Genomic DNA, 72,089 nt, shown 5'->3' with positions numbered 1-72,089 from the left:
TATTTCCAGCGTCTACAGCATTTGCAACCGAGAAGAGATTCTTCTGAATTCCTGGGACGTGGTAGACATTCTTCAGAGTAATGAATTTCTCCTTTGTCGCTTTCAATGACAACTGATCCTTCCTTTTTAACTTCGTGAACCGAGTTATCTGCTGTGACAATATCACCGCCCCCATTATGAACTCGACTCGACGAGAACACCGGATCATCTCTAGTAACATGTTGTCTGCACCCTGAATTGACGATCCACCTTTGATCGATCTCTTGTTTACCATGAGAAGTCTCTATTTTCTTTTCCTTCGAAGTCGTCACATCGACATGAAAAGCCTTATCCCAGTCCTCCTCAACACGTTGATCAGACTTTTCTCCGAGATTTGAACCAGCGAAATTTCCATTCAAATTTACTCGACAATCTCTCTTGAAGTGTCCAGTCTTGTCGCACCTGAAACACTTAAGGGGCTTTTTAGGAATATTTGAAGAATCTTGACATGTTTCCTCCTTCTTCGACTTTCCTTTTTTCCAACTCGATTTCTTCACGAAAAACGCATTGTTCGACTCCTCCTTTATACTCGTTCCAGCCATTTGTGCGGCCAACGACTCTTGAGATGACAAGAGATTTTCAAACTCCTCGAGTGAAGGTTGTTGAGCCTAACCTTGAATCGAGGTGATGAATGGTGTATATTCAGGTCGAAGTCCTCGAACAATATGTCTCTTTGTTCAAGCCTCTGAGATTTTCTCATCTGGGTTCAATAAAGAAATTTCTGAGCATATGTTCTTTACCTTAAGAAAGAACTCTGAGACAGATCCGATTTGTTTTGCGGCTGCCAACTCATTTTCAAGCATCTGGAGATGAGCCTCGTTCTTCTTATTGAAAAGACGATCAAGTGTTTCCAAAATCTCACGAGCAGATCCACAACCGATGATTTGCTCAAACAGATTGTGGAAGATTGACCTCTTCAACACAAATTCTGCATTCGCATTGAGTCTCTTCCGCTTCTTCGATGCTTCCGCATTTTCAGCAACATCCTCAGGAGCTACATCCTCATCGTCTACGACGATGTCCCACAAATCTTCCCCAGCCAGGTACGATTTCATACAGGTTTTCCATATTCGATAGTTTGACTAGTTTAACAACTCCAAATCGAGTCTAGCTACACGACCACCACTTTCCATATCGAATAACAACGATACCTTCTTCAACAATGTTACCAAAGCTCTGATACCATGTAACGAAGTCACAATCAGGACTTCGATGATCGAACCTTGAAGAAATATATTAAAAAGTGAATAGAAAATTTAGAGAATAAAAATAACCTTAATGAAAATCTGTCTATTGAATTTGTTGAAAATAACACGATTACAAAACTTAAATAAAGTAAAGCATAACTTAAACATTAAACTAAGAGACATGAAAAGTTTCATTTACTAGATAAGATCAAGAGTCTTGGACAATTCAAGAGGCTCTTTAACAACCCAAGACTCCTTAATTATTATTATTATTATTACTTTAATTTCTAACAATAACAATTTGATGTATTGCATTTTCCCTTACCTTTAGAGTTACGTCAATCTCGTCTTCTTGAATTTCTTCCACCTTTTGACTTATTAAAACTCGAGGTATCATCTCGTCTTCCAGTTCTTATTGTACCCTTATGTCCAGTAAAATCCCCTTACAACAATCTCAATTTCAATCTATCTAATCTATATATTTCAAATGTGTTAATCACAATACCTGCAACATGTATGTAACAGTCTGGAAGCCTGCAAAAGTAACAGAAAGATAAGAGAGATTGAATAAGAGAAAACTAAAGGCGATTATATAAAAGAAATTTACCTCAGTCGATGTGGATGATCAGGAAATCCAGCTGGAGCAGAAAAACTTTAACAAAGATTCATATATTCTACAATTAATCACTTGTTAGAACAGATCTCAAATGAATTCAACATACCTATAAATTCATCTAACAATAGAAACGGATTCAATGACTTCAATTCTAGCGTGAAATTCGAATTCATACCTATAAATTCATTTAACAATAGAAACGGATCCAATGACTTCAATTCTGGTCTGAAATTCAGATAATCAATTTACTAGGGATTACAATTTATAAATCAGTTCAGGCACAAATGTTGAGAAGATCTAGAGAAATTTATCGTCCAATGCTTCTCCTAAGGGCATTTGTACCAGCTTCCCTATTTTGTATTCCTAAAAATAATATAAAATAATAATATCCCTATTTTAGAGAATCAAAATATAAATTATTCTACGTCAGCTTCCTTATCCTTATCCATATATCATTTAAATATTCATTAAAACAACCAACTTTTCAACCACCTCAACCACTTAATTACTTATTCATATATATTTAAATATTCATTAAAACAAACAACTTCCCAACCACCTCAACCACTTAATTTATTTATAACCCTTAAATATTTATTCATAACTTCTCAACCATCTTAAGAATCTAAAATATATATAATAACACATTCCCATAAGGAAATGACTACTTTCACTTTAAAAGAAATTCTGATTTGTACCAAAAGTTTTCAAAGTGTGTGTTGGATTGATTTTTGTATTTATTTTAATAGTTCAAACTTTATTTTTTTTTACATGATTTGGTGGTAAAAATAAAAGCAATTATAAAACACAAATTATATGCCTTCATAGCAATTGTAGAAACATTTGATTTTTAATGTCACTAATATATATTTTTTATACTTTACAAGTAAATTCACACATAAAGACTATTAACAATGACTAATGACGAGAGTTTTTTAAATGAAAGCAATGATGAAGATATAATTGAAATTCTAGCCTTGAGCCGTGAAAGGAAAAAGCAAAACACACATGGTGAAAGTTCAAGGAAATCACGAAGATATATTGATTGGGACACACTAGAAGGGCATAATCGCTTATTCAAAGATTATTTTGCAACTCTACTGGTTTATTCATCTTAAATGTTTCGTAGGAGATTTCGAATGAGTCGTGAACAATTTATGAGGATTCAATCTAGAGTGGAAGCACACAAGCCTTACTTTCAACAAAAAAGAAATTTTGCTGGCAAATTAGGTTTATCATCACTTCAGAAAATCACTACAGCATTGCGAATATTGTCTTATGGGGTAACAGCAGATTTCATGGATGAGTACATACGTATTGGAGAAACCACAGCTATAAAAAGTCTAAGGTATTTTGTTCAATCAGTCATTGATATTTTTGGTCTTGTCTATCTACGAAAACCAAACTCAGAGGATATTACAAGATTACTTAAAATTGGTGAAGTTCGTGGCTTTCCAGGAATGTTGGGTAGCATAGATTGTATGCATTGGAGGTGGAAAAATTGTCCAACCGCATGGAAAGGTATGTTTATTGGTCATTATCACGAACCTACAATTATATTGGAAGTAGTGACATCTTATGATTTATGGATTTGGAATGCATTCTTTGGGCTACCAGGGTCAGATAATGATATTAATGTTCTAGAACGATCTAATGTGTTTTGCGAAATAACAAGTGGGGAGAGCTATCATGTTAACTACTATATAAATGGTCACAACTATAATATGGGGTATTATCTGGCTGATGGTATATATCCTCCATGGGCAATATTCGTCAAATTAATTCCTTTACCTATGAATCAAAAGACCAAACATTTTACTGTTGCTCAAGAATCTGCAAGAAAAGATGTTGAACGTAAATTTGGTGTGCTCCAAGCTAGATTTGCAATTGTCCGTGGTCCAACAAGATATTTTGATCGTGAAACACTCAATAAGATCATGTTGGCATGTATTATTATGCACAATATGATCGTGGAGGATGAACGTGAACTTCATCCACAACCAGATATATTTGAATATGAACAAGTCTCTGAAAGTCCTCCCATTCCAATCGTATCACGCACTCAAACTCCAAAACTTATGAATTTTATTCAATCACTCCTCAAAATTAGAGATAGAGTAATGCATAGTCAAATTCAAAAAGATCTAGTTGAGCATCTATGGAATGCATACAGTATGTCATAAAGTTGAGTATGTGTTTGTCATTTTTATATAATATTTTTGATATATATTACCATATCCTTACAAAATACACAAATAAAAAGAGGCTAGTACATCTAATAAAGAAATAACAACTTCAGTTTGTCTCCAGAAGGTTCTCTTCTGGAGAGAAGTTCTTACTTCGAGCCTTTTTGTATTGATTTTGAGTCTGCAGTTCATTGAACTCATAAGTTGACATAAACTGATCATAATCACCACCACTAGTTTGAGATTGAAATGTTTCAGTATACACTTCATTATCTACTCCTCCCTCCATTCGTATAATTGGAGAAATATCCATGATAGAAATGGGAGAAAATAGATTATTGATCTAAGAAAAATGGGAGAGATCTAGGGAAAATAGCAACAAAAGGAAAAAAAATGGCGGAGAAAAACAATGGCGGGATTGTTAGAAATGAAAAGAGAAATGGTTAGCCATGAAAGAGAAAATATATTATTTTATTATTTATGGATGCTACAGTAATCCCTAAATATAAATATTCACTATTCATCATTCCCAAAAAATTATAAGGATAGGGAATTTGATAAAGCATTTTTTTATAACTTTTATATTATTTATCTTTATAATAGAGATATAACACATTTTAAGGATTCTGCTACAAATGCCCTAACAATAGTTCCATTTCCTTAGCTTTGAGCATTTGCTAGGACCTTCTTCACCACTAATCTTGGTTTATCGAAATCGGAAGTTTGACTGCTTGAAGATGAAGAAGACATGATTCATCTCTTCCGGATTGCTTGATTATTACAGAAATTGAATATTTAATGAATATTTAATGAGTATTTGTAACGGTTATATACTTAGTTGTTATATATCTATCATTAAGAGTTCTATGACAATGTCATTATTGATATTGTTGTCGTTTCTGAAGTCGTTACAGATACCCTGTTGCAGAAATCGAAGCGACAAATTGGGGTATGTAACGGCTTTTCTTAGAGTCGTTACTAATATTGTTGTCATTTCTATAACGGCTCTACAAATACCCCTATTGCGGAAATTAAAATAACAAATTGGTGTATCAGATGATAGTAAGAGTCAAGTCTCATAATTCTCTAGTTGACCAAATCAAAGATTTTATTTGATAACTTCATAAGTACTTTTGTCTCTTTCATTTTGATATTTTTGAATTCCTTGAGTAGTGATTGAAACTTAATTCATATGACTTTCACATCTCTCTTTAAAATTCACTCTACAAGATCTCTCAAGTCTCTTTAGTTGTATCCGCATGCATAATTCTAGAAAGATTGTTTTAATGACTATTCTTTTAGGGATGAATGAGTATTTACTTCGACTTGTCATGATTGATGTAGTTCCTTCATGTCGACTTTATTGAGGTCGGTTTCTTCCTCAAGCTCTTTCACTTCATTCTCCAGAATCTCTAATTGGTTAAGAAATTAAAAGAGACGTACCAAAAATCGTAATTTTCGTCCTTAAACTTTGGAATTGGATGATTAATATTTGTTAAGGTCATAAATTTGAATGGGTTGGTAGAAGGCTTAGGTGAATTGGTAGAAGATTTTTATAGATTAGCAAAAACTTGAAAGTTTTGATAGATTAGTAGAAGGTTTGTGGATTGGTAAAATCTGAAAACTCTCATAGAATATTGTGATGAGACTTTTAAAAAGACCTACTATTTTATTAAATTGGAAAAAAGCTCACTTAGACGTATGTACTTGTACAACTAGCTCATTTAGACGTATGTACTAATAAAAGGTCATTTAAACCTATGTACTATCAAAAATTGGCTCATTTAGCCTCTTTTAATAACTATGGTTAACTTTTATTTTTAAATTTATATATTTATTAATTAAATATTAATAAATTTTCTCTCTCCTTCTTTTTCATTAATTAAACTAGGTAATTTATTTTATTCTTAATTTTTTTTATTATTTTAATATTAATTTCTCTTTTACATTTCATCTTTTTTTTTATTAGTTTTTATTTCTCATATTTCTTAAATTCTCATTTTTTTTTTAAAAATTTAACAACTTATTTATGAATTTTATGTTTTATTGTAATATTTTTTTTGAAGTGTTTTATCTTATTTAATTTAATATAATAAAAATAAAAAAGGGTTTTTTTCTTATTTAGTTTAATATAAATAAAAATGAAATTAATAATTTGTTATTTAATTTTTATTCACGGACTTATATTAGTAGTAAAAGAATTGTTTTGTCTAATATTTGATTATTACTCTTTTAGTATTTGATGAATGAGTTTTTATTATTATTCAATTCTTAATTCTTAATTAATTTATTTTTGTGTTGAAGGATTTTTATTGTTGAAAGAATTTTCATTGTTATATTCAATTATTGGGATCAAACAATTTTAAAATAATTAATAATTAATGTGAATATAAAAAATATATATAAAAAAGAAGAAGAAATATAAAGTTAAAATAATTAATTATGAATGCTCATATATAAAATAAAATTAAAACAATCAATCATAAATACTCATATAAAAATAATAATAAATTATAAAAAAGATAAAAATAATAAATTCATTTATTAGTAATAAATGAAATAATAAATGAAAAGGAAAGAGAGAGAAAATATATTAATATTTAATTAATAAATATATAAATTTAAAAATAAAAGTTAACCATAGTTACTAAAAGAGGCTAAATGAGCCAATTTTTGATAGTTAGTACGTTAAAATAATCTTTTATTAATACATACGTTTAAGTGAGCTAGTTGTACAAGTACGTACGTCTAAATGAGCTTTTTTTCCTATTAAATTTGATTACTTAGTTTTGCATTATAAAATTTTAATATATACGCTAGAAAGTATTTGAAAAAAATTAATAATTGATACGAGAATTTTACCGTTTCATTCATATTTGATAAATTGTTAATAAAAAGTTACGAAAATGATTTAATTGACTCTTACCATTCTCTCTTAGGAGGTTACACAATTTGTTTTAACAGTATTTCAGTTTATTCTTAAATTTCATTATAATTGTGCATATCATAGGGAGATTCACATATCATTATAAAATATGTATAGTTGAATGATTTAGTAACTAAGTTTTTCAAATTTATTTGTAAGATTCGCATTTTAATGGCAAATTCCTTCACACCAATGTGATCATTTCAACAACCGATTTATGAGAAACCTAAAAGAAAATTTAGTTTAAAGATATAAAACAAAGTTTTTTTTTATGAGATTACCTAAAATACTTTAGCATTTTATTAAGAAAAAAACCAGATTATTGTATATTTAACTCTTATTAGATTATTATATTAGTTAGATAAGAAAAGAGATGTTAAACTCAGGGAAAGACAAGAACAAAACAGATAATTAATACATTAACAAATCAATGGAGAACACAAAGACCGCATAGCGCAGTGGATTAGCGCGTCTGACTTCGGATCAGAAGGTCGTGGGTTCGACTCCCACTGTGGTCGTATTTTTTTTCTATTTTTTACAAAATTTCAATTCTTGTATGTGTTACTGTTTTTTCCTTTGTTTTTGGTACAATGTAATCACTGTTTTTAATATAATACAATGTTCAGAAAGTAACAAAATTACTATATTTGTTTTAAAAAAAATGGAAAAAGGAAGACTGATAACTAATATCAATATATTTGTCTAAACAAACACATTATTTTTCCCAACACTATTGCTTTCTTTCCTCAATTGCTGCTGATAAATAGACAATTAAATACAACAGCAAAAACAGGTCATGCTCATATACTATCATGTAATTAATTCATTGTCATTTAAACTTAAAATCCAGCTAGAATATTCTCAACTTTTTTGAAAATTTTATATTAGTTAAACTTGGAATCGACAAAAATTAAGGGGCAAAAATTAAGGGGTTAAAATCATATACTATCATAGGTAATTAATTCACTGTCATTTAAGCTTAAAATCCAACTAGAATATTCTCTTTCAAAAATTTTATATTAGTTAAACTTGAAATCGAAAAACAAAAAAAAATAAGGAGTTAAAATTAATGGGGTATAACTTCATCATTATTTATTAAATACGATGATACAATTCGAATGGTCTTTTACATCATTTCCCTTTCTTTTGTTTTAATGTATATTTTATTAAATATGAAATTAACCAGATTTTTTGAATTATTTTTTATTTTATATATTAAAACTTTACAATACAAAGTTAAGTAAAAAAATCAATAAAATATTAATTTTCTCCCTAAGTCTTTTCAAATTATTTTAACAAATATATATAGTGATTTTAAGAAATCAAAGTTAGTTTGGCACAATATTTGTGAAATCTCATCCCTTTTATATACTTTTCACCGAAACATTTCTTCGTCGAACAAGAAGAAACTAAATGTTTTTTCACAATGTTGGAAAACATGTCTCGAAACTGAAAAAAAATTATTCCGATTAAATTTAGTTGATTAAAAATATTGTTGCTTGAAACGTTTATAGAATTAATGATGATGTGAAAAAACGTGACATTGAGTAATTATTTTAAATTTTTGGTCATAGCATATATTGTTTTTGTAAAACTAAAATTTAAAAAATGAATCAGTAAATTGTAAAGGATTTATGTAATTGACGGTTGTGTGGTTGGAAGACTCTTAATTTTATATAAACCGTATCGTGAGATTCCTACGGTTTATGGAAGAATAAAAAAAACTACATTATGGTAAGTCGTATGTATCATAATGAGAACGACAATTCGCTTAATTTTGTATTGTCAATTATGGTTAATATTTGGAGTCTTTTGTGAAATATAATTGGAATTGACTAGGTAATGCCCGAGTTTTTGGGTAGATGTTATTAAATTTGGATGGAGACGACTAATATGACATGAATACATATTTGAATTACCATTTTCGGTTATTTTCTCATATACTATTTGTTTAGAGAAAAAATAGTGATTGGATGTATATTATTCATAATGTTATTATTATAACGTTTTCTTATATTCGTTTCGAAAAATCGTTAAATTTTTAATGTTTCGAAAAATCGGGTTATTCTTATATAAACACTCATGGCACCAGTCGGAAAGTCTCAAAATATCATCAGCTACGCGGGGCGTCTTGTTTCATTGGAGCACAAACCCCGACCTCAAGCCAGGGGGCCAAGTCCAGAAGGCAGGGAGGCGTTTAGGAAGGAACTCAGTGAATCGCATTTCTTTCATAGAACCTTCCCCCTTCACGGTTTCTTCTTCTTCTTCTCCAGATAACAAACAATTCTCACGCTAGAGGTAATTAAGGAGGCATAGGAGAGAAATGTTATACAATCTCTTCATTTCTCTCAAATTCTACAATTAATTCTCAATTTAGGGTTTGGAAATTCAATTTCTTGAAATGAAGAAGATATTTTAGAAAAACAACATCAATAAAATTAACTGTACACAGTCTCTAGCTATGGTAGAACAACGTGGAATAAAGCTAGCCGTGTAAAAGCCAATTCTCAATTCTCACATTCGTCTATACTTACACACTTCTCTCCAGATCCACTCGTGGTGAAGACCGTGGCAACGCGTTTCTTTCATTCATGTCGTCGTCTGTTTCATTTTCTGCTTCAGCAACGTTATCATCCTTTCGCCGTATGTATTCGATCGTTGATTGCTGTTTTTAATGTTCAGAATCGTATCAATAATGTAGTTCTTGTAGGTGGTGGAACAGCAGGGCAATGTGTTGGTAGAATTCCATGTAATTCTACAAAATTCGGAGGAGGTTCGTTGTTGTCTGGCAGATTTCTGAGAAATAGGTTGCATAAGCTAATTTCAGCTGTAGCAGATAAGGATGTCGACGCGATTCTGGTGACAGAAGGGGAGGAAAAGACTCCTCTTCGATCTTATTCGTGGGCCGATAAGAAGGTTGATACTTGTTTCATCAGTTTATTATAATAGTTTGATTTGGTTTGATGAGTATTGTTGCCTTGACAGAAACCTAGAGTATGCATACTAGGTGGTGGTTTTGGAGGTCTATACACTGCACTTAGACTTGAATCCCTTGTGTGGCCTGATGATAGAAAGCCACAGGTTTTGATTTTACCATTTTTCGAAGTTATAACTGCTGTCCAAGTTAGGATTACCCCGTTTTATAAGATGATTTGTTTTGAATATGGGACAGGTAGTTCTTATTGATCAATCTGATCGCTTTGTTTTCAAACCAATGCTATACGAGCTTCTCACGGGAGGTATGTTTTGCTTCCTTCCTTACTGCACTTTCTGAAATAGCTCAAAATAATTTTTTCTCCTCTATTGGTTGTTTTTATAAGCAGAAGTGGATGCATGGGAAATAGCACCTCGTTTCTTAGAATTGCTTGCTAAAACGGGTATTCAATTTTTCCAAGACAAAGTGAAAGCTTTAAACCCTATGGACAGACGACTGGGAATGAATGACGGTGGTGGTCCTGCAGGAACAGTTCAACTTGAAAGTGGTGTGGTTATTGAATATGACTGGTAAATGAAAAACCTCCAGCAATTACATTGAACTCGATATGCCAACCAAAAGACTTTGATATATGTATTGTTCTTTTTTTTTGTGTGTGTTCGTTTTGCATTTGAAGTCAGGTTGGTTCTTGCTTTGGGAGCTGAAGCAAATGTTGATGTTGTGCCTGGTGCTGCTGAATTTGCCATACCATTTACCACGCTAGAAAATGCATTTGTTAGTACTTAAGATGTGTGTGTTTGTTCTAGAGGATAGTACATCTATCTTTCTTTCTTCTAAATATATCTCGGATTTACCCTTTACAGAAGGTTGACGAGGAATTAAAAGTATTGGAGCGAAAGAACTTTGGGAAAGATTCTCCAATATGTGTGGCGGTTGTTGGTTGCGGGTACTCAGGAGTTGAGCTAGCTGCGACAGTTTCAGAGAGGCTGAAGAGTAAAGGAATTGTAAAAGCTATAAATGTTGATGCCACCATTTTGCCAACTGCTCCAACTGGCAATAGAGAAGCTGCCTTGAGAGTATGTCAAAATCTGGCCTTTTCTTTTTGTTTTACATGTGAAAATCCTCAGACAGTAGGAGTTTTGATTTCAGATTCTTTCGGAAAGGAAGGTTGAGTTATTGTTGGGTTACTTTGTTCGGGGTATAACAAAGAAGGCGGTTGATTCGAATGATGTGGAGAAACTGATTCTGGAACTGCAGCCAGCTGATAAAGGGTTGGGAAGACAAACTGTGGAAGCTGATTTGGTTTTGTGGACAGTTGGAAGTAAGGCTCCAATTCCAGAAATAGGACAGTATGAGCTTCCTCTTAACGGGAGAGGACAAGTGGAGACTGATGAGAATCTTCGTGTGAAGGGACATTCACGTATATTTGCAATTGGAGACTCGTCTACTTTGAGAGATAACGACGGGAAACTACTTCCTTCTACAGCTCAGGTATCATCATCATCAATTCATCATCATTATTGTTGCTCGGTTTGATGTTATTGTTGGTGTTTCTGTATTTAGGTTGCTTTCCAGCAAGCTGATTTTGCGGGTTGGAATTTATGGGCTGCTATAAATAACCGCCCTTTGCTTCCATTCAGGTTTTCTTATTATTATTACTAGTCAATTTTCTTTGCTAACACAATAAGTTACATATCTGTTTGGTATCAGATTTCAGAACTTGGGTGAGATGATGACACTGGGTATGAGTGATGCCGCAATTTCACCCAGTTTCATAGACGGGCTAACACTAGAAGGGCCGATTGGCCATACGGGTAATCAATCATCTTCTTCTTGGGAATAAGTTGAATTTTCAAACATTCGAGAAATTGTGTCGTAACAACGTCATTAATTGTTGGTGTTTTGGTTTAACAGCTCGGAAAATAGCATACTTGCTTAGACTGCCGACGGATGAGCACCGGCTTAAAGTGGGTTTGAGTTGGTTTACAAAGTCTGCTGTTGATACAGTTGCGACCTTACAAAGTAATCTTCTCAAAGTTCTTTCAGGCTCCTCTTAAATTACCATATTGTTCTCTTCAAATATTTACAACTTATATCATACATAAATATATATAAAGAATGAAATATGTTTGATATTAGCAGTTTTTTATCTCAACCAGGAACTATATATTTATATTATTCCAAATGGAAAGAAAAAGAAAAAGAAAAAAAAGTTAAATAACTATGTTTATTTAATATTTAATTATAACTATGAGATATAATTTTTTTTATTATATGAATGTAGGATGTTAACATCACACTATATTTGATTAATTATATATAAAAGTTAATTAAGAATATATTTTCAATAACTTGTTAAGATATAATTTATTTAATTAGTTTAATATAATTAATTAATTGTGTTACAGACTTATTAATCAAATATATTTTGACATTTATTGTTAGATGTAAATATTATATATATATATATATATATATATATATATATATATATATATATATATATATATATATATATATATATATATATATATATATATATATATAAATAATAAAAAAATTAGTGATATTATTTGTATTATCATTTCTTTTATTATTATATAAGTTAAATTGTAAACTTATATAATAAAGAATATAATTTTAAAAATAAAGGATATTAATAATAAAAAAAAAAGTATTAAGATTTATATTAATAATAAAAGAAGTTTAAATTTGTAAGTAATTAACAAACACAAGTAAACCTAAATTGGAGGGTTATGAGTAATATGAGTATTAAAAGAAGTAAGAAGTTGACCCTAATAAATAAATCAAATAATAACAAATAAGTTATAACCTAAAAGAACATATTTACCTAAACAATCCATGAATAGTCTATAAGTTGGGACAAGGTTGTCTCTCATGACTCATGAAAGAAAATGACATTTCATTTTATTTTTTTTAATCAAAAAATCATAGGACTTTAAATAAAGGCTTAAAATTTTAACTATTTCTATCCTATCTAAATCAAAGTAAGATTATTAGTTATCTTAGCTAGCTTATATAACATTATTATTATTATCTTAGCCTATGTGGGTGGGTGGGGTATCCATCCACCATATATGAAGAAGATTTAGGAGGCAAATGAAGGACCACATTATCTCCCATTCTATGTCTCTAATCTAATTAGTTTTCTAAATTAAGTTCAAAACATTAATAACTACACTCTCCACCAATAATTTTCTTATATCCCCATTCATTCATTCTTTCTATACACTACACATATTGCATATTATGGCCAACTTATGACAATGCCTAATCTATAAAGCATATATCTCTTTCATTTGAAAGAAAACAAAACCAAACAAAACAGGGAGAGAATCATCAACTAAAGACCCTACACCAAGAGAAAAAGAAGAAAAAAAGACATGTTATCTTAAGCCCTAGCTAGCTAGGGTGGTGTTATCAATCAACAATAGAATTGGTCCCTCATCAAAACAAAAACAAACAAAAATCTAATGGGATCATCAACTTTTTTCAACCCAAAAGCAGATAGGGAAAGAGTCACATGCTTTTGATAATTAATAATTAATAATAATACCTTTCTTTCTCTCAATCATTCATCACCACAAGGTGTTTCTAGCATGCCTTTTCATTTCAAATCATCATATTCATAATATACTTACTCATGCCAATTTAACATAAAATCTACTGCACAGTAAATTCTCTTATCATTTTCTATGTTTATATATGTTTTTTTTTTGTTTTGTTTATAAAATCCAACTTTTACTCTTATCAAATTGGTAAATAAAAATATCACTACAATGCAATTTCGGTTAAGGAAGACCTTTTTCCTGCTAATTGTATAGCAGCAGCAGCAGCCGGAGGAACCTTTTCCGACGAATCTATTAGGTAATCTTCCAATGTCCCGAGTGACTTTAGTTGACGCCCGAGCGAAGCGATTGTTCTTTGGCAATCTGTAAACTTCATCACTGCAACTTCAAGCTCCTTGTCCTGTCGTCGTAAACATGGTAAGATAAAACAGTGTAAACAAATAATTCTGAGGACTCAGTTTGATTACTAAATAACTGACCTGTTTTATTTTCAATGCTCGTTTCAAATTCTCTGCATTTCTCACCTCCGTCTCGCTTGCCAACCTCGATATTTCGTCTTGTAGTTTCTGACATTTCGCTTCTACTGCTGTCGATATCAAACGCTCCTTCTTAAGCTTTTCTTCCAAAGCACGCAGTTTTGAAGATAAGTCTTTGATCTCGGACTCAGCAGACGCAAGTTTTGTCTCTGCATTTCTCACCTCCGCCTCGCTTGTCAACCTCGATATTTCGTCTTGCAGTTTTTGACATTTTGCTTCTATTGCTGTCGATATCAAACGCTCCTTCTTAAGCTTTTCTTCCAAAGCGCGCAATTTGGAAGATAAGTCTTTGATCTCGGACTCAGCAGACGCAAGTTTTGTCTCTGCATTTCTCACCTCCGCCTCGCTTGTCAACCTCGATATTTCGTCTTGCAGTTTCTGACATTTTGCTTCTACTGCTGTCGATATCAAACGCTCCTTCTTAAGCTTTTCTTCCAAAGCACGCAATTTGGAAGATAAGTCTTTGATCTCGGACTCAGCAGACGCAAGTTTTGTCTCTGCTATGTTTTTTATCGAGTTGGTTGCTTCAATTGCCATTAATAACTCAACTTCAAGCTTCATAACCTTCTTCTCTGTTTCCATGGACTTATCCAGTGTTGTCTTAAGCTGATCACGGCATTCAGCAAAAGCAATCTCCAGTTCTGTTTTCTCCATAACTACCTTCTCTAACTTTTCTTTCAATTCAGCATTTTGTTCAATCAGGGCATCCATTTCGGTTTTCAAACTGCTCTCCTTGTCATTTTGTTTCTCCGGCAAAGCTGCAAGTCTTTCCATTTCGAGAAAATCATCCATAAGATTAATTCCACCTGTTGAATTTAGAGATTTCTCATTCTTAAACTGATCAAGCTCTTGGATGAGAGCAGATGCCCATGAATCGTGATTGCTTGTAGCCTCGAAATCATCAAGCTTTTCGTTTTCTAATGCCAGCAGCCTCTCCCCGATGTCTGATTGACTGTCAGTGAAAGACTCGACATAGAGAGAGGAGGAAGCGACGGATTTTTGATCGTTTCCTAATGCACCCTTACGGATTGTAGCTTTTAGCCTGCGAATTTCGGCTTCAAGCTTATAAACCTTCTTGATGCTGTCGAGATTTTGCTTGCTAGCAGCTTCGGCAGCTTGTGCATTTAGATCTCTCTCGATTGTACGAATCTCCAGTTCTTCGTATTGTTCTTGGAGTTCAATCTTGAGATGTGTAATTTCACTCGATTCAGGGTTGATTGTGGATTCTCGATAAGATTGAAGCTGGGTTTGGAGCTCGAGAATCTGGGTCTCCAGTTCAGACCTCACGAATTCCCATTCGAAAGCTTTTGTTGTGAAATCCTCGTGTATCTTCTGCTCCTGTTGTTCTTCTTTAGCTTGACGTAACTGTCTTAAGCATTCTTTAAGGGCTCCATCGAGCTGTCCAACTCTATCTTCAAGTGTGGAGACTTTGTTAGTTTCTAATTCGAGTTTTTGCTTTAGATTCATCACTTCTGTTTCAGCATTTTCCCATCCTAAAACCGCTTCTTCTGCAACCTTGGAATGCTGTTTAACTAATTCTTCCTTGGCTCTGATATTCTCGATTGCTGCTGAAAGCTTCTCTCCTAAAGTCCTCACCAGTTCTCTAAGTTCATCCTCACTAGGCGTATTGTTGTTGTTATCCTTGGATGTCAATTCAGGCGATTGAACTTGGGAATTCACAAATGCCTTCAATAAACACAAAGATTTTAAACATATTGAGATCAAAATATAGAAATTAAACGAAGAGATTGAGCACAAACCTGCTCATCGGAAAATCTTTCTGACATAGGAGATAGAGACTCTGAACTTTCTGTTTCACCGGGACTCTTCTCGGAAGACTTCCTCCTCCATAGCCAACTCCGTCGATCCATATTTGGATAGAGACAAAGAGCTTCGCTCTCTCTCTATCTATCTTTCTCTCCAAGCTAATATTTCATCTGTAACATCATGAATCACTCAGCCGAACAGTAATGACCTAAGAAAAATACTAACATCAAGCAATTTGGAGATTTGAGAAATTCCGATTTTCCACAAGCTAAACCTGGAACTAGCATATAGATCGTCATCATCGATTCATCGATTCATCAAATTCATCAGAGAACAGAAGTAGAAATGATGCGGCATTAGAAATGATGGATGGAGTGAAGTAGAAAAGTTGCGGCATTAGAATTCAGTTTGCAAACAGCTAAAATTGACAACAGAAATCCCTAAAATGTATATAAGAAGATTGAAATGAACATGCGGAAAGAAGACGCAATCGTAGTTTCTCGATCGGTAAGAAACTGCTTGATGCGTAAATATAAATGTTAATCTTGTCAGAAAAGCAGTTTTCATATCACCAGAGATTGCCAAAACAAGCAATATAGGCGAAATAGAATGAATACCTTCAATCTGCCATTGAAATCGCGGTGGAGTTGAAAAATCGTAGTAAAATAATCATATCAACAACGAAGAAGAAGAAGAAGATGCGAAGAATGTCCGAAAATCAAAAGAGATGATCTAGAGCAATAAGATTTACAGATCTTTTAAGCATAAATAATATTCTGTACTAACCTTCTTTTCTTATTAAAAGAACTTGATGATTGAGAATAGAGCGTGCTTGTCAACACGTTCTGTATCCCCCACGTCTCCACCGTCTCTCTCTCTCCTCTTTGGAAATTGGACTTCGCCGGCGTTATCCCCGCCGGTAGAAATTGGACTTCGCCGGCGTTATTCCCGCCGGTGGAAATTCGACTTCGCCGTTATTCTCTCTCTCTCTTAGCCCCACCCTTTGACAGTCTTCTTCAACCCGTGTTTGTTCATAGACATAGACAGACCTATTTGAGTAAAATATATATAAATATTTTTTACACATTTTCAAATTTGAACATTCAATTTTCATTTACTTGTATCAAATTATTTTCTATTATTGAAGTAAGTAAATAAAGAAAAATGTACAGTTCAGTTGAAGGACTTTCTTGTTTACTATGTTTTGTCATGCTATGTTAAGTAATGGTAAAAATAAATCATTTTTATTGTTACATATTCAAAATATATCACTATATTTGTGTAAATTTAACAGGATTCGATAATTTCTGACCCGACAAAAAAATATGATCCGAACATAAAAATTTTAAGTTTGGGTTACGTAGTTTTGGGCTTAGGCTGACCTGTTTAATCTGATTAATCGGTTCGACCTAAAATGATTTAAAGTAAACTCGTCAATCCGTTTATAATTTTTCTTTTAGGGTTTTGTGTTTGTCATTTTTTACTCATTTAAAATAAACGAATTTGTAATTTACCTTCTCATTATTATTTTATGTTCGTGTCATTTTAATTTGAAATATTTATATTTGATATTAATTACATTGGTTCGGGTTAATTACAACTAAACTGATGAGATTCATGTTTCAAATTTTGACAAGAATTACTAAACCGATCAGGTTTATATTAGTACAACTCAATTCACCCATTCGATAGACCTAAATTGTCGCACCTAATTTTCCTAAAAAAAATTGTAAATGAAAGTATTATAATTATTAATCTTTGTATTAAATTAATTATATATTGTGAATGACTTTTAATACTAAGTATACTACTAACCATTTTAAATTGATAAAAATAAATAAAAGAATTATAAATTATAATTAAATTTGTCGCCTAAACTTGTCCTTACCTTAAGTGTATTTTGTTTGAATCAATTGAAAATATTATTGAAGCAATAAAAAAACAAATAATTTTTACCCTCTTTAATGAGTAGAGACTAGAGACTAATTTTTATTTCTACTTAAAATTTCAAAATAAACTTAATTGATGGTTATATATGACAAAAACAAAAAGTTGAAGAGATTAATGGATAATTAACTGTTTGGGAATATTTTGAGTAAATGTAACTCAACCGTATTAATTTTCATGTGATTATTCTAAAAGTCAATTAATATTTCTTATTCCCTACATTAACTCTTTGATTTAATTAATTTATTATAAATAAATTATAATTTATTTATTTTAAAGATAGAAAAGTAGCATTATTCATAGGTCATTACTTTCAATGTTTCAAGGATGGATTGAACAGATAAATTATAATTACAAAAAATATATATTAAAAAGTTGTCAGATTTTAAGTTAAAATGAATGTTGTTAAATATTAGGTTATATTTAACTCGTTAAATATATGTTTATAATTTTGATGTTATTTTTTATTTTAGATGTTAGTTGAATTAAGGAGACTCTTTTATAAATTTTAATAAAAATGTTCCTTAAAGAATGATCTTTTGTAGCATTACAAATTATGATTATATTAGAAAATGAAAATTACATAAATCCGTTTTTACATTATATCTAATTTTGAAATTCATTTGTAAAGTATGAATATATTTAATTATTTTAAAATATAAATAATTTTGAAATAAGTTATTTTTAAACTCAAAACAAATTAGATCTAAATTTTTACATTCTAAATTAGATGTATTTACAAATAAATGCAAAATAAAGAGAAAAACACAACACCCTTTGACATTTTCCCTTTTCACACCTTTATTTATTTATTTCTAAGTTACAAATTAACATGTAAAAAAGCTTGGTATATTCTTAAATTAATAAGAATAAAATATTTACATTAATGTGCTAACTTGAAGCTAATAATTATTTTACAATAATAGTTATTTTTCTATAAATTGTTAAACAACAAAATATATCAGGCCAAACTTACTACTATAAATTTGTGAGTACAGTATGTTTTGTTTGGGAACTATTTTATTAAAAAAAAAGAAAAATTCAATGAACTGCATAAAAAAATAAGTATTTTTAATCATTCAAACAAACATTCAATATTTACTGTTTAGACTAACATGTTATTAAATAACAAAAACCATTATATATCATTTTGAGCCACCTAACAAATGAGACTCACCTTCTTTTTTCCTATCTTTTCATACAATTCAATACATTTTTATATTTAATTTACTTATGTTATTATAACATTTCAGGAATTAAATAATTCATCTCATATTTTTAATAAATAAATTTGTATATTTTTAAATTGAGACTGGTATATGTAGATTATTTTTAAATAATTATTATTTTTAATTAAAAATAATAATATTTTTATTGAATTAAAGAAAATTAACATGACACTCACAATCATGCCCCACTTTAACTCAAAACGCTTTAGAATGAAATTGAACATTGACATTTAGGTGTTTTAAACCAAATTTTTACTAATAGACTAATATGGTGAGTTTAAAATAATGGGAAAACGGATTAAGTATGTAGCCCACAAATACACTTGACAATTTAACCAGACGCAGAACTTGCCGTCTAACGGACTCGAACCCAGGAACTTAGGGTTAGTATTCACTTTTTATTGCCGCTAAGCTAGAAGATAGAATAACTATGGTAAGCTAATTATTACTTTTAATTAATATTTTTATAAAATTTTAAAATTACAATTATTTTAAAAAAGTTTAAAAACTATAAATACCACACTAGAAATTTTGTTTTAACTAACTTAGTGACAAAAATATTTCACTAAAATATTTTATTAACATTTTATTTTTTAAAATATAAAATAGTTATCGATTCTCACTTAAAATGTCTTGAATAAAAGTGGAAGTGTCATGTTATATTCATACATTAAAAAAATATATCATTTTAACTTAAAACATGTTTTTAATGAGAATTAATTTTGAAACAAACTCTTATCAATTGAACTAATATAATAAAATTAATATATTAAAAATACAAATGTAAAATATATTTAAATAATATTATCCAAATAATTTTTTTTGTAAATAAAATAATTTTTTTTTCTTCTAAATAACCCAAAATCAAACCGAACATAGTTTCATAATACTTTTCATCATGACTGTTGCTATAATTGTTGTATCAGTGAAATGATATCAACCACAATGTAATTACAAAATTGGTCAGGAGTAGAATAAGGACATTTTGGCTTGAAGCAATAAGAATTTCCTTGTAATTACAATTATTGATGATTTGACAAGGTAATTTTGATATGTATATAATAACAAATATAATTCAAATAATTAAAAATGTGCAATAAATATGGCTGAGTGCACCACCCACTACCATAACATTTAGTTATTTAAAGCTATTTCTTATCACCTTCAATATTGCTCCATTTGCTACACTATTTTTTTTATTTATAGCCCATATATTACAAACCTTTAAAAAATTAAAGTATAAGACAATTATACAAAATTCATATTTTGTCACTCTCTTAAGCTCCTATTATCCTATTATCTCTCATTCATCAGTAAATATGTTAAAAAATAATTTAAATAACAATTTAAATTTATAAATGTTTTATTAGATTTAACAATATGCTTAAACTAGAATTGAAATAAATTATATTTTTTTATATATTTTAGAAAATTACCACGAAAATCTATCACAAACACGGATACAACTCTTTATTTTTATTTAAAATGCTTTTAGTACCTAAAATATTTGATCAATTTAAGCTATTTTCACTAAAATTATCAAATTTATTTTTATCAAGAAGAGAAGCAAAAATAATAACATATTGTGTTTTTAAGAATGCAATATTCAAACTCTTGTGCATTCTTAATTTAAAAAAAAAAATACTCATAACAAAATATAATAGCAAAAAACATGTTTTAACTTGTCAATTTAAGTATTCTTAATAATTATATATATATATATATATATATATATATATTGTTTGATATAATGTTATTTGAAAATAATCTGGATTATTTTAATAAAAAAATTATAGTTTTAATTAAATAATATTTGAATTTAATAAATTTTTTGAAAAAGATATTTGAATTTAATATTTAAAATATTAGAAAAATAAAATAATAATAGTTTAATAATTAATTGATAATTTAATTTTAAAAATAATTAAATTCAAATAACCCTTTATACAAAATTACTACTATAATATAATATAATATAATATAATATAATATAATATAATATAATATAATATAATATAATATATATATATATATATATTTATTTTTGGTTTATTTTAGAACGCTGGATTCCGCTTCTTCATTGAAGTGCGACTAATTCCAGAACCACGGGTATTCATGTTAGGCGAGAATAATGTTTTTATATATTCTTATTTTTTTGCACATTTAGAAAGTTTAGTATACATGCATGTCCAAAATTTTAACATAATAGGTGATAATGTTGGGTCTAAAAAATTTGGATATAAACTCATTGAATATTATATTAATAGTTAAAATCACTTTTATAAAAGAAAAGAATTAGAATTATCTTACCTATAATAGTAAATTATAACAAATGCATAAAAAAAAATGATATCATTTAACCTTATATAAAACATCTGAAACTAAGGGAAAATATAAAATATGTTCTTTTATTTTAATTTATTATATATATTTTAAGTTATATTAAATCATTTTGTATTATAATTAACAATAATAATAATAATATATATTGTTAGTGTATACTAAACTTTTGGTAGAATAACAAAAATAAATTATGATTAATATGTTATTTTAAATATTCTTTTCTACACCCTCATGAATATTTTTTAATGACTTTCATAAATTTTAATTTGATTTTATGTTAAAATACTAGTAAAATCACTTTTATCTTTTATTTCATAATTATCTCTTAATTTTAATTATTTTGTTAGATCATCTATTAAGAATTAGAACTTAAATTATAATTTTAATATAATTCAAAATAATAATGTAATTTTGTAATTCTTAATTTCATTTTTTTATGAGAAAATTACAAATTCTAATATATTTTTTTTAAAATAAAATATATTATTAGTTTTTTTCATTTATATTAATTTACCTTAGGGTTGGGTGGGTTAGTCACCTGAATTTATTTTATTTATTTTTTGTATGACAAATATAACATGATCTTATAATTTTATATTTTAATTTAATTCATTATTTATTTTTTTAATACTATAAAAAAAAAAAATTAAACCCACAATAAATTTATTAATAATTTATTCGTTATTTTTTCAAGTTCACCCAACATATAATTAAACTTATCCCAACTCTAATTTTTTAATTCGTCCCTAATTATAGTTAACATATTGAACCTTCTAGTAATATCTATCTATATATATATATATAATATGATGCTTAATTTTTAAAGTGTCCGAATTGTCGGATCGTGAGTTGTGGTTAATTTTGATATAAGTGAGGGTAAATGGATACTTGGGTCGGATTGTGGGTTGACTCGCCCATAAAAATTTTTCCGTAATATTTTTTTCACGGTTTTTTATATTATTATTTGCACGAGATACATGCTAGTTAACATAATAATATTTATTTAAATTGTGTTTATTATAATTTTTTAAACATAAGAAATTCAATTGTATTAAATTATAATTTTAAAAAATATGAGAATTGAATTATATTTAGATATAATTTTTTTTAATTAAAATTAAAATTCCAATATCAATCACCGTCCTCCAATTCCAAACTCCATAGTCAATAATTGTCAGAAAATATAACTCATTATTTAATAATAATCAATGCAAATAAAAATATAATATGGTTTAAACAAAATCACAAATAATAACATTAAATAAAAAAAATAAAAAATAAGCAAATAAATGCAAATAAAGTCAAGAGAATAGGAGTAAATCTTTTTACAACAGAAACTTGGACTTAGTTTTCGATTTTAATTGGGCAATATATTGGGCCTAGCGCATTGTTTTGTATAGACATGCGCTGGGCCTAAATACAAATTAGGTTACATACAATTGAGCTTCATGATGGGCTTGAAGGCTTACACATTATTTTTTTAAACAAATTCTAAATACTTTATGAATGGTCTTTTGGATTTTTGTTGAAATGCATCATTATTATTATTATTATTATTATTATTATTATTATTATTATTATTATTATTATTATTAATGCTGTTTGATTTTTTTTTTCTTTGGTTGATTTCAAACTTTATTTAGTAACAAGAAGTTTTTTATTTATCACTTATAACATGTTAAACCAAAAATATACTCTAAAAGTTTTGGACTAAACATATTATATATATATATATATATATATAATAATTTTAAAACATTTTGAGTTGAAAGAAAAAAAATTATAATAACTTTTCTAATTAATAAATTTGATTTTAAAAAAAATTAAAAGATTATAAAAAAATTTCTAATTAATTTCTTATAGAGGCTTTGCACTTGCACATGGGAGAAAGAGAAAGAAAAAGAAATTCTATCCTTAATTAGTTGTACTTTGCATACATTTATTACAATTTAAGACTTAAGATCCATCCTTTTCACATTCAAAATTCTATATTTTTTTTATATTATAAATAAACTATAAAAATCTATTTCAATTCTAATACAATATTTTTGAAATTTCTGTATTGCAGGCTGAATCACAAACTGTATGTATTTTAGGTTGAATAATAATAATAATAAAATTGAGTTGAATAATTTTAAGTATAACGTAATTTATATCCTTAGCTATCTCATCAAATTTTTTCAATAATATATATTAATATAATATATATTAAATATATTTCCTAGTATATTACCATCTACTAGAAAATATATTTAATATATACGTCTAAAAATTCAGATTGATAAAAGTTATCTCAATAATTTAATTGTTATTTAAATAACTACCTCGAAAAATTAATATGTTGCATGTTTATCAATAAAAATCATGTTACATATCAAATAATAATTTTCATAAAATATATTGAACCTAAGTTTGTCAAATATACTAACCAAAATATAAAATTAGATAAATAAATTAAAAGTTCATATTTTGTAAATAACTGTTCCAAATTTCGATGATGGATCAAATCACATTCCAAAATTCGGACCTATTTACACTAACATAAAAAGAAGATTGTGCATTGATGTTGTGCTAAGTTTTTCTCTAAGTTAATTTTCATTAATTCAAAAGAGAAGTTATATATTCAATCAAAACGATTAAATGATAATCTAGATATTAAATAATATTTCAAGTTTGTAAAAATAAAATTACAATAGAGATGATCCAACAATCTTGCATTATTTTAGGGTGACTCTAAAAATGAACTCATTTAATCCATAAGGATAGGTAAGAAAGTAGAGTAAGCCGAACAAATCAGTTAAACGGTATTGAAAAAATCTTTACCAAATATTCTTGGTAGTAATGAAAACTGACTTGCCCATAGGTAAGTAAATAATGCTAAAACAAGGCCAAAACAAGTTATGTTAAGTGATAATAATCATCATATATGGGCAAAATAATGAGAAACTCATAAAAACCAAATGAAGATATTTGTAAGAGACTAAGAGATCCTCCAAATATAAGATCAGTTCAAATAACTTATTATTAAGCAAATGAAAAATAACTTTTGATCTACCAACTTCATCATAATTGCTGCTAAGAAGATGATTGATACATACTTGAGAAAAAATTGCCAAAAAATTGATAAATAAAAGAGTAGACAATCACAACAATATGAGAATATTATTCCGATTATAAAATTTGAGACGACAAATCTAATACAACTAATTATATATAATACCAAATCGAATAAAATATAATACAAACTCAAATATGAGTTGACTCATAAAAAATCATAAATAAATAAGTGAGAATATTTATAAAATATCTAAATAATAGATCAATTCAAATAATTCTTTATCAAACTCAAATATGAGTTTCATTAAATATTATATATATATATATAAATAAATTTTATTTGATATTTCTAATCACTTAGTTGACTTAACTTCAAGGCATCACTTTTGATGTACTATAGTTTCAATAAATTCCAATTTATTTTACTTTTAAATAAATAATTTTTTATTAAGTTAATTGTGTTTATTAATAAATCGAGTTTTAATTAATAATTATTTGATCTACGTATCATTAAAATTTAAATAAAATTAATTATTTTATATAATTAATTTTAAGCCGTTACCCTTCGTTACTGAAATGTCGTATTTGTAAATTAATATATTATGTTATTTTCTTGTTTCGACTCAGTAAACAATATTAAATAGTTCATTTGCCAAAAAATCATATAAATAAAAACATTAATTCAAACAATATTCATAAATAATATAAATTACAAAGAATAATAAACTGAAATAAATCTTTTAGGCCTGTAAATATTTTCCAGAGTTGAACCAATGAAATTTAAAGAATAACAGTGTAAATAGAGAATGAGTTTGATAAGTGAAGAATCAAAGAAATATAGTGTTGAAATCGTCAATATACATGTTAATAGAATACTCACAAGACATTAATTGCGAGGAAAACATTTGTTCATCTTCTTCCATTAAAAGAAGCTTTTCTGGATGTGCGTAAATTCAATGGTCCAAAGTCACCCGCATTATTTTTGTTTTGATCCTTATCTGTTGCCCAAATTTAAGATGAGTCTGATGAACCTGCAACTGGGATGACATCTTCTAACCATGGAAGAAATTTCATCCTTTTGAATTTAAGGGTTGTCTCATGCCATACATCATTCAAAGAAGCAAATAATCAAGATGATAGTGGACAATGACATGAGTCACATGACCACCTTAATGGTTAGAGTTTTCAGTTATTAAAAAAATTCCTCTCAAATTTTAACTATTAAAGCCATAACGTGGTTGTAATGTGACTCAAAATCTTAAATGTGATTGCTGATGTAGTGCACCCTTTCCTTGATGAGGAACAGATATTCCTTCATCCAATTTGTTTAGAAAACAAAGAATAATGTAGAATTTCTTTTGGGTCTGAATGTAATGTATGTCTTGATGGACAGTTACGACACTTATTCAGGCAAGATCAACAATAGCATGCAACAATTAGGATTGAGAATAAGAGAACATAGACAGGATAAGAAGAGAAGAGTTGCATTGGATGAGGAATCAAGACTATTCACTGACTCTTACATGCAAGTAATTAATTGGTATTAATTCACTCATAACTATCTCACTCAATCCATCTTCATGCCTATTCTTCCGATAATCTTCGGATTATTTCATTAGCCTCCTACATCCGGGCTCTAATGGAAAATGAACGATCTTGTTTTGAGTAGCTAGTTATTTCCAAAGAAGTCGAGGACTAAAAAGGTTTTCTATGAATAATTTACCTTTTAAAAGCATATACAAAGCCAACAATTTTTATTAACAGGATCAAGGGACAAGATGCACTAATGATCAAATCAAAAGTTTTACATAAGCTATATATGCCTTTTTGCTTGATTTCAGTTCTAATTGTAGTACTAAATGTTGGTCAATTGAGCTCACTAGGTACTGAATATTGTAGTACTAAATGTTCTAACATGTTACAAAGCAGAAATAAGATGCAGAAAATGAATATATTAATGTATTATCATCCACACAAATTGAGTTAGTCTGCCTTTCATCATCAGTTGTGAAATTCATGGACGAACTTGGTTTGTGTTAACTTTTTAGTGACAGGATGTTCATGATCAATTACCATATTACAACTAATATCTAGTAAATTGACATAAACGTGAGAATAATCGAGCCAATAAGGGAGAACGAACAATTCAGTTTAGAAGAGATTGTGAGAGAACCCTTAAAAACCATATAAATATATATATATATATATATATATAAAATTAGTTCATTATTTTTAAAATAAATAAAATATATAACAGATAATTAGACAAATATAAAAAATATTTAAAATTAATATATATATATATATATATATAATATATTAATTTTAAATATTTTTTATATTTGTCTAATTATCTGTTATATATTTTATTTATTTTAAAAATAATGAACTAATTTTATTTATTTATTTTTCTATTTTTTTTATAAATAATTAATTAGATAATTTTTTAATATTTTTATTTTTTAAATAATTATAATAATAAAAAATATTAGACCCATTAAAATTTTATATAAATTAATTTAATATTTAATGAATTTTTAAATTACTTGGATTAAAATTAATTTTTTAAATTTAAACTAATTCCAATATAGTTGATGCAAATGAAGTCTAGAAGCAGTGATTTCCCTGAATTAATGGTATGCTAAATATAATTTTTTTTTTTAAATATAATTTTAAATAACTCTTAAATAAATTATATCTTACAATTTTAAATTTAAGAATAATAAGATTTTACAAGTTTATAAATAATTTTGATTATTATACGATTTTAAATTTAAAAAACAAATTTATATTTAAAGATAAAAACATTATTATTATTATCAAATCTATTTGAAGTTTTTTTAATTTCAAATATTATTTTAGTAATAAGAAGTTTTAGAAAAACATTATTATTATATTTGTTAGGTTTTCTCTATTTTATCACTTATATCATGTTAAACCAAAAATATACTCTAAAAGTTTTGGACTAAACATTATAGATATAATAATATAAAAACATCTTAAGTTAAAACAAGAAAAAAAAATTATAATAACTTTTCTAATTAATAAATTTGATTTTAAAAAACAAGAAAAAATTAAAAAATTATAATAACTTTTCTAATTAATAAATTTGATTTTAAAAAACAAGAAAAAATTAAAAGATTATAATAATTTTTCTAAGTAATTTCTTATACAGGCTTTGCACATGGGAGAAAGAAAAAGAAAGGACCACCTTAAGCCCCCAACTTAGTTGTACTTTATTACAATTTAAGACTTAAGATCCATCCTTTTCACATTCAAAAATCTATTTTTTTTTTATATATTATAAATAAACTATAAAAATCTATTTCAATTTTCTGTATTGCAGGCTGAGTCACAAACTGTATGAATTTTAGGTTGAATAATAATAAAAAAAATTGAGTTGAATAAGATTAGTATGACCTTGTAATTTATATCCTTAGTTATCTCATTCAATTTTCTCAATTGAGTTATCATATTTTGTTCTTATTTCCTACCAGATAGGTTCCAACTTTGTAGACTAAATATCTACCATCTACTAGGAAATATATTTAATATATATACACCTTAACTACCTAGAAAATGAATGCATTGCATGCTTGTCGATAAAAATTATGATACATATCAAAATTAAATAATATTTTTCATAAAATATATTGAACCTAAGTTTGAAAAATATACTAAAAATAAATTTAAAATTCGATAAATAAATTAAAAGTTATACAAATTTTATTGTTTTATAAAATAAAAATAAAAATATTTTGATTGAATTTAAAATATAAAAATTAAGTAGCTTCTTAGAAGTTACACTTATAATATATAATATATATATATATATATATATATATATATATATATATTATTTTAATATTTTGTAAATAATTGCTTCAAATTTCGACGAGAGATGAACCCGCAAACCAATCATCGGATTGTGCGTTATGGTACGAGTTTTTTTTATAAGTTAATTTTCATTAATTCAAAAGAGGAGTTACATATTCAAATAATATAATATGATATACACAATCAAAACGATTAAATAATAATCTAAATGTTAAATAATATATCAAATTTATAAAAAAATAAAATTACAATAAAGATGATTTAACAATCTTGCATTTTTGTAGGGTGACTCCAAAAACAAACTCATTTGAATTCATAAAGATGGATAATGAAGTAGAGTAAGCCGAACAAACCAATTAAGCGGTGTCGAAAAAATCTTTACCAAATATTTTAGACTACAATAAAATTGTCTTTTCCATCCGTGGGTCAGGAGTAAGCAACACAAAAAAATATTTGTACGAGATTAAGAGATCCTTCAAATAAAAAATTAGTTAATCAAATAACTAATTATTAAAAAAAATTTATAAACTACACTATCTTTACTACTAAGAAAGGAAATTATACACACTCGATATATATATATATATATATATATATATATATATATATATATATATATATATATATATATATATATATATATATATATATATATATATATAAAGTAAAACCAATGTTATTTCTAACCACTCATTGTTGACTTCATTTCAAGCTCTTTTGATCTCCAATATCAATTGTACTAGTATTTTTAATTATTAATTCTTGGTTTTCACTTGAAGGTCTCACTTTTGTTGTTCACAAAATAAATAAAATTATTTGGATTTTATGGAAAATCTTCTAGTTTGTTTTATGTTGTGTTATTTGGATTTTATGAAAAAATATTTGGATTAATGTTTTTTTTTATTATATACCATTTATCATTTTTATAGTTAACATATTTGATATATTAATATTTTATTACTGACGTAATATGAAAACGTCCAGATTAGCAATATTTTATTATTGGCCCAATTTAAAAACGTCCATATTTATAACAGGATATATTTGAGAATTTTTTATTATTATTTAAAAGCTAATTTTTAAATATTTAAGAAATGATTCATCCATAAAATATTTGTTCATTTCTATCCACGATTCAAATTGGGTTCTCCTCCTCCTATGTTAAATTATTTTTGAATTTTAGCGGGGTATACTAATGATGACATTATTAGTATTAGAAATATACTTCTTTAACATTGATTCATGAAATACATTATGTACTCCAATCAATTGTGGCAACATTACAAGCTCATAGTCTATTTCCCCAATTTTCTTTAATATTTCGAATGGCCGATAATCGATGACTTAATTTTTATTGTGCTCCAAATCTCCTTACTCCTTTCATTGGTGACACTTTAAGAAATACATGACCGCACTTTATTTATTGTTTCTTGTACAATATCTAACCCAATACATCTTCTTTCGCCCACCTCGTCCAAGATAGAAGTGAACGCCATCTTCGACCATATAATGCTTCGTAAGGAGTCATCTCAACATTGGTATGACAACTGTTGTTATAGGCAAACTCTATAAGAGGCAAATGCTCGTCCCATAACCCCTTTAGATCGATCATGGACGCATGAAGCATGTCTTCCATGACTTGATTGGCAAAGGCGGAGTCAGGATATAAAATCTACCCGGTCTAAAAATATTTCACACAAAAACTAATATAATACAATAACAAAAGATGAATATTGAAATTGACGATAATAAGAAAATTTTAGTATTGAAATTGACGTTGTTGTTTTCAGATTCATATCTCGGATACTCCGACAATATAAGTTGATAGGTCTCATTTAAATGTAAATTCGTCTAATTTTATCATGTTAATCGATATCAACACATAAAAATACGCAATCTAGGATCTCGTTCAATGATAGTTTCATCAAACTTATTTTTTTTTTGAGATTTAAAAGGAAATTATAAATTCTAATTAGAAATGATTGTTTTTGTTTCAATCTCTTCTTCCTCACATAATTTGACATTATAAAATCGTTAAATAATAATCAAAAACATGAAAAGTATAAAAACAATTCATATATACACAAATAACTATAACACTACATATGTCAATAAAATGACTGATAAAAAACACAATAAACTATACAAACTTAAATAAAATAAATTTCATTCTAAATCTGAAATTTCAATATAGAGTATGAAAGGGTAAGAAATTTTATTTTGAATTGAATTAATCTAATTTTTTTTATTACATTTCAATTTAGTTTATAGGTGTATATATTGATATAAGAAATGATTGGGGTTGAGAAATTAACAAAAAAAAATAAAAAAAATTATCTCTTTTCTCACCTTTTATCATTTTCTCTATCAGTAACAACGTGGTACACGTTATTCTCTTATTCCCTTCTTCAAATGCTTTTCTTCCCTCCTGTACCTTGATTGAGATAATGAATTTCAAATTAAGGGTTAAATGTTGAGGTATGAATATTTTAATTATGAATAAATTATAAAATGGTAATGGTGGGTCACTTAATATGCTTTATTATTATATAAAAAAATTATATAATTTTTAATGTTGGGAACATACATGTTATACTAATTATATAATTTTTTTATTGAAATTCCTTTAGTCTCTCTATTCACTCGTTCTAAAAAAAAAATAATTAGTAGTTGCCACCATGTTGATTGGTGTTTTTTTTTCTCTTAAGTTCCATCCGGCTACATCATTAAATAACTAATAACTTAATGTTTTAAACCTATCATTGTATAACTTAATAAATAAGAAGCCAATGTCCAAAATATCAATAACTCTCACTAATTAACCCAAATTTGACAATTCAACATATATTTTTAATATTAATCACTTTAATATTTTTTTAATAAATGTTATAAATAATATTCTCATTATTAATTATGTTTAAACATAATATTTTTTATTTAAAATTATTTAATTTTTTATTAACATAATTTTAAATATTAATAAATTATTTAAATTAAAAACATTTTATTTAAAAATAAATTATATTAATATATAATATTAAATTTTAATTAAAATAAAAAATAATTAAATAAGTAAACAAAAATATATTTTTTACTTTTTAGTATATTACTTTTGTATGAATTATTTTGTTTATTGTCTAATTATTATCTATTATTTAATTTATTTATTATCTCATTTCTCATTTGTTTTTGCTAATATATTTTAATATTTTTTATTTTAAATATAATTAATTATTTAAAAAAATATATAAGATTATTTTAAATAACAAATACAAATGAGGTAAATATATATATATATATATATATATTTAAATTTGTGTTTTTAAATAAAAAAAATAATATTTGTGGGTAAAAAATAAGATATATATATATATATATGTTTAAATTTATATTTTATTATTATAACTAAATACAATAAATAGTTTAATAGTTAAAATTAGTAAAAAAATAAAATAAAATAATCCTAAGTAATATTTTTCTTTCTATTAATCTCAAGAACAAACGGATGTGTTATTTGAAATTCCCAAAATAGGGATCCAATCATTCATTCATTCATTCATAACCCAAACAAAGCCGCCATTAACAACAACGTTTGATTTTCTCAGTTCGAAGAGACCGGAGGAGGAAGGAGGAGAGGGAGAGAGAGAAGAGGCGAAGTACGTCTTTTATTCAATTCTAGGGTTTTGATCATTTGAAAAAATCAAAAAGAAAGATGACTTCTCAATTTCCTCCTGGTCCGAGACGCAATAGTAAACGCAATCCATCCGCCTCGGGAAGATCCTCTGTTCAATCGGATAATGATACCTCAAATGGGGGCCAATCAAAGCCCTCGTCGCCCCCCGATGATAAGTAATTAGTTCGCATTCTTCTTTTAATAATATATGATCTCGATCATTACCCAACTGTTCTTTTGTTGCGGTCATTGATTCTTTTGTTTCAGGTCTTTTGTTGGTGCGAGGACAGTTAAGAAGCTAAGATTATCAAAGGCATTAACTATTCCTGAAGGAACTACTGTTTCCGATGCTTGTCGAAGAATGGCAGCTCGTCGCGTTGATGCTGTTCTATTGACTGATTCAAATGCATTGCTTGCGGGTATAGTCACGGACAAGGTATATTCATCAACCCATTAATTGGTTTTATGTATCCTATGTCACCTGTTTTTACTATCATCTTTGATTTACTCTTTATGTATGTGTTCATTCAATTAGGATGTTGCTACTAGAGTTGTTGCAGAGGAATTGAGGCCAGACCAAACTCTTATTTCCAAGGTTATGACAAGGAATCCTCTTTTCGTTACATCAGATACATTGGCAATTGAGGCTCTTCAGAAGATGGTCCAAGGTAACTATAATTTCCTTAATTGTTGGCTTGTAGGGTCATCATATGTATGGAAATGCTACTTTTGTTTTTCTTTTATAGTACTTTATATTTATGAGCTTTTTTGGCTTGATGATTATAATGACCAGGAAAGTTCAGACACCTCCCTGTTGTGGAAAATGGGGAAGTTATTGCAATGTTGGATATTACCAAATGTCTATTTGATGCTATATCGCGGATGGAAAAAGCTGCTGAGCAGGGTAGTGCCATTGCAGCTGCAGTGGAAGGGGTGGAACGACAGTTTGGTACCAATTTTTCCGGTTAGCATTTATCTCGTCTTGTCATTTTAAATTTTTTTCCCATTCAATCAAACATATATTAGGAAAGCCAGAATGAAGATTTATAAGCAGAATTAAATGCAGGAAAATGGAATATTTTAAAACCAGGATTTACAACCATGACCCACTTCAATATGAGTGTTCTCAGTGAGAATCGGACCTGAGAGAAAAGGGAATATTACTAGCATCTATATCCCCTAAACATTAAAAGTGCCTTACCCATTTATATAGTTCATGGTAGTTGTGAAGAAAAAACCATAGTAAAAAAGAGTATTTTGTATTCACTAGTTGCAATGATACTTTTGATTCCCAGGATATATTCACATGACCTTGTAGTGCTGTGTTTGTTTGAAAAGGATGATCTCTCTGTCCTGGATGGCTATTGGATATTTACTTACATTCCTCCATTATTTCGTTAGCTACTACTTTTTGTTTTGTGTTGTTCCTATTGCAGTTTCAGATAATAATTGCACAATGAATACTTTAATGGTTTGTTTTTTGTGATATCCACTGTTCAGCTCCTGCTGCTTTCATTGAAACACTAAGAGACAGGATGTACAAACCCTCATTATCAACTATTGTTGGTGAGAATGTCAGGTATTCCTTCACCCGTTTCTCTTCTAATGACTATTCATCTGTTTTTTTCATGATTGATTGAACTAGTTAACAACTGCTTGTGCTTGGTTTTAGGGTTGCAATAGTTGCACCATCAGAACCGGTACAAGTTGCTGCCAAAAGGATGCAGGAGTTGAAGGTTAATTGTGTAATAATTGCTCTTGGGAAGAAGATACTAGGGATATTAACGTATTGTTTCTGCTTCACTTTGAAAAGTTCAATTGAATTACCATTCATTTTTATGCAAATACAACAGCTTCTTATTGCTGTATAACTTTGCAGATCAAAAGATATCCTTTTGCGTGTTGTTGCCCAAAATCTATCTCCTGAATTGACTATGGTTGAGAAGGTAAATAGAAACTTGTAGGTTTCATTACTTCCATTGATAGCTGTCTGATTCTACAAGAGAAGTAGCCTGGAACAAATAAATCCATCTTCTTAGATATACTAAGCCATTAAGCAAACCGCTAAATGATACTTTTATTGCATGCTTTTAGGAGGAGGTGATATGCTAATTTACTGATATTGGGGAAGTGAGCTGACTAGAACCCTGTATTTTAGACAGAATAAGACAACTGTTATATTGTTGATCTTTTTTGTGGTAGTTTTAATAAATGAAAGACGCAGTTACAAAAAGAGAGGTGATTCTCAACAACTTATTAAGAGACATTGGAGTATCACAAAGTAAAGCCCTATAAGATAAGAGACTATCCCCATTTGGAAACACTTTTTAGTTATGTTTCTGTATGTGGATCCAGATCCGTTTGGACACTATATTTTGTCATAGACAAATTAAAAAAATATTGGTTGTTACTTGTTTCTAGTCTAGACCCGGCTATATTAACAAAAATAGATAAGAGAGTCAAACTTTATAAAATCATCAAAAGACACCTAAACACAGCACAAATTCGTCAAGTAGTGCCCATGAGTGTTAAGTCAGAGTCCATACCACATTCCTTGCAAAAGAGCTGGTTAGCATAACAATCTTAGAACTTGCTCCTGCTCTTACTTTGAAGATGATTGTAGAGCAACAGGTTTCTAGATTTCATATCAGCTCTTCCAAAAACTCGAGCCCCTTAATGATATTTTTGTTAACACTAGTTGTATTTCATCGTGATGGCGGTTGACAACAGTATTTATTAATCTTTGTTGTTGTAAAGCCCCTTAATATTTTTAGATTCTATTGGTAGGTCTGTAGTTTTGACATTCCAGTGTATAATAAAAACCCATGCAGTTTTTAAATTTTATCTATTCTTAAAAGGTAATGACGAGAAACCCTGAATGTGCAACAATTGACACCACAATACTTGAAGCACTGCATATCATGCATGATGGAAAATTCTTGCATCTACCAGTTATGGACAAAGGTGAGGATTATTATTATTATTATTTTAACTCAAGCTAGATGATTTATTGATCACAATCTTAGTATTATCTTCTTGGCACAGAGGGTTCTATTGTTGCCTGTGTAGATGTTCTTCAAATCACTCATGCAGCAATATCTCTTGTAAGTTTATTTCCTATTATAGATAACATTGTTTCTTTTTCTGTCTTTTTTTTATCATAAACTGAACATGGCATCTTAAAGTGTTTAAAGTTCGAATATGCTGAAAATGTGACTTGTATCTTTAAAGGTTGAGAGTAGTTCAGGTGCTGCTAATGATGTTGCAAACACAGTTATGCAAAAGTTTTGGGATTCAGCACTTTCCCTTGATCCGCCAGATGATTTCGATAGCCAGAGGTATCATACCTTCTTGTATCATCACTAAATGTGTATTATTATCTGCAAGATCTCAATCCACCCAACTCTAGTAATTTTTTAAATTATTTTATATAGTGAAGCATCCATGTCCCAAATAGTGACATCAGAGGCTCCTGAACTGCTGGAGAAGAGCTTGTATCCCTCCCTTAGTCTTGCGAATTCATTTACTTTCAAGTTTGAAGATCGTGCCGGTCGTATGCATCGGTCTAATTTTGGTAGGTTACCTTTTCCCATGTGCCCAAAATTTCTGATGATAGCTATAAACATTTGCTTCCAAATGACTGATTCCCATTTTATGGTAGCCCTCAAATATTGTCCCAGAATTGATTTATTCTGTGTAATACTAATTGAACTAAGTGGTTAAGGTTTCATGTTCGATTCTCATCAAGTGCCTTGATTGAAGTGGGATGTCATCTTGCCAGAAAGAAAAAAACTAATCAATAGGCTCACATTTCCCAATTTATGGTAGCCCTCGTTGATTAAATTGTTTTTCCAGGCACTGACAACCTAAATGGGCTTATTTCTGCTGTAATTCAAAGAATAGGTGTTAATGATGATCAGGACCACCCTCATCTTTTGGTGAGTTATCATCAATTAGTTTTAAGTTTGGGGTAAATTTGATGAGAATGAAGTATTTTGATTTTGAAAATGCAAATCATGCAGTACGAAGATGATGAGGGTGACAAGATTCTTCTTACAACGGATGGGGATCTGATTGATGCTGTTAGCCATGCCAGGTTAATGGGGATAAAGGTATTTATCTTGTTAAAGTCTGTAGAAGTGGTGATCTTGTTTTAATATGAATATCAGTTGGATTTAACTAGTCTGTTTTAATGTTAAATAAATACAGGTCTTAAGGTTACATTTGGAGTATTCTGATAGAATTACCCCAGAAACGGAAATAAGAGATTCGCCGACTATGGTAACAACAACAACAACAACAACTACGGGAGAGGAAGCAGGACAAGCAACAACTACGAGAGAGGAAGCAGGACAATCATTGGTTCTCTATGGTATTTTAGCTACCGCAGTTGCTGTGACCAGCATTGGATTATTGATCTATTTAAGGCGACCACCCTCTGTTTAATGTTAAAGACTTCTCGAGGAACCTAAAACCACACGAGCAATTTGAAGGGACAAACAATGGGAACTATAGTTTGTGAACCCATCTCTAGTTTGCAAGACTAGAGTTTTTATTTTTGTAAGAGCATTTTTTGTAGGAGATACTACCCAATATTGAACTTTTATTTAGACTAGGCTAATATTGGAGTATTTTTTAAATAATGTGAAGAATGTTATTTTTTTTTTATCTGAAACCAGAATGAAATATTCTTCCATATCAATGAATAAAATTTCTTTTGTTCATATAATCCTTGTTAAAAATATTCACTTGGATCTTTTACTAACAAAATTTATAACTTCCAATAAAAGTAAAATGTTCATATCCTTTCAATCTCTATGGGCATTGTTGAAACTCTAGTGTCTGTCTCACCAATAATTTTGTTAGGCATTGTTATACTTTTTGTTAGGGTATACGGAATCTTGCGAACGTCGGATGTCTCATGGATTTGGCACCAATCGGCCTCCATCTTATTCTTCATTGAACTTCGGTGTTTAGAAGTCTATTATGAGGTCTAACTAGGATCCAATGGGTTGTGCCAGGATTCCGTGGCACGATGTAAAGCTTGATTTGAGGCGGCTAAATTGATTTGTATTAAGCATGGTTAATCCATTTTGGTTATATTTCGGTAGATTAGTTGATTATAGATAAATATAAGAATGTTCAATAATTATAGTCGACATAATTTACAATGTCATTATCATCACACTCGTTTCCAGAAAACTTGTTAAGTCAGTTTGAAATTCCAAGCCCGTTTGGAAGATCCGTTTCCAAAACATTTTATTGCTTTGACGTCTTCAATTTGTTGTCTTGCCTTCTTGAATCTCCAACACTATTCTAGCTCTTTCTCTCAAAATATTCGCAATTTTCTTTTTTAAACAAAATCGAGAAGAGAGCCACAACAATAAAAAAAAATACAACCAAGTGGAACATCGTAAAAGGACTCATATCACTAAAACCTGGCTGTGTTTAGGCCACAATCCAAACTTAATGTTTCTAAAAGTAAAAGTAAATTCTATCTCATTTTCTATTTAGATATATGTCTACATATACTCTTTTTGTAAAAAAGAAAAGAAAAGAAAGACTAGATAAGATTTTTCTTCTTACCCCAACCAAGTGCAATAAGGTAAAAAACAATGCAGCCTCCTATAGTGCCCAAGGTTGTCTCCCAGAACTGTATCGGTTGACCATTGTCATAAAGAGAAATGGTAATGTTCATGCCAAAGAATCCCACCACAACAATTCCTGCGTTTATCACCATATTCGCTGTACTCAGCATTACTCCCATTTGTAACAGCTGATTTTGCTTATCATCCAGCATTATGTTTATGAAGTCCTCAGTGTCGTCAACATATTCTGTCATCTTTCATCCATAATAAACAACCATATAAGATGCATTTCCATCTATCTAATTGTATAATTGTATAGGAGAAGAACAATATTTAACATTAAACATACATACATTGGATAGCTGTTGTGAGATACCATCTATCTGTGCAAAATAGGCTTCTAAAAGCATCTCCAATTCCTCCACATTAATCGAACTTTCAGAGTCATTTTTCGAGCCATCTTCTTTCATCCGGCTAATAACATCACAGTATCATCCGATCAGGATTACCAACACATGAGAATAAAATATGTAATATTTTTTTATATGTACCTCTGGTCATCATCATCGTCATCATTATCATCATCCTCGCCAATTTCATTTTGTGTTTCCTCAGCTAAAGATGTTTGTTCCCTTGAGTGGTGGTCAAGTTTCTCAGTCAAATACATTTCAGCCATATCATTATCATCATCTAATAGATGCTCAAGTTCATCCCTCACCTAAGAATGAAATAATCATCAAATTCATAATCTAATAATAATCTTAAGCGCAGGGACTGAAAGTCTGAAACTAATAATAATTGTTACCTTTTGCACACGACCCGATATTGCAACTAGACGGCTTTTAATCTGTCTGACTCGCTCCAAGTTCATTGTACTGATTTTAGAAGTTAGCTCATCCAATGCTGGATACGCTTCATGTTCCAAAGTTTGAGTCTTCCAAAGATCAATACACCAGATAATTCAGTGAGGAGTAAGTAACCCGAGTGGAAAGAAATCAAATTTATATACAATTCAAAATGAAAACCCATACTTCAGATTCAAGACACCTGCAGGCAGACTCAAGACAAGATTCAAGTGCTTTGAACTCAAAAGGCACAGTCTTTTCACCAGCTTCATCTTCCATCTCTGCATTGTCCTTCGGTTACATTACAAGCATATAGAGGGATAATCAGTCAACAAATACTAGAGGTGAGGGTACAAAACAGAAAAGGAGGAGAATTTACTTGACGAGGTATGTCCTTTGGGGAAGAAACGCGGTCCTGAAGATCTTGAACGAACTGAGACATCAAAGGATTGGATGAATTAATCATGAGAACTTCATTTGCAGTGATGATAGCCTTGATATGTTCAAGATTGACAACGATAGCCTTCTCTCTACCGAGAATGGTGGATGGATAAGAGAGTAAAGGGTCGAGTACTCTGAGGTCTCTATTCGGGAGACCCGTACGGCGCATGACGGAATGCTTCTCAACTTCTTCGAGATGGGATTGACCAGATGCAGTCACAATTAGCCAAAGACGAGTCGTTCCTGTTCCTTTTCGCCTTGTTTGGCCGTGAACCACACCCCATTTCCCAATTTCATCTTCTACATGTAATCGATGCTGTTGAGTACCATCCATTGTTGATTTCTCTTCTTCTTCTTCGTTGGATCGTTTGAATTTTGGAATTAGTACATTCTTCTAGTGACGAACGAAGAACGAACTAGGGTATTATGTATCCAGTATGCTATTTATTTTGAGTTAGTTTGTTTCGGTTATGGGTTCATTTTTTTTTAGTGTCCAAAAAAAGAAAAAAAATTGACCAATGGGACCTATAGGATAGCCAGCTAAGCAGCTGTGAATTTCATTTATTTATTTATTTAGGTAAGACTTCTGAAATTTTTTTATTGAAAATTTATTGATTGGAGTAACGAAAATGAGCGAAAATTTTGTGTGTCGTCGAAAATTATGCGCAAATATGTGAGTAAATTTAAAAAATATTTTTTTTCTCTCTTATTTGATTTTAAGTTGACTCAGTTGTTGCTATATTATTTTTGAAACAATTCATGACACCAAATTAATCTTATTGACACTAGGTAATAGGTTACATGTATAATAGTATATATTTTTTTTAAACTAAGTTTTAAATATTCTTTTATACATAATTTTGTTTTAAATTGCACTTTATATATTAACTATTTTTATAAATAATTTTTGTTTAAAATTTTTCTTTATATATATATATATATATATATATATATATATATATATATATATATATATATATATATATATATATATATATATATATATTTTTACATTTTTTTTTTATTTGTAATAGTTAAGTTCTTTCGTATGAAAAACTTTACTAAAAGCATGAAATTTGAACTCTCTTAATTAGGGATGACAATTGGACGGTTCAAGACGGGAAATACATTTACCATCCACGCACCGTTTACTTCGAGATTTTTTTTAATACCATCCCCATCTCGTTCGAGATTTTTTTTAATATCATCCCCGTCTCGTTCGGTTTCGAAGAATACCCGCGGGTACCATTTATACCGTACTCTCTTAAAAAATAAGTTTTATATAATAAAATTATATAAACATAATTTTTAATAATATATATTATAAAAAAAAATAAATTTAAAACTCTTATAAAATATAATAAATAAATAAATAAATATAATAGTAATGTATATATTTAATTGTGTTTACAGTGTTTGAGATAAAATTTGGGTAATCGGGATGGGTCAGGACGGGAGACACAAATACTATTCTCGCCCCATATCCGGTTAACTACCGATCAAACTGAGGAAATACCGTCCCAAACTCTTAATAATTAATTTTAAAGCATTGATCGATTAAAATTTCAACTATGTTGTATTTCGTAAATTTAGATTAAAACTTATTTTGACTAATAAACTAATCTGTTAGGATGGGATCGCCGATAGGGGACCGGGGTCCGATTAAAAGGAATCGCTTACAACAACACACCAATTGACACTAATCTGGTTAGAGATTAGAACCGTTTTTAACACTACGCAGGTTGTCACAAACTCTTGAACCGAGTTCAAGGGAGGAAATGTTTGTTTCAACCTAAAGCAAAGGAATCAAGATTCGGTTGAAGGAAGGTATTGTGGAGAAATCGGTTGGAATAAAGTGAGTTCGGTTGTGTTGGTAAGGTAGTGATTCAGTTGAAGTATATATATATATATATATATATAGATTCGGCTCAGTTGGAAATAGTGGAAAACCGGTTCGGTTAGTTTAGTGACCGAAAACAAATGAAGAACACAAAACGTAAATTTTATGGATATTCGGAGATGAAAACTCCTACGTCACCCCTTCTTCTCAAACAGTGAGAAGGATATTCACTAATGAAATATTCAACAACACAAAACACAATACGATCGAGTCTTATTTACTGCTCGTCCTTCACTTTACAACACTCACACAGTGATGTAATACACTTTTACACGGAATGTTTAATGTTTACAACTGTTTCACTTTAATCAAGAGAACTGTATAAATTCCGTATGTTTTAGATCAGATGAACTCAGGTCATTTCTTCAATACTTTGACTTCCTTTTATATGGGAAATATGACAACGGTCATATTTCTCTCTCTTGAGTTAATTGGTCACAGGGAGCCGTGCCGGTCAGAGTAGGTAGCGTGCATGTTTTGCCTTTTGTACACATGACAATGATGCATTAGGCGTTCGCTTGTACCGTGAAGGTTGCTTGTGGACTTGGATAAAATTCGTAATCATTAGATTGTCGAATGCCTTATTTCAGATCATTCTTCTGCATATTCCCAAGGAATATTCATTACGTCATCTTCAAATTATCCATAGTTTTGAATAATCTTCCCGTTGGCTTTAAGATCTTTAATACGTTGAGTCAGCCGGACATTATCGGTTTGCAACTCTAGCCGGGCCTGAAGTTAAGCCGATCCGGGTTACTGCGGATGTGATTGAGCCGATTCGGTTTCTCCGAGAGGATTGATTAATTTAGGCGTTTCGGTTTGGCTAGTCTGGTTGATCAATTTAGGATTTCGGTTTGGCCGGTCTGGTTGATGATGTTCCTGCCCATATAGTTAAGAGTTGATTAAGTTCTGGTTAGTTAATTTTCTTTTAATAAATTAACTATTTTGATTTTTAAACATAATCTCGTTTTTAAATCAAATTACTTTATTCTCGTTCACAATTCATGTTATTGAGGGATAACCTCTATTTTTGTAAATCCTATATAGTTTACCGATTTAATAATATTACGGATTTTGTATTAATAATTTAAGATATCATATTTTATATTTTGTAATCTCTATTATATTATTAAAATTTAACTATATGAGTATGAGATATTTTCATCTCTTTCAACATTAATATTCTTTATTATTTAGAGATATATTGGTGACACAATACAAACACACAATATTTAAATGTGAAGGAGACGAATGAGTAATAATTTCTTCGTCGTCTTAGTCTGCAGTATCTTTATCTACAAATAGAACATAACAAATGCATCGTCGTTTAAAATGAAGTCAAAGTCATCTCAAAACGAATATGAAAGTTTTGTCCACAATAAAATTTAGAAAAAAAATAAATATAAAATATATAAAAAAAAATCTATACACAGTTCTAACACAAATTAATTGTTTTATAACATTTTAAATGATTTTAGAAAATATATTTATAAGGAATAATTTTAAATAAAAAAATATATAAAAAACAATTTTAAACAAAAAAATAAATATATAAATAAAATCTGTATAAAGAAAAATTTTAAACTTAAATGTATAAGGAATTACATTAATTTATGAAAATATTAATTGTAAAGAAAAGAAAGGATTTTTTTTTTTCTGAATAAAATAAAATTATATATTTATTTATTAAACCCTAGAACAAATATAAATATGCTAAAACCTAAAACCCTTTATTACAAAAGACTCTGATCATGTCAACTACAATGTAAAATCCTCTGATTCATCTTTGAAAATGAATACACAATTTCGGAAAACCCTAGCTAATATTGGCCAGTTTCTTCAATTTCACGCCATCTCCGATCGGAGTCGACTGCTTCCACTGCGACATGCCCCTTCAGCTTGTTTCTCTTCTTCCTTAGTTAGATCGGATGTGGACCGAGCTTCTGGAATGAGAGAAAGGGAGAAAATGCTGGATATCAATCTCTTCCGGGAAGATAAGGGCCACAATCCCGAGATTATTCGCGAGTCGCAACGCAGAAGGTTTGCTGATGTTGGACTTGTCGACGATGTCATTCGTCTGGACAAGGAATGGCGGCAGCGTAATCATCTCCTTCTGCTTTGAATTCTAGTGATTGTTCTTTTACATTTTATTTATATATGTTTTCGTATTTTTCTTTGGTTCAGGTCAATTCGAGCTGGATAATATGCGGAAAGATTTTAACCGCATGAACAAAGAGATCGCCAAGATTAAGATTGTAAGTTGGGTGATCAATTATTTGTTGATATGTAATACCTTAATTACCATTTGAGTTGAAATGTTAGGATTCCATTGAAATTTATTATACATATTGCAAATGTAGGTGGTGCATTTGGTTTGAGGCAAAAATTCCTCAACCAAATTACTCGATAGAGTTTTTTCCCTTCCATTTACATTTCTATTAATCGAAGATGTCCAAGTTATTCTCACCGTTTTTAGTTATCCCCAAACCCTGAACTCCGTATACTGCATCAATCTTTTGAAGTTTGGGTCAATGCAGTTTGTGGGTTCCTCATTTATGAAGTAAAATCAAAGTATTTGAAAAGTTCCAGTGACAAAATCCAGGAGGTTGGGTTTGAGGTGTAAAATCAAAATAGGAACAATTATCGCTGTAGGGTAAAACAGAAACTACCTTTATGAATTAATATTAGGGGTTTTGATATCTGATTATTTTGGTCAAATCAAATCATTTGAAAATCATATTGTTTGATATGAAAATAAGTGTATTTGGGGTTATTTGGGGTCAAATGACCAAAATATTTTTATTATTTGATATTTTAAATATGTTATAATGAAAAAACTAATTGTATTTTGGTATTTCAATGGATGATTTGAATGTTCAGATAGAAGAATTGATGGATTGTTGAGATGTTAGATTATTCATCAAACAAGCCTTTAGTTTCACCTTAGTATGGATCATATAGTGTCCTAAGAAAAATATTGAGCAAAAAGATGTTACATAATATATGTCGTTATTTGACCTTTAAAGGTCCAGTGCACTTAACTGGGTTTGCACTCTTCAGTTGATTAGTTTCAAATTGGTTTGTAAAATTTTGGAGATCCTTGTGATATATTCACATTTTAGAAGTACTTTTCTATGTGGAAGCTAATTTAGCAACAGATGTCATCTTTTGTTTCATTATGAGCTACATGCATTTCGTAGGATGACAGTCTTTTGAGTTCTTAATCGTCAACAGTTGATTTTGGAATAGTCTGGTGGGGATGCAAGCGAGATGATTAAAAATACTGATGAAAACAAGCAGCAGACCTCAAAAAAGGAGGCAGAAGTGCAGGAAGCACGAGCTGCATTATATGCGAAGATGGAACTAATTGGTAACCTTGTTCATGATTCTGTTCCTGTTAGTAATGATGAGGTATACAGATTTTTAACTTGTATATTGGTTTATGCACAGTTTAGTAAGTAATTATATCCTTAACTATTTGAGAAATTTCTAGGCTAACAATGCCATTATTCGAACATGGGGGGAGAAGAGATCAGAATCAGAACTGAAAAATCATGTTGATCTTGTAGAGCTTCTTGGAATTGCCGACACAAAGAAAGGTAGCTTTGTGTTGCTTTAACTCAATAATTTACAAATCTTCTGTCAACTTTATTTGTAGCAGCTGTATCACTAAAGGTTTGCTATTTGTGCCTTTGTGTAGTTTGCTTTCAATGTTATTTATGTATTTAAATACCATCTCGCACTTTATTACAATTGTTGATCCAATTCAAAGCAATTCTATTTTACTGGGATTTATTCTAAGTGGTATTCTGAACTCGCCACTGAATACTTGTTGTGGGTTAGTTACTGAGAATCCTTTTTGATCCTTGAGCAAATTCCATCCTGATAACTGCCAAAAGGGAAGTCCAAAAGGAAATAATCTAAGGATTACTTTTAGATTTTGCAGGTGAAACTCTGAATTAAACAAAAATGGTGTTCATTTGACTTTTGTGTATTATCAGATAATTAATTGTCCACATAGTTATTTTCAAGTGCAGCTCTTGTCTGTAAATGTTTTTCCATTATAATTATGTGCATGTACACAAGGTTCTTATGGCAGTTCATTCTTTTACCAAATTAACAAGAAATATATGTTTGAAATATTTCAGGGGCCAATGTTGCTGGAGGTAGAGGTTTCTATTTAAAAGGGGATGGAGTGCTCCTAAATCAAGCCTTAATTAATTTTGGTCTAGCCTTTCTGAGGAGGAAGAGTTATGTTCCATTGCAGACTCCTTTCTTTATGAGAAAAGAAGTCATGTCCAGGTGTGCTCAATTAGCTCAGTTTGATGAAGAACTTTACAAGGTAATATATCAACATCTAGAGTTTGTCTTCTTGGATTATACCGTGCATTCGCACTTTAGTAAATGTGTTATGAAATTTTATTTATATACTATATTTTGTCCTCAGGTTACTGGAGAGGGGGAAGACAAATATCTAATAGCTACAGCTGAACAGCCTCTCTGTGCATATCATTTAGATGATTGGATCCACCCATCTCAGTTACCAATAAGGTGTCTGCAAACAATGTCTTCTATTATTTCGATTCAAAAAATTCTCTAATCGTGTTCTTTTTAAATAGTTTCAATTATACTTGTTTTAATCCCATGTATTAGTTTTTGGGATTGAAAAGCCCGTCTTTTAACCTGTGATTAGGTATGCTGGATACTCATCTTGTTTCCGTAAAGAGGCTGGCTCACATGGTAGAGATACCCTTGGACTTTTCCGAGTTCATCAGTTTGAGAAAGTGGAGCAATTCTGCATCACCAGCCCGAATGACAATGATTCATGGGATATGCTTGAAGAAATGATTAAGAATTCTGAAGAATTCTATCAGATGGTAAATTTACTGTAACTTTTTCTTTTTTCAGCTTAGAATTTCTATACTTTGTTTGGAAATCTCGTGACATCTTTGGAATAGCGCTTCACCATTTTGAGAGACATGTTTCAATGAGGGGCAATAAGATCCAGGTTGATCTCGGCTCACTTGAATTTTAAGAAACATGTTTTGGCCCACTTGTTTCCTTTTGAGTATTCCCTGGATGATGTACTTTTGAGTTATTTTCTTCGATTCATAACTTATGACAGCTCTTGTTGTAATCTGTACTGTAACAATTTCCTTTGGTGGTCTTCACCACAATTTTGTGTACATTGAAAAAATGTACATCAATGAAATGTTTTATCCTCTTAAAAATAGCGAATCACCTTGATATTGGCTCTCATTTGGAAACACCATTTCTATGAAAATTTTCACTCGAATGTGGATCCAGATGGTGTTACATTTGGAAACTGTACTTAGTCTAACACATATTCGGAATGTATTGGTGATTTTTCTACGAGATCTGAATCCATATACAAAAACAAAAGTTTTTCCAAATAGTTCTACATGTCTGATGGGATTCTCTTCTTCATTTCAGCTAAACCTTCCTTATCAAGTCGTGTCTATTGTGTCTGGTGCCTTAAATGATGCTGCTGCAAAGAAGTACGATTTAGAAGGTTGGTTTCCTGCATCAAACACTTTCAGGGAACTGGTGTCCTGTTCAAACTGTACAGATTATCAATCTAGAAGATTAGAGATTCGATATGGACAGAAAAAGGTATATTTTTTATATGATCATCTGTTGTGAAACCTTATTTTCAATGATCTTAATTTTAATATCTTGCTGTGAATTTATGATGGTTGTTCTTATTGCATATTTGGGCTTTACAGGGCAATGAACAGTCCAAGCAATATGTACACCTGTTGAATTCAACTCTCACTGCAACAGAGAGGACTATGTGCTGTATCCTAGAGAATTATCAAAGAGAAGATGGTGTTGAGATACCCCAAGTACTGCAAGTGTACATGGATGGAATGACGTTCCTGCCCTTTGTGAAAGCGAAGAAGTAAGTCACCTATAAGCATAATAATTTATTGAATAAACTATTCACTCAATAATCTGATGTCTGAAGTTAGAACTGAGTTGATGTTTGTTGAGATATTTTTGGGCTATTTTAGTCTTAATTAGATTTGTGGCAAATTTACAGACAAATTACTAAGATTAAGTGTTGGTTATGAGAACTTTGACAAATTAAGTATGGTGGGGGCGGAAGCGAAATAGGATGTAGAATCTAAATTATTAGACATGTTTTGGCTTCCACGAAAACTGGAGCATATGTAAAACTGCAAAAAAAAATCTTTCTTTGATCTAATTAATTAGAGGGGATGGAGGTGGTGTCCACTCTACTCTCATTTGACCTTAATTGGGTGGTACACACATGAACTTTATGTGGACACATGGTTGGTGGTGGCATGGAAATGGAAATGGACAACTCATTACCACTATGGCAAGTAGACTATAGATCAACCCCACTAATTCCCTTTTTCTGAAGAAGTAATCTGCTCTTTTGTAAGATAAAAAAGTGAATACTGGTTGGAACAACAAAATCAGACATCATTAAAAGTCCATCCCGGACCACTTTCTTCTTAGTTAGTGCCAATTGACTTCCTTTTCATGCAAATCAGCTACCAGTTGCCATGTGACCTGATTTGGTGGGTCTCATAGGAGAAGAAGATCCGTGTATAATCCACCTATAGTGATGATTAATGTTCTTGGTTAAGTGTATAATTGTAAGCACTTCTATATTTGAGAAGCCATATGGGTATTTTCTTGACGGGTGGTACATGGTTTACCATCTTCTTCTTCGTAAAACTTTTCGCCTTCAGGCTCCACTAAGCAGTGTGGGTAATCTTAGTGTTGCTTTGACATAACATAGGGGGTTACTTTTACCATTAACCATGAAAATCTATAGAATCTACAGAATGTAGGCATTGTTCGCTGAAATTCGTTTTAATCTTATGCTGCTCATTTACCCTATTCTCCATTCAATTACTTTAGATTGGTATATATAAATTCTCAACAATTGGTATTATAGCAAGTTGAGTTTGGTTTTAATCTAACAAAAAGCTGAAAAACAAGAGCAAAGCTAGATGACATAAATACACTTGTCAATTAGAAGGTAATCAACAGCACCTTCAATCCAAACACGAGAAGGAAGAGAAACAGTTGGTGCCACTTGAGGAAGAATACATGCTGCATAAATGTCGTCATCTTGTTTAGTTAGCTGAATTTGCAGTGTCTCTTGCAGAAAAGAATTGAGCAAAAGGCAGGTTTACCTAAACCCTAACCCAATCTGAAATTATTGTGTTGAATATTTTGGGTTGGATGGGTAGGATTAGGATTGAGTTTGGATTAAAAGAAATTTATCGGAATTACTCAAATAAGATGATCAAGTGGCTTAGTGGTGTTGGAAAAATATGTATGTACCCACAAATAATTGTAACTAAATAATAGAAACGAGAATATAGTTGAGGTGTGTTTTTACTAAGTGACCAAAATGAGATCTCGGGATAACTATTAAAATAATATATTTTATGTGTGGGAATATTATTCGTTTATCGTGTTTATCTGTTCAACTCTAATTCCACTACAGTTTAAAATGTTTTAAGTAGGGTCAATATTATGTTATTTAGTTGCAATTAGTTGTGGAGTTTTTTTTTCATACATGTCTTCCCAATAACTTGGAGTGACCTATATTTTACTTAAATTATTTTTAGAAAAAATATTTTACCAATTATTCTCTATTTCCTTTTAAGAGTATTGATAGACATTAGAAAAATATTGACAAAATAAAATGTAGGGAATGATGTCTTACATTTTAAGTTGATTGAAAATGATTCTTTACCATTTCTTGTCATTATTTTTCGGTCTCTATCATTATTTTTTATTGTAAAAATTAAAATATTTTTGGTCAAACTTTAATTTAATAATGACAAAATTAAAATATAATGATATTTAAAATTAAACTATTACTTATATTTATTAAGTAAATATGATTTCAATTACCAAATTTAACATTTCTAATAATTTAAGTTACTTATTATACAGAGCTATTTTATTTAATATTATAAAATAGTTCAAATTAGGCAGGCTGGATAAATTATATGTAGTTATTTGACCATTTTTAATGACTAATCATATAGAGTTAAAATAAAATATATGAATTAAATTGATATATAAAAATATATATTAATTAATTTCATAAATAAAATGGTTTATTACTAATATAATGAATTGTGGTTAGATCAATTTAATCTGGGTAATACTTTTTGCGCGTTGCTCACTCTTATTCTTGAGGTTTATGATCATAAGTTCTTGTTAGGCTCATCGTTGTTATCGATTCTTCAAGAACAGCAAATTAAGAGTATTTTCTCATGTCAACGCCTTTTTTAAGTTAAAATCGAATTATAATAAATTTAATAAATTTTGACAAGGAGTAAGAATGATAATGGGTACTTCACGGTAGGGTAGTGGAGTATATGTCATTGAATCCGATTTTTATTTTATTAATCGACCCGATGAGTATATTTATTTCTATCCCAATTCATCGGGTACTCGATTTCTGACGGGTATATAAGAAAAAAAACATAACTTTGAAAAGGTTAAATACATAATAATACCATATTATTTACCTATTAATATATGTTGAAAAAGATAACAACTTTTGTTTGTTACTAAAATTTAAGAGTAACAAAATTTAAGAAAAAGTTAAAAGAGTGATGATTAAAATTATAGAGTGAGAAGAGAGAAATGACATTTTGTTATTAAAATAAAAGTTGAAGAATAATGATTAATAAGAGAAATAGTTTGATTGAAAATGAAACATTAAACCTTAGTAAAAAAAACATTTTTAATATTAATATAATCGGGTATTGGATTTAAGTTTTGCACATTCTTTATTTTCGAATTCGATCGGGTACATTCTCCCATTTTCATACCTGACCTCGAACTCAATTTAAAATACCCGAACTTAACTATCGACTATTCATTAATATCGGGTCGGGTAGGCTCATTATCACAAATAGTAGGGTTAATGATTAAATTAAAAAGAATTGAAGAGGATATATATGTCACAAATTCCGCTACAATATTGGATGATGCCTTAAGTGTTTGTTTGACACTTCTTCAAAAGCGACAAAACTATCTAGGGAAAAATATAACCTGAAATGGATTAAATACTCTTTTGGCATCTCAAGACTTTCCGACTTTTTATATGTGAGTATTTAATTCTTAGTTCTTTTCAAATATCTCATAACTATTGGCTACGTAATGTCAAACAAAATTTGTGACAAACAAAATGTCACCCATATATAAAATCATAAATAGACGTTTACTCCCACTGAACTTGTGATACACAAATAATCAATTAAATTCACTTCAAAACTAAAAGAGAGAATTGCTATTTTGTGAAATTCATGGTATCATTAACGAGACGCTTCTTTAAGTCTATAGATGGATTTTTTTTTTTAATTTACAAACCATATTAATTTGGTCCCTCGACACAAAATTTTTTCATTGCAACAAATTGTTTTTCAATGTCTCTATTGAAAACTCATTAGCATCTATTTTAACTCCATACCATAAATCCTCCTTAAATATTAATTCAATTAAATTGGATTGTCATAAAGATACTTGATTTTAGGTTGTTGAGTTTGTACTCAATGGATTTAATCAATATTGTCTTGTTACTCTTGATTTTTGAACATTATCATCAATATTGATAAAATTCTTATCAATGTCAAAAAAACACTTGAGATATAAATCATATATTCCACAATAGAAATTATTGATCTAAATCATTTTTAAAGACAAAATCATTTCTCCCTTCAAACTCAATATCCTCAAAACAAATATTGTAGTCTCGTCTAAAAAAATATATATAACTTGACTTCATAACAAAAATTATAGCCCTTAATTATTTAGGATATTGAATAAATTAGTTGCTCACATTTATAAACTTAAGTAACAACTAAATTCAAATAATTATTTATCATCACATCTGTTGATGTAATTCTGTAAATTAATTAACTTTGGGTTAAATAATATAATCACATTAATTACACAATACTACCATTTATTTTTTTTTAATTAATTTCAACAAACATTATCACTTTGATGATTATTTGTATCAATCAACACAATTCAAATAATGAACAATAATATCATCCTTTTAAATTTAAATATCATATTATATTATTGTATATAACTCAAATAAATAATATATAATTTATCAAATAAATATATAATTTATTTTATTATAAAAAATAAAATTATATCGTAGGCCAATTCCTAATGATATTTAATTAACCGTCAATTAAAAAATCAATATATTCACATATTCTGAAATCATGAGAGAGAAAATTCAAATATTTATTTTAAGGATATCATAAAATTTAAATATTCCTTAATCTATCATCAATCTTTCATTATAAATTTCATAAAATTTAATTTTAATTCAAAATATATATATATATATATGTTAGATAAAATAAGACCGGTTCAAATAAACCTAACTTAAATAAACTTTCCATGCAGGAACAAGGAACCGGACCGGATGAACAAGAGAACCGACTAAAGAAACCTAACCGGTCAAGCTACCAAACCGATCAAGAGTATTCGGAACATGACCGCACAAAGAAAGGATCGGCCAAAGCTCAAAACCGGAATCATCAAACAGCCGATCATTCACAAGACAAGAATAACCGGAAGAAGTTCGGTTACATCACTACCAAAAGACATTCGGCCAAGTCAAATGACCGACCAGTACAAGAAGACAATTCGGGTATCTGTTGAGAACGATACCAAAGGAACAGACTGAACACTTCCATATTCATGCAAGTCTGAAGAAAGACTGTAGGCTGCAGAAGACAGTACTACCGGATCTTTCCACTTCGGGATAAGCCAGAAAGGAAATCTTCCAAGTACAGACAACTGTCCAACAGACAGTGCCTACATCAAGTAAAAGACAAACCCGGCAGGTTTGTCTTACAGACCGGCAGGTCTGAGACAGAACATCAGGTCTGAGGTTGACCATCAGGTCTGAGGAAACGACCGCAGGTCTGAACCTCTGAAACACTAAATCACTGCACTTCTGATCAGCCAATCAGATTCAAGGCAGTGAAATATGACCGTTGGCATATTTCACCTATAAAAGGGGTAGCTGAAGAAGAGTAAATGCAGTGACTTAAGTGGGACATTAAGAGACAACAGTGTGATATTGAGATATTAAGAGCATTTATTACAAGTGATAAAGTGTGCTGTTTTAGAAAGCCTAAGTGTTGAAAGTTAAAGTGTGTTTTACAATTTCGGTGTAAATTGTAAGAGTGTTATCGAGCAGGAAATAAGTCTCGATCGGCCTGTACTTGTATTCCTTAGTGAATATCCTTCTCGCGGTTTCGAGAGGAAGGGGTGACGTAGGAGTTTTATCTCCGAACATCCATAAAATCTGTCTTGTCATTTACTTTCTACCGGCTTCACTATCTAACCGACTAACTTAACCACACCGCTCCAAACCGACTTTATACTAACTATACCGAATATCCAGATTACCGAAACCGACCCACCATTTCCAAATCTCCATCATCCGAAACCGACCGTGCCTATCATACAAGCGTGTCGCTTCAACCTGAAAGCAAACCTCTTCCGCGCTTGAACCTAGTTCAAGGGTTTGTGACAGGTTGTGTAGTATTGAAACCCCAGTGTTAATCTCTAACCAGATTAACCACCACCCTTCGAGTGTGAACTGCTAACCGGTCCAACCCCCGGTTCATCAGCGGCGACCTAGATCCTAACAATTGGTATCAGAGCAGTTAGTTTCAATACTCAAGCAAGCATGTATCAAGATAGACCTCCAATGCTAGAAGGTGATGACTTTGCCAACTGGAAGGCACGCATGCACCTGCACCTAGTCACTTTGGATGATGAAATGGAATCCATTCTGACCGAAGGACCGATAATTATTGACAAAGATAGAAAGGAATGGACGGCTGAAGATAGGAGAAGAAACAATCTGGACAACCATGCTAGAAACCGGATCTCCAACAGCGTGGACAGAAACACATACTGCAAGATCAGAGACTGCCAAACCGTGAAGGAGACATGGAACACGGTTATCCAGATCTTTGAGGGAAATGAAAGAACAAAGGAGAACAAGATAATGGTAGCCACACAGAAGTTTGAGAGCATCAAAATGAAACCAGGAGAAACTATGAAGGAATACAGTGACCGGTTCACTGGTGTGTTAGATGAGTTAGCAACTCTGGGCAAGAAGTATGACAACAAAGAGGTCATTATGAAGGTCTTGAGATCTCTTCCAAATGCTTGGGACATAAAAACGATGGTAATGAGGGAATCAAAGAGCCTGCGTAAGATGAAATTATACGATGTATTCGAAGATCTTAAGTCATATGAGTTCGAAATGAGATCCAGAACTGAAGAGGAAGTCTCGGCCTCAACGTCAACTAGAGCACTCATTACATCTACAGAACCGGCTGCACCTGCTCCTACACCTGCACCGGCACCGGCCCCTGCACCTGTACCAATCAGAACCGCCGAACAGTTCACTGAAGATGCCATGGCAATGTTTGCACAGAAATTTGGAAGGTTCATGAAAAGGAGCCAACCGACAAACAACTACTATGGTGACAAATCCAATGTAAGATGCTATAACTGTAACTGTTTGGGACATTTCAAGTGGGAATGCAGGAAACCGAGGAGGGATACCCAGAAACCGGACTATCAAAATGACAGAAACAATTATCAACAAGCCGGTGAAGGAAGTGAGGTACCGAAAGCACTGATAGCCGACGATGGAGGAAGTATATGGGCTCGCAGTGATAGTGACGATGAACTCACATGTCTCATGGCAAATGAGGAACAGGTATTTGACTCTCCTTGTGAAGAATTTACTAAGGATGAATTATACAATGCATTAAATGACATGGTAGAAGAATATAAGAACCTATTGACCATGCTACCTAAGCACCTCAACATCAAGCCCGACTCCATAACACCTATTCCAATAGAACCAGAGGTACTCATCATAACTGAACCGGAAGTCATACAACCTGATGATACCCACACCCTAGAAAGCGAGTTAGATCTTAAGACCGAACAACCTAGTGAACCGACTAGAGAACTAACCAAGGAAGAAAATGCCAGACTTCAATATAAGATGGCCGTCTATAAGAGATCTAGCGATATAGTAAAGAATATGAATAAACACTACAGGCATCCTCGTTGTAAGCGTGGCCTAGGATACACAGAGAATAGCTCTAAAGACCGAAAACCCATAGAGAAAGCAAGGCTTACAAAAGGAAATCTTCCCTTTATAAAATTTCTTAAGAGCACCTGTACAGCTGAAGAAGAGGAAACCGCATACTATAGGGAAGAGAAGCTAAAATACGATTATGTTGGTCCAACCGATTCATGGCTTGACCCTGAGAAAAGAAAAGCCGAAATCCTCAGATATAAGAAAAACTTTCCTGAACCGCGTAGGTCAAACCATAGATCACCGAACCAAAGACCATCACCATTTAGGACATTTGAAGGAAAACCGAAATACACGAGACCAAGTGTCAAAAGGACAGTTAAAACCCTAGCAAAGAAGACCGTTCGATTCATCAAGGTCTGGATACCTAAGGGACTAATCGCATGTGGACCCAAGTAAATGTGGGTACCAAATAGTTGTAAATATGTACATTTTGCAGGATCCAAAGAAACGGCTAGGAAACTCCGAATGGTTCTTGGACAGCGGTTGCTCCAGGCACATGACCGGAAATAGCAATTTGCTAACCGACATCAGATCAGTAACCGGTGCTCTAATTACCTTCGGTGACAACTCAAAAGGTAAAACTGTGGGCAAGGGTAAGATTGTCCATGGTAACCTAACCATTGATAATGTACTTCTAGTTGAAAACCTACGTTTTAATCTACTTAGCATTAGTTAGATGTGTGATGCCGGATACACGGTAGAATTCCTTAAACATGCATGCTTAGTTAAGAACTCTCAAGGCATCGTACTACTAACCGGAAATAGGATAGGTAACATTTACAAGGTAGACTGGAAAACTAGAGTAGAATATCCTATATGCATGATAGCTAAGACTGATCAAACCTGGCTGTGGCATAAGAGACTCAATCATCTAAACATGAAAACCTTAAACTACATTCGCGGTAAAAAGCTAGTTGAAGGTATTCCTGATATAGTATTTAACCAGGATAAGGTTTGTTCAGCATGCCAAATGGGTAAACAAACTAGGTCATCCTTTAAAAGTAAAGGAAACATTCAATCTAGCCGATGCTTAGATCTCCTTCATATGGATCTATTTGGACCGATTAAGGTCATCAGCCTAGGAGGTATGCTCTACACCATGGTAGTTATTGATGACTATTCTAGATATATACATGGGTAATATTTCTACCATCTAAACGTGAAACCGTATCAAACCTGATCACACTTCTTAAGCGCCTGCAAAATGAAAAATCAACTCGTATTAATAGCATTCGAAGTGATCGAGGTACCGAATTTACCAATAGTACATTAACTGCATATCTTGATGAATCCGGCATTAGACACGAGTTGTCTAGTGCTAGGACTCCTCAACAAAATGGCCTGGCCGAGAGAAGAAACCGGACTCTCAAGGAAGCCGCACGGTCCATGATAGCCGACTCCGGCATTGCTCAGAAATTTTGGGCTGAGGCTATCAACACTGCATGCTATACACAAAATCGGTCTTTGATAAACAGATTTCACAACAAAACACCGTATGAGGTTTATTTTAACAGAGTTCCCAAACTCAAATACCTTAGGATTTTCGGTTGTAAATGTTATATTCATATAAATGGTATAACCCCACTCACCGTTTTTGATGCAAAAACCGATACCGGCATCATGCTAGGGTACTCGGCAGTAAGTAAAGCATATAGAGTATATAATAATAGAACTGCAACCATGGAGGAAACAATTCACGTTGTTTTCGATGAATCGGTTGAAAGCAATACTGCTTCATGCTTTGATCTACACAACAGACTGGAAAATAACGATATTCATTCTGATAGTGAAGATGAGACTCCGGTCTTCAGGCGGTTTGTCCATGACCAAATGGGTAATATTGATACCTAGCCGGATCAAGCTGTTCCACAACAGGAAGCTGACACTTCGGTCCAATCCGAGGAAGTCGGTCGGTCTGACAATCTCGTTCAGCCTACTGACACGTCTAGCCTTGGTCAAGTTAACGGTAATTTGGTAGACACTCCTGAACCGAATCTCAGAAGAAACAGTAAACATCCTCCTGAGCAAATTATAGGTGACCCTTCAGAACCTGTTCGAACTAGGAGTCAACTTCTGGAAGGATATTTTAACTCAGCCTTTATATCCCAGATTGAACCGAAAAGAATAGATGAAGCATTGTCAGATCCGGATTGGATCTTGGGAATGCAAGAAGAGCTAAACCAGTTCGAGAGTAGTAAAGTCTGGTACTTAGTTCCCAGACCGAAAGATCAATCGGTCAAAGGAACAAGATGGGTATTCAGAAACAAACTCAATGAGGACGGTTTGGTCACGAGGAACAAAGCCAGATTAGTGGCTCAAGGTTACAAACAGGAAGAAGGCATTGATTTTGAAGAATCATTTGCCCCTGTAGCCAGAATTGAAGCCATTAGGATTTTTCTTGCATTAGCTGCTTTAAAAAACTTTAAGGTTTTTCAAATGGATGTTAAAAGTGCATTTCTGAACGGTGACCTACGTGAAGAAGTGTATGTTGAACAACCACCCGGTTTCAAAAGCGCTGCATTTCCAAACCATGTATACCGGCTAAATAAAGCTTTATACGGTCTAAAGCAAGCACCTAGAGCCTGGTATGATACACTAACCGCATTTCTATTAAAACATGATTTCACCATCGGTTCGGTGGATAAAACATTGTTCAAATTTGAAAAGAAGGAACATATCCTACTTGTTCAAATTTATGTAGATGACATTATTTTCGGTTCCACCGATCCTAAGCTATGTGACAAGTTTTCAAAAATGATGACTGACAAGTTTGAGATGAGTATGATGGGAGAATTAAGTTTCTTCCTAGGTCTCCAGGTCAAACAACTCAAAGAAGGAACATTCATCTGTCAACCTAAATATACCAAGGAGCTGCTAAAGAAATTCGGTATGGACACCTGCTCCTCGGCGGCTACTCCAATGAGCTCATCCATTAATCTGGACAGAGATGATGAGGGCCAATCGGTAGACCAGATTGCATACCGGGGCATGATCGGTTCCCTACTGTACCTGACAGCGAGTAGACTGGACATCCTGTTTGCAGTTGGTGTGTGTGGAAGATTTCAAGCAAATCCAAAGCAATCCCATTACACAGCCGCAAAGAGGATACTGAAGTATCTAAAGGGCACACCTGATGTCGGTCTGTGGTACCCAAAGGACTCGTCCTTCAATCTAACAAGTTATTCAGATGCAGACTATGCAGGGTGTAAGATTGACAGAAAAAGCACCAGCGGAACATGTCAGTTCCTTGGTGACCGGCTCGTTTCATGGCATAGCAAGAAGCAGACATCTGTGGCCACATCCACTGCAGAGGCTGAATACTTGGCGGCCGGAAGTTGCTGTTCTCAACTCCTCTGGATCCAACAGCAGCTGAAGGACTTCGGTGTCATAGCCGAAGAGTCCCCGATTTTCTGTGACAACACGAGTGCCATAGCGATCACCTACAATCCGGTTCTCCACTCCAGAATCAAGCACATCGACATAAGGCATCACTTCATCCGGGAGCATGTCACGCTGAAGCATATCCGGCTGGAATACGTACCGACCGATCAACAAGTAGCCGATATCTTCACAAAGCCGCTACAGGAAGCTAAGTTTTCTCAATTCAGGCTTACTCTCGGCTTAACCGACATTAGCCAAATCCTTCCAAAGGATGCTTAAAGGGAAACCGGTTCAGACAGACAAAACCGGTAATTCTTCCTAAACTATTGAACTTCGAATCTTCAGGGTGTTTGTGGAAGAACCGCCCAGTCTATCAGATAGAGTAAACCGACCGGCTACTTGGTGCATGCACAAAATAACCGCATCGGGATGAACAACTGATACCTGACCGGTTTGGAAGCAGGTCATTCTAGATTATTTGAATTTCACACAGAAGTGGAACAATTATCAATGCTTGTAGATATCTGTTCTGAAACATTGCCTTTTCAGAGTAATATGGTCGCGCCTAAAAAGACGTGAAGATCTTTTGATATCTTTCACAGTCCAGGCCTATGACCGACACCTAGACTGCAAACATGCCTATTTCATGCAATATCTCTTATCCTGCAGTTAATACATGTCATCCCATTTAATGCCTGGACAATAGGATAGTCCCTAATCTAGTATTTAAGTGAAGCAAACGTTCACCACAACACTCACAAGTCACAAGAACATCCTCTCACTAAGGCACAAAATGTCTCAGTTTCCCAACATCCTTCAGGTTGATTTTCAATCCTGTTCTTCCACAGACCAGTATGAAATATACAAGATGATAAAATCTTTGGAGGAAACCGGCCTCCAAAATTTCCTATGTGATAAGCACTCCATCTATCCGGACTCCGTTCTGGAGTTCTTCCACAATGCAAGGGTGTTTCGGGGCACCCCCCACTTTGATACCCACATCCAATTCAAGGTGGGAGGCATTGTCTTCGATTTCACTGAACGGGACTTCGCAAGGTGTCATAGCCTGCCAAGGCACGGGATCACAGATCTGGACATCCCTGGGGATGTAAAAGCTGAAGTCTGCGTCGCCCTCTCTCGGTCTGACGAACCGGTTGAGGACCATGGAGCAAAATCACGTCTGAGAGCTGAATATCAGCTTCTAAATGATGTGATCGGCAAAAGCATTTTTGGTAGGGACGTCACAAACACCTACAGTGTCTCGAACTTCAACATGATGGCGGCCATAATCACCGGCACACCAGTAAACTGGTCTAGGGTGCTCTTTGACACCCTTATCTGGATGATTGGCATCCGATCAGTTGGTTTCATTCCTCAAATAAGCAGCCTCCTTGTGGAGCTTGGAGTCCCAACCTGTCCCGGCGAAGGTTTAAACCAAGCTCAGGTGCTCACCAAAGAAGTAACCGACCCATTTTATAGGCGGTTCGAGAGGGCCTGGAGGAGAAGAAACCGCCACAACGGTGATGTCAACCCCTATGCACCATGAGTCACTCCTTCCTGCACCCGGTCGTTTTGCTTCATGCACCGGGTGTATTTTTAACCAACTCAAGTTTGATCATTTCGGCATCTTCTATGTTTCTTTCGGCTTCATTTGTGTCTTTCTTGATTTCATGTTTTCTTCATCGTTCCTGTATGCCATTTTCGGCATTGTCTTTACTATTCTCGATTTTAATCTAATCCAATATCGGTCATGTTTTAAGTGCATTTAATGAGATAATTCCAATCAATGAGATAACCCCCAACCACCCGCACATTTAATTTCCAACCAAACTGGTTACTTCCCAACCAACACTTACCTAGGGCTTTGCAAATTTGCCACTTCCCCATGCGCCTTGAAAAGGTAAAGATTCCTTTCCTTAATAAAACAAAACTGACCATCAATGCTCAGATTTTCCCTCCAAAACCGATCCTATATAAGAAGCCATTCTCTACTCATTTTATCACATTCGAAAGCACAGAATCACTTCTGATATTCTTGAATTTCGTCTCTCTCAATACCGACATCATGCCGAGTCGCACTCTAAGCAACTTCCTAAGCATTGACTTCAACTCTTGCACGGCCGAGAGGGACTGTACCACTAAGCAGAAATTCATGTATGACTCTCTCGTTGAAACCGGTCTTCAACCGTTCCTTGAAGAGGCCGGTCCTATTCTTCTAGACGATGTCAAGGCCTTCTTTCGAAGCGCCTGCATCAGGGGAAAGTACATCGTCTCCACTGTCAGAGACCATACATTCTGGATAGACGAGGTTGAATTTGTCTCACTATTCGGTCTACCCACTGAAGGTTTCTCTGACTTTCCTCCTATTCAGGACCTTGCGGGATTTGAAACCGCGCAATACCTGTCGGCCACCCCTTTTCCGGTGGAAAACTTTGGGCCAAAAACCCAACTTGCTAGTCACGGTCAGCTACTGCTCGAAATCGTGACCCGGTCAATTCTGTGTCAATCACCTAATCAACGGTACTCTAGGAATACCTACAACATCATGACCCACATTCTTTGCAAATCGGCCATCAACTGGTCAACGGTCATATGGGAAAACCTAAAGAATATGGTGCTGACCAAGAAAGGGCTCGGTTATGCACCACATATTAGCAAGCTGATTCTTGGGAACCGACCAGAATTCGGACCGGGCACACCGGCTTCCTCTTCAAACATCCTAGACAGGGATTCGGCGATAGAACGAATCTGGAGAATGTCTTTTCAATAGGCTGTACTTTACATTATTTCTGTATGCCTATCTCTGTACCGAATCTTATATCGGTTTCCTTTCTCTGCTATTTCTTGAATTTTAATATCATTTCAGTTTAAATGACCGTGTCTTCTTAATTCTTTGAACATTTATCTAAGTAACCGGTTCACATCTTCAAACTATAACCGCGTTTTTATCCGATCACATAAAATCTGCTTAATCTGTTAACACTCAAAATAACCGATTGGACTTAGAAACCGATTCATCAATCGGTTTCTAGAAGAAGAATGCGTCATCAATGACATAAGCAAAGGATTTTGGAGGAAAATTTCCCGCTGAAAATTGCCGCCCCCATGTTTACCGCCCTTTGTTTGGCGCCCATTATCTCCCGCCCACGGTTTGGCGCTTATTTCATTTTGGAGGGAAAATTCCCGCCTCTTATTGATGGGACGGTTGGGCTTCCAAACCGCACCTATAAAAGGGGCTTTCGGTCATTTTACTTCATTCTCACGCGAATCTACTTTCTCTTTCTAAGCCATCTAACTCTTTTGAAGCGGTTCTCTTCCTCACATTCTCAAATTCTTAAACATGGGGCGTGATTCGACTTTGTTCAGACTCTACTCTCAGGTGGATTTCGAGGAAATCCGGTTGAATGGTACGCCCGAGGTGAAGGAAGTTACTGACCGGCTAATCAAAACCGGTCTGGAATACTTCCTCGGCGGTCCCCATATTATATACAAAGATGCGGTCGAAGAGTTCTTCAACACCGCAAACGTCGCCTACGACAAGATCACCGCGACTATATGCGGTTCACAAATAGAGCTCACCGAAACATTAGTGGCCGAGAGCTTGCATCTACCAACAACCGGCCAAGATGCGACAGCAGAAATAGAGCAGGACATCTTTGAGTCGGCCTGCTACATTTTATCGGCAACCAATGAGCCGATCAAAACATCCGGGAGTAAACAAAGGTTGAGGCCGGAGTTAATCCCGGTATGCGACATCTTCGCAAGGGCGATTCTGGCGAGGAGAGGAAACTTCAGCAACCTCACCAAAGACAAAATCAAGATGTTGATCGGTCTGATGGAAGGAAAAGAGGTCAACTGGGCAAGATTGGTGTTCGGTAACCTAATGGACATGGTGAAACCGGATTCAAACCGGTCGTGGGGATACGCCGTGCCCCTCGGTAAGATCTTCCTCCACCTAAATCTCGACGTCGGTCCCGGCGTTGCGGTAGCAGAACGCTGCCTCATCAGATCAAGGCAATTTCTTGAAAGAACACAACCGGCCCCCAGCTCCACAGGTGGCCGAAAGAAGAAAGCCGCAAAGAAAGATGCCCCGGCCAAAGCAAAGACCGGAGGCAAAGGAAAAGAAAAGATAACCTTCTCAGAACCACCTCAGCACACAGAAGATGAGGAGTGGGCCTTTGAGAGAACGGACACCGAAAAGACGGAGGATGATAGAACGGTCCTCAATGAAGACGGCTCGGTCCAGAGTCCTAAGGATGCCGCACCGAACACCAACCCTAAGACCACCGAGGGTGGAGAAGAGGTTGATAAAGAAGCCGATGATAAAGGCTACGACACGGAGAGGGAGGAGGCCGAAGAGGCAGAGGCCGATATGTTAACTGGGAAACTCCTTCAAAGCATCAGAAGAAAAGCCGAGACGGTTGAAGAACTATACCTGGAGTGGCACGAGCACCGGTTTGATACACCGTATAGACAACTCCTACCGGGCCACACAGATGAGAAATGCATGAACAGACTGGAGGAAGTGGAGGACTTGATGATGAACCTTACGAACTCCAACACACTCCAAGAAGTACAACACCGAACCTGTCTCCTGTTACCGAAGGTTCAACTTCGGAAACTAAAGACAAAAATCCGGAAAATTAAGGAAGAGCTCAACAAGATGGAATCGGTGGACACCGTAGCGCCGCGGGTGTTAGCAAGGCTTGAAAAAGCCAAAGGGGAACTAATTCAAGAAGTCGAGCGGCTGGAAGCCATATGCAGCCGAATGCAGGTACCGGTCTATACTGCTCCCAAGATCGAAAGGTTTCCGGCTAACTGCCCAACACCTCCAAGGGAGGATGCGGCACCATTAGAACTTCCAAAAGAGAATGCTGCACCGATAGATTCCAGTGAAAGAGCCGATCCAAATCTCACGGAGCAATCACCTCCCCCACCACCGGAAGTCACCGCCTCAGACCTTACTAAAGAATGGGCTGCTAAAGAATGGGTTGAGGACCGACTTCAAAAGCTTGAAGCATCCATGTCGGAACGGATCGATGACCGCATACAAGAACACAACGTGTCCGAGCTTCAACCATTCAAGGATAGATCCAACAGAATAGTTGATTCGGCCCTGAAGTTCACCGACGTGACAAGGCTGCTTCTGGAAAAACATCAAGAACGACTCTCAGAACTCGGCAACGGACTGTGGGAAGAGGCCGGTGAGCGCGATAAATGGGCTCAGCGAACCGCAATTCTGGAGGATGTGACCTCCGATTTAAAGAAAGACTTCGAACGGGTCGACACGACACTTAACCGAGTCTCCGAACTCGAGAAGACAAACGAGAGTCTCGTGGCCGAAGTGAAGGCGCTCTCCGAACAAATGGCCGAAATTCTAAGGGCTAAGGTGGACGCGGACGCCGCGGCTGTAGCGACTGATGCTCAAGTAGCTAAGAGGGTCCAGGATGCGCTGGATGCCGAAGCAGGAAAAGATAAAGAGGCACCGCGCCCAACTCAGCTGACCGAAGCGGAAGTGGAAGCCGCGCGAATTAAAAGAGGAGAGGCCATATTCCCAGGGTTTGCCGAAAAAGTGGCCGCTCTAGCAGCAGAGGATGCTGAACGGTTGGAAAGGGAGACAAGAAGGCTGGAAGGCTATGCAAAGGAAAACGAGAAGAAGAAGGTGGCCGCCTCCACCTCAGCGCCGAAAAAGCGGAAGAGGGAAGCTCCTAAAAAGGAGGCTGTTAAGAAAGTTCAGATTGCCGAGCTGCTCAGAGAGGTCTCTGAACCGGTCATCCCAAGTACATCGGAGCAGGACGACCAAATCGAAGATGAAGTCGAAGCACAACTGCGGTCTCGGTCTACAAGACGACGACCTTCCGAACCGACCGGTCGACAACAACCAAAGAAGAAGAGCTTATATGAACTCACGGACTCTGAATAGGGACTACCTTTCCTCTTATTGCCTTAGTACTGTTATATATATTTTGTCTCGTTTGGTTACCTATATATATAAAGTTACTTTTTGAAACCGGCCTTATTTTGCATTTCTACTTAGTTTTGATAATTTTAAATAAAATAATCAAAAAGGGAGAAATTGATAAGATAAAAGATAAAGACTCTTATAAAGACTTCCAAAATTTTTCTCAAACATTTTTCGAAAAATTCTCCCAAGTCAGTTTCAAAAATCCGGTCAAACAAAACAACCGGCCTACGGTTGCAAACTTACATGATTTTGATAATTTTAAATAAAATAATCAAAAAGGGAGAAATTGTTAGATAAAATAAGACCGGTTCAAATAAACCTAACTTAAATAAACTTTCCATGCAGGAACAAGGAACCGGACCGGATGAACAAGAGAACCGACTAAAGAAACCTAACCGGTCAAGCTACCAAACCGATCAAGAGTATTCGGAACATGACCGCACAAAGAAAGGATCGGCCAAAGCTCAAAACCGGAATCATCAAACAACCGATCATTCACAAGACAAGAATAACCGGAAGAAGTTCGGTTACATCACTACCAAAAGACATTCGGCCAAGTCAAATGACCGACCAGTACAAGAAGACAATTCGGGTATCTGTTGAGAACGATACCAAAGGAACAGACTGCACACTTCCATATTCATGCAAGTCTGAAGAAAGACTGTAGGCTGCAGAAGACAGTACTACCGGATCTTTCCACTTCGGGATAAGCCAGAAAGGAAATCTTCCAAGTACAGACAACTGTCCAACAGACAGTGCCTACATCAAGTAAAAGACAAACCCGACAGGTTTGTCTTATAGACCGGCAGGTCTGAGACAGAACATCAGGTCTGAGGTTGACGATCAGGTCTGAGGAAACGACCGCAGGTCTGAACCTCTGAAACACTGAATCACTGCACTTCTGATCAGCCAATCAGATTCAAGGCAGTGAAATATGACCGTTGACATATTTCACCTATAAAAGGGGTAGCTGAAGAAGAGTAAATGTAGTGACTTAAGTGGGACATTAAGAGACAACAGTGTGATATTGAGATATTAAGAGCATTTATTACAAGTGATAAAGTGTGCTGTTTTAGAAAGCCTAAGTGTTGAAAGTTAAAGTGTGTTTTACAATTTCGGTGTAAATTGTAAGAGTGTTATCGAGCAGGAAATAAGTCTCGATCGGCCTGTACTTGTATTCCTTAGTGAATATCCTTCTCGCGGTTTCGAGAGGAAGGGGTGACGTAGGAGTTTTATCTCCGAACATCCATAAAATCTGTCTTGTCATTTACTTTCTACCGGCTTCACTATCTAACCGACTAACTTAACCACACCGCTCCAAACCGACTTTATACTAACTATACCGAATATCCAGATTACCGAAACCGACCCACCATTTCCAAATCTCCATCATCCGAAACCGACCGTGCCTATCATACAAACGTGCCGCTTCAACCTGAAAGCAAACCTCTTCCGCGCTTGAACCTAGTTCAAGGGTTTGTGACAGGTTGTGTAGTATTGAAACCCCGGTATTAATCTCTAACCAGATTAACCACCACCCTTCGAGTGTGAACCGCTAACCGGTCCAACCCCCGGTTCATCAGCGGCGACCTAGATCCTAACAATATATATATATATATATATATATATATATATATTATATATATATATAAATATCCCTAAATCTATGGATCTTATCTTAATAATAATAATAACAACTAGATCTTAATAATAATAATAATTAGTCAAATAGATAATTTATATATAACTCAAATCTATGGTCAATTTTTAATGATAGATAACATCATAGAATACTTAATTCAGAATATATATGAATCTTAATTAAAAAATAAATGTATATGTATATATATCTTTCCAATTTAAATTTTCTCCACATAACTAAATTAGGATAGCTCTAATGCCAATTGTTAAAATTATCCTAATTAGATTTTAATTTAATGTGTGAGAAATTAAAATTTAAATACGGGAAGTTCGTACCTTAATTTGATTAATCATGAATCTTATCTTTTTAGATTTTGCATGGATTAAATGATTCTTTAATCTCTTTCCTTTAAACTTTTTTTATGGAATGGTTTTTCAATTTGATGAATACGTCAATGAATTTCTCCCTTGATGGGGATGCAAAGAAGAATTGCTCGTACTTCAAATGGGACCATTACCGTTAAATATAACAGACATTTAAGTTAGTTATTATAGTTAGGTCATTTCTAATTTAGCCCTTTATAAAATTAGAAATGTCACTTAAGTATTCTTACTTTATATTCATGACAAATACACTTATAAGCCATAAACTTAATTTCACATTAGATCACATTATTTTGGCTTATATTAAATATGACATAGACACAATTATTTATTATAATGACTCTATAAATCCAACAATATATTTTTTTTAAGTGTTTAAATATTCCTATACTCTTTTATCGGACCATCTATATATTTGTAACTTCTATATTTAACTACGTGCACAAATATGAAATTATTTGCAATGTGATGATATATTTTTCCTTTAGAAGAGAAAATAACCGCATTTGGGAGATATCCATATATAGCAACTAGGGAACCTCATGCATCAACTAACACTGTTAGTATGAGATTTAGGGTACTTACTTTTAATGATATTGCATAACTTTAGTGATATTGATTTCTAGTATTATTATTTTGTTGATAATTATTAAAGAATTAATAATAAAAAGAAATGGACCAACTTTAGATTAGCCCCCACAACCGTGATCATGAACCCTAATCTTTTTTGAATAATTGCATTCATCTTTTTTCTAAAGTTGTATTAGCCAGATAGACTACTACAGGCTCTATCTCATGGTGATGTGACCTCTCAATAATTGATTAATTCTTTTGTATAATTATTATAAGAAATAATTGAAAACCCAAATGTATAATAAAAATATATATATTCAATCCCATAAATTAACAGTTAATTAATTGTGGTCACTATATTACACTTTTCCGAATAATCCCTTACAAACTTAATTACTACCTCATTAACAACAAGAAATACTACATAAAGGTTGTTGGTAAATCCTTTTTCAACAAGATTTGAATGAAAGTGAGGCGGAAAGATAACTATTACTATGGTTACGGCCTTGGTTATGAGTCGTTTCCTTCTCGATCCGCCACCGGAGATGGTGAAATTCGTCGAGAGAACATGGTAGACGGAGTGGGCCAGAAGTATGGTAACCATAAACTTCTTGTGCCTTCTCGAGAAGGTTTTGGAAGAGAGGATGGTGTAAATAGATTATCGGGATCACGAACCTTTGGTTTTCGAGGCTGCCATCGTCTAGGCCGACTAGAACCGTCAATGATCCTTTCTTCACCTTCATCATCTTCTTTTGTTCTTGATATTGAGTCATGTTTTTATGAGTGATAGCTGATTTGAAGAAGAATGAGAATGAAATTGAGAAAGAATGGTATGGTCACTTGGTGTGTATGATATAACGGCACTAGACATTTATATATATAGACTATGAGGAGACTAGAAAAAATAAAAAGTAGAAGACTTTTTTTTCTTTTTTTTTGTGAGGCCATAGGGAATTCTAAAGTCTTAAATGTGTGGGCCCATCTTTGAATTTTGGGTTAACCCAATCAAGAATATTCTTTATTTGACCATATTTGTAAGCACTAAAATGTTTTTATATATATAATATTTTATCTTTTCAAATTAAAGTGTATCAATTTTATTTTCTTATATAATATAACACAAATATTAAAAATTGGGATTTCAAAATATTATAAGTTAGATTTTAACTGTAGCAGTACTCGTTTTTAAATAGTGATCTCGAACAATCGTACGAGCATCATGATAAAATTTATGTTAGGGTTGAGATGAGTCAAGTCCACCAAAAAAAAGTAAAACAATTTATTCAAAAAATCTCATAAATTTTAAAACTTTTTAATTTAATTAACTATTTATTTTTCTAATTCTCAAAAATAAGTAAAATCTATTCTAACATACCAATTTCATTCATGAATTCTCCAAAATCAAAATTCTAGTTCACCAAAACTTCAAATTTTGTGGATCCATCCCTTAAGTCATGTGAGTTTAACTAGTTAGTGTTTAGAAGTCATAAGAATTTGATTTTAAGAATGATAATAAATTAAACATTTCATTGTTGGCAAAGGACAACAATATTAATTATTATAGATTTGTTTAAGTTAGAACAATATGAGTGACAATTAAAAAACTTAGGTGTTTATAGTGGTTGTCTTAAGATTATTTTGTCTCGGATTCTCTATTAGTTAGTGCCTAGTGCTAGTCATAGTCACTATACACATACACATCTAATAATAACTTATTATCTCCATATTGTAAGATGAAATGGTGGGTTATAATTGAAAATTTTCTAAATTTAAAAAAAACTAATATGTTGATTTATACTCTATATTCATCTTACAGACCGCTCTGTTTATGTATTTATTGAAATGATATAATGTTGTATAAGTTCGTTTAGGAGATTTGTGAACTATCTCAGAAAAGAAGCTACATTATCATTTGTCAACTTTCTCTGAAAAGAAGCTACATTATCACGATTAACTTATTCTTAAAGTAATAATGATCCGAATTTAGGGTTTTTTTACCTTTCATGTTAAATAAAAAACGGCTTCTTAAAAAGATCGACAAACAAAAGATTTGATGACGACATCATCAATAATGTATTAAAAAGTTTATTTTTGTATAAAAAAATGAGAGCAAAAGTATTAAAAAGGTATTTATGAACCTCTTTTTTTTCACTTTACATAATTTAAATTAATTTCTCAGTCAAAAGGATGTATAATAATAATTAACAAATATTAAATATCAAGGTTAGGCACTAATAGCCAGCCTGTGGTTGTGGGGTTTTGCTGTTATTAGTTACCAATATTTCTACTTTAGAGACTAAGTGAGTTGTGATGCAATATCAGCAATTAAATTCATTTAATTCAATGACACAAATACAATCAATATTTATATTTGTATTTAGAAGTTGAAAAAATATGTAATTCTTCGATTTCTTTTGGGATAAACAATAACAAATATATCGAAAGGCAAGAGGATAAAACACGCTCAAACTTCGGAGATGTTATCTACCCAAACGAAACGACTTCACATCGTAATGGTCTTGAAGAAACAGCGATGCTCTTTAGTTAATGATTTAATTATCCATTCATTGAAATGGCAAATTAAAGTGCTTCATTCTGTTTGTAAAGTTGTTTACTGGAAAAACAATAATTTTAGAAATTTTCGATTATTCCATATATAATATAAAAGTACATTTGTACCTCAATTGGATTCAAATCATTGTTAGGTCAAGTTTTAAAAAAAAATATTTATATCCTTTTCAAATTATCTTTCTTTATTTGTTAGAGCGTATTCCACTAGGTTTAAAAATATTCAACCATTACATCCTTTTCAAATTATCCTTCTTTATTTGTGTTTTTTTTAAATGAAGAAAAATATGAGATTGAATGACTTCTCTTGTTTTATTTTTAGAATTACTTTTATCATTTAAACTATGTTATGAATTATTTCATACACTATATCATTAATTATATCATTAAATTTATTAATTAAAATATTAAAATATTCTTTATTTAAAATAAATAAATAAATTATTTTATCATCACATATTAATATCCTTTGAACAAAAAACATATTTTTTTAAAATTACCGTCAATCAAACTTATTAAAATAAACTAAAATTTCTCTATTTCATTTGTCTAAGATTAAAATTTGAAAGGCTTGATGGTGCAATAAATTAAATAAATAAAATTATTATTATTTTTTAATAAGGAGTGAGCGAAAGAAATGGGTAGGAAATAACGTGTCATGACATCACTAGTTAGAAAAAGAAGAAAGTGTGAGAAGATAAAAATGAAAAAAAATATTAATTTTTTCATTATTTCTCTTTTTTTATTTATCTAATTTTGGGTGACAAGTGATAAACGAGCGGTCCCTCTTTCTTTCAAGCTAGTATCTAATCAAATGTAATGAATTAAAAAAAAAAAACTAATTAGGAAAATGTTTACAATAATAGTGTGGAGGGTCCAAAAGACATTGTGGTTGGATAAGCTTTTTTTATTTTATTTATTTAAATAAAGTGGGTTCCTCCCTTTGCCCCCTCCCAAAATAAAGAGGAATTATTAATACAAATAATTATAAAGGTTAGTTAGTGTACCTCTTTGTACTTTCATTCAATCTGCGGGGACCTGTCTACATTAATTAATTCATTATTTCTACTTATAAATCAATTCACTCTTCATCTTCACCTTCAAATTACTAAAAATAAAAAAAATTATTATGTGAGTATAAACGTTGTACTAAAAGTATACACTAAATTATACTAATTGTATTTTAATATGATTTTTTTTTATATTTTTATTATTGATATAATAACTTTATATAAAATTTATATCTCGTATTTGATTTAAGAAAGTAACTAGTTATTTTAGATACAACACTATCTTATATTATTTAATTTTTAATTTCTCATTATACTCTTTATTAATAATATATATATATATATATAATATATTTTATTTAATTTTAATATTATTATTATATATAATTATTTTTAATATTAATTAGTTCAATATTTTAATTAAAACATATTTATTTACTTTTACAACGATAATTTTATTAATTTTTTTATATTTACTCATAGTATAAATAATATTTTTATTATAGTTTATTTTATTACAATTATTATAATATTTAAATTAAATAAATATAATTTATTGTTTATATTATAATTAAATTTTTAAATTTTAATTAAAATTACATTAATTATTAAATAATAAAAATACAATAAATTTTAATAATAAACAATATTATTTATAATATAAATAAATATAAATAATAATAATAATTTTAAATTCATATTTATACAACTTATACTACATTCCTATACTATTCCTATACTATATACCAAACACGAAATTATAAATTATATACAACTTATATCATTTCTTATAATTAATATCAAACATCAATGACATATACAACTTATACTACTCTATATTATTTATACATCGTTACAATTTATACCTCGTTACAACTTATACCTTATATAATTTTTATCACATACCAAACGCTATCTTATTTCCTATAAAAGTCATACCCTTTAAATTCAAATTGTTAAATAGTATGCGTCAATAATAATTTATAATGATTTTGAGAATATAATTTTTTTTTTATAAAATACTTAAAGAGTATGATATGAAATAAAGAATAATAAATTAAAATAAATTATTTTAATTAATAAATTGAATAATTTAATTAATAAAAAAATAATTAATTAAACTGACTTATTTAAATAAGTTCAATCGATCGAAAGAAGTTTCCAGAAGTCATGGTGAAAACTATGTCATTGAAAATTAAGCTCAAATTCAAAAGTCAACTAGGGTTTACTTTTGCCCTCATTATTGACTTCAGTTATAAAATAAAATGAGTTAGCATTCAGATTGACTAATTTTTTGGCAATGACCTCAAATTTTAAAATGTTTTGTCTTAGTTTTATAGAACAAAATAAGAGAATAATAATGCCATTTGTTTTGAATCAAATGATAATACTAATAAATGAAGAAGAATTTTGAGATAGAAAGAATATATAATTCAATTTTAATTTTAACCACTCTCAAACAAATAATGAAATTGAAATATATATTTTAATTTCAATTCCAAACTCTAATATTATTTGAAAATGATAATTTATTACTTTTATAACTTTGTACATGTTTATAACTAATCAAATTATATTTTAAAACAACTCAATTATATATAAACAACTCACAAAATGAAAAAAAAAAGGAAATGTGATATGAATAATACGAATATTAGACACAGTAATTACAGCTTTTAAATATTGTGATATAAAAACAATATTAATAAATATTTCACTCAAAATTTGAATATTCATTTATAACACTAAACTTATAAAAATATATAATTAAGTTACAATTATTTTTTATTAATTTTACACTAAAATATTAGATATCTTTATATAATTTTTAAAAAATGCTTAATTTTTTTTTATATAGTCCAACTCTACCAAACCCTTTTAAATGGCATACTATATATACTTATATCTTTTTGGCTTAAGCCTAATTAGTAAATATATTTTTTATAGATAGATCAAGTCTCACTAAATGACCAATTTATATATAATTTTTTTTTTGTATAAAAATATGACTAATTTTGTGTTGAGGGTTTCGAAAAGCACAATAATTGAGCTAGTATGTTATCATTCTTGTGTGCATAATTCAATTATTAAAGTATACAAATAGGTCCCTCAACTTCTAAATGTGGGCACTGCAACTACAAGGACCTCAAAATCTTTTTCCACCTAAGTGGGAATATTTTGTTATGGATCTCTTTAATTTATTTTTAATTTTAATTTTCTCTCCCAAATTTATGTAAGATTAGAGTCTTTGATTTAATTAGGAGCCTAAACCAAATCGACCGGTTTAAACTGAACTAAAAATTGAACCGATCAAATCGAATGATCGACAATTTATAAAATGGTCAAACCGAAGGTTGCTCGGTTTAGTGACGGTCAAACTGTAAAACCGACGTACGAATCATAGTTAAAAATTAAAAAATATATATTAATTACAATTTATAGTTAATACCTAAACATATTAAGTTTTCAACCATTGAACACAATTACAGTTAAAAATTATTATTTTTTTATTTGCTTTCCAAAATTGATATAAGTTTTTCAAAATAAATTTTATCAAATTAATTGAACCAGCTAAACCTGAATTATTTGAATAATCAAAATCTAAAAAATATATTTTCAATCTCCATATATTCAATTATATCACTCAATTTATTAACTAAAATATTAAAATATTATTTTTTATTTTATCATCATTATATTAATACCTTTTAATTTTTTTATTAAAAAATATCATAA

At 31.6% G+C, this 72,089-nt stretch overlaps 6 protein-coding genes and 1 non-coding gene across 8 annotated transcripts; 5 read left to right on the top strand and 2 right to left on the bottom strand.

Moving 5' to 3' along the window:
* The first annotated feature begins 2,756 nt into the window (after positions 1 to 2,756).
* On the top strand, positions 2,757 to 4,025 carry LOC124921907. Its single transcript, XM_047462614.1, has 3 exons — positions 2,757 to 2,945; positions 3,090 to 3,363; positions 3,460 to 4,025. The coding sequence occupies exons 1-3, from the start codon at positions 2,757 to 2,759 to the stop codon at positions 4,023 to 4,025; spliced, it is 1,029 nt and encodes a 342-aa protein (XP_047318570.1).
* A 3,373-nt stretch (positions 4,026 to 7,398) lies between these two features.
* On the top strand, positions 7,399 to 7,472 carry TRNAR-UCG. The gene has a single exon. It is a non-coding gene; the product is annotated as a tRNA-Arg (tRNA).
* A 1,564-nt stretch (positions 7,473 to 9,036) lies between these two features.
* Positions 9,037 to 12,030, top strand: LOC124921900 (alternative NAD(P)H-ubiquinone oxidoreductase C1, chloroplastic/mitochondrial). Its single transcript, XM_047462600.1, has 11 exons — positions 9,037 to 9,205; positions 9,407 to 9,870; positions 9,940 to 10,035; positions 10,127 to 10,193; positions 10,278 to 10,458; positions 10,570 to 10,663; positions 10,753 to 10,965; positions 11,039 to 11,380; positions 11,453 to 11,529; positions 11,600 to 11,703; positions 11,804 to 12,030. The coding sequence occupies exons 1-11, from the start codon at positions 9,037 to 9,039 to the stop codon at positions 11,944 to 11,946; spliced, it is 1,950 nt and encodes a 649-aa protein (XP_047318556.1). The 3' UTR covers positions 11,947 to 12,030.
* A 1,388-nt stretch (positions 12,031 to 13,418) lies between these two features.
* On the bottom strand, positions 13,419 to 16,802 carry LOC124920600 (filament-like plant protein 3). 2 transcript variants are annotated; one of them, XM_047461117.1, is made up of 4 exons: positions 16,569 to 16,802; positions 15,776 to 15,952; positions 13,959 to 15,701; positions 13,419 to 13,879 (listed from the first exon to the last, which is right to left on the bottom strand). In XM_047461117.1, exons 2-4 carry the CDS (start codon positions 15,884 to 15,886, stop codon positions 13,685 to 13,687), a joined length of 2,049 nt encoding a protein of 682 aa, XP_047317073.1. In that variant the 5' UTR covers positions 15,887 to 15,952; positions 16,569 to 16,802; the 3' UTR covers positions 13,419 to 13,684. The 2 variants fall into 2 exon arrangements, with proteins under 2 accessions (XP_047317073.1, XP_047317074.1); XM_047461118.1 differs by lacking the exon at positions 16,569 to 16,802 and adding an exon at positions 16,400 to 16,416.
* A 14,970-nt stretch (positions 16,803 to 31,772) lies between these two features.
* On the top strand, positions 31,773 to 36,601 carry LOC124922032 (CBS domain-containing protein CBSCBSPB3-like). The gene is made up of 14 exons (XM_047462754.1): positions 31,773 to 32,044; positions 32,136 to 32,304; positions 32,404 to 32,536; positions 32,662 to 32,832; positions 33,369 to 33,447; positions 33,541 to 33,654; positions 33,748 to 33,814; positions 34,727 to 34,832; positions 34,914 to 34,972; positions 35,100 to 35,206; positions 35,303 to 35,442; positions 35,724 to 35,806; positions 35,891 to 35,980; positions 36,078 to 36,601. The coding sequence occupies exons 1-14, from the start codon at positions 31,908 to 31,910 to the stop codon at positions 36,312 to 36,314; spliced, it is 1,692 nt and encodes a 563-aa protein (XP_047318710.1). The 5' UTR covers positions 31,773 to 31,907; the 3' UTR covers positions 36,315 to 36,601.
* A 768-nt stretch (positions 36,602 to 37,369) lies between these two features.
* On the bottom strand, positions 37,370 to 39,128 carry LOC124921247 (magnesium transporter MRS2-F-like). The gene is made up of 6 exons (XM_047461872.1): positions 38,681 to 39,128; positions 38,488 to 38,592; positions 38,262 to 38,390; positions 38,008 to 38,174; positions 37,810 to 37,930; positions 37,370 to 37,710 (listed from the first exon to the last, which is right to left on the bottom strand). Exons 1-6 carry the CDS (start codon positions 39,074 to 39,076, stop codon positions 37,432 to 37,434), a joined length of 1,197 nt encoding a protein of 398 aa, XP_047317828.1. The 5' UTR covers positions 39,077 to 39,128; the 3' UTR covers positions 37,370 to 37,431.
* A 3,258-nt stretch (positions 39,129 to 42,386) lies between these two features.
* LOC124921409 (serine--tRNA ligase-like) lies at positions 42,387 to 46,857 on the top strand. Its single transcript, XM_047462070.1, has 9 exons — positions 42,387 to 42,741; positions 42,827 to 42,897; positions 43,892 to 44,053; positions 44,136 to 44,241; positions 44,791 to 44,984; positions 45,090 to 45,193; positions 45,336 to 45,519; positions 46,097 to 46,276; positions 46,390 to 46,857. Exons 1-9 carry the CDS (start codon positions 42,435 to 42,437, stop codon positions 46,567 to 46,569), a joined length of 1,488 nt encoding a protein of 495 aa, XP_047318026.1. The 5' UTR covers positions 42,387 to 42,434; the 3' UTR covers positions 46,570 to 46,857.
* Positions 46,858 to 72,089: the final 25,232 nt, after the last annotated feature.

The sequence above is a fragment of the Impatiens glandulifera genome, chromosome 1 (assembly GCF_907164915.1).
Source record: "Impatiens glandulifera chromosome 1, dImpGla2.1, whole genome shotgun sequence".
NCBI lineage: Eukaryota > Viridiplantae > Streptophyta > Magnoliopsida > Ericales > Balsaminaceae > Impatiens > Impatiens glandulifera.
Note: the sequence above shows the minus strand (reverse complement) of the source record. Positions and strands in the feature narration are given on the sequence as shown.

Bases quoted from the DNA above. Each gene is read 5' to 3' on its own strand.
- LOC124921900 (XM_047462600.1), top strand. From the start codon at position 9,037: ATGGCACCAGTCGGAAAGTCTCAAAATATCATCAGCTACGCGGGGCGT. The intron at 9,206-9,406 runs GTTTCTTCTTCT...AACTGTACACAG, and splicing joins TAGAACCTTCCCCCTTCACG to TCTCTAGCTATGGTAGAACA. The intron at 10,664-10,752 runs GTTAGTACTTAA...TACCCTTTACAG, and splicing joins CCACGCTAGAAAATGCATTT to AAGGTTGACGAGGAATTAAA.
- LOC124921907 (XM_047462614.1), top strand. From the start codon at position 2,757: ATGACTAATGACGAGAGTTTTTTAAATGAAAGCAATGATGAAGATATA. The intron at 2,946-3,089 runs GTTTATTCATCT...TCATCACTTCAG, and splicing joins ATTATTTTGCAACTCTACTG to AAAATCACTACAGCATTGCG. The intron at 3,364-3,459 runs GTATGTTTATTG...TTGGGCTACCAG, and splicing joins TTGTCCAACCGCATGGAAAG to GGTCAGATAATGATATTAAT.
- LOC124921409 (XM_047462070.1), top strand. From the start codon at position 42,435: ATGAATACACAATTTCGGAAAACCCTAGCTAATATTGGCCAGTTTCTT. The intron at 44,054-44,135 runs GTATACAGATTT...AGAAATTTCTAG, and splicing joins TTCCTGTTAGTAATGATGAG to GCTAACAATGCCATTATTCG. The intron at 45,520-46,096 runs GTAAATTTACTG...TCTTCATTTCAG, and splicing joins CTGAAGAATTCTATCAGATG to CTAAACCTTCCTTATCAAGT.
- LOC124920600 (XM_047461117.1), bottom strand. From the start codon at position 15,886: ATGGATCGACGGAGTTGGCTATGGAGGAGGAAGTCTTCCGAGAAGAGT. The intron at 15,702-15,775 runs GTTTGTGCTCAA...TGTTTATTGAAG, and splicing joins AAAGATTTTCCGATGAGCAG to GCATTTGTGAATTCCCAAGT. The intron at 13,880-13,958 runs GTCAGTTATTTA...TTACGACGACAG, and splicing joins GAGCATTGAAAATAAAACAG to GACAAGGAGCTTGAAGTTGC.
- LOC124922032 (XM_047462754.1), top strand. From the start codon at position 31,908: ATGACTTCTCAATTTCCTCCTGGTCCGAGACGCAATAGTAAACGCAAT. The intron at 35,807-35,890 runs GTGAGTTATCAT...CAAATCATGCAG, and splicing joins AGGACCACCCTCATCTTTTG to TACGAAGATGATGAGGGTGA. The intron at 35,981-36,077 runs GTATTTATCTTG...AAATAAATACAG, and splicing joins CCAGGTTAATGGGGATAAAG to GTCTTAAGGTTACATTTGGA.
- LOC124921247 (XM_047461872.1), bottom strand. From the start codon at position 39,076: ATGGATGGTACTCAACAGCATCGATTACATGTAGAAGATGAAATTGGG. The intron at 38,593-38,680 runs GTAAATTCTCCT...ATGTAACCGAAG, and splicing joins CAAAGGACATACCTCGTCAA to GACAATGCAGAGATGGAAGA. The intron at 37,931-38,007 runs GTACATATAAAA...TGATGTTATTAG, and splicing joins GACGATGATGATGACCAGAG to CCGGATGAAAGAAGATGGCT.